The sequence below is a fragment of the Sinocyclocheilus grahami genome, unplaced genomic scaffold (assembly GCF_001515645.1).
Source record: "Sinocyclocheilus grahami isolate Dianchi unplaced genomic scaffold, SAMN03320097.WGS_v1.1 scaffold432.1, whole genome shotgun sequence".
NCBI lineage: Eukaryota > Metazoa > Chordata > Actinopteri > Cypriniformes > Cyprinidae > Sinocyclocheilus > Sinocyclocheilus grahami.
In genome coordinates this window covers 5525-77613 of record NW_015505611.1, presented here as the reverse complement: position 1 = coordinate 77613, position 72089 = coordinate 5525, and the positions used below count along the sequence as shown (strand labels likewise).

General features: G+C 37.1%; 1 protein-coding gene across 1 annotated transcript; it reads left to right on the top strand.

Annotated features, from left to right (window-relative positions):
- Positions 1-13411: 13411 nt before the first annotated feature.
- On the top strand, positions 13412-69254 carry LOC107551751 (collagen, type XXII, alpha 1). The gene is made up of 56 exons (XM_016233475.1): positions 13412-13519; positions 13787-14353; positions 28259-28339; positions 39411-39522; positions 39661-39784; positions 39964-40239; positions 41231-41311; positions 41604-41720; positions 43454-43498; positions 43619-43681; positions 43790-43822; positions 47062-47115; positions 47199-47252; positions 47327-47380; positions 47704-47757; positions 48204-48248; positions 49468-49503; positions 49592-49621; positions 49698-49751; positions 50199-50252; positions 52042-52095; positions 52571-52624; positions 52739-52792; positions 52913-52966; positions 53107-53160; positions 53246-53290; positions 53386-53448; positions 53746-53799; positions 54709-54750; positions 55023-55055; positions 55348-55401; positions 57360-57413; positions 57634-57687; positions 57767-57820; positions 58011-58064; positions 58265-58369; positions 59378-59422; positions 60255-60332; positions 60757-60792; positions 60878-60931; positions 61542-61586; positions 61731-61766; positions 64636-64749; positions 64872-64925; positions 65162-65215; positions 65342-65395; positions 65471-65524; positions 65630-65683; positions 66296-66349; positions 66454-66507; positions 66880-66924; positions 67071-67124; positions 67223-67276; positions 67369-67426; positions 68131-68208; positions 68659-69254. Exons 1-56 carry the CDS (start codon positions 13429-13431, stop codon positions 68850-68852), a joined length of 4176 nt encoding a protein of 1391 aa, XP_016088961.1. The 5' UTR covers positions 13412-13428; the 3' UTR covers positions 68853-69254.
- Positions 69255-72089: the final 2835 nt, after the last annotated feature.

The following is a 72089-nucleotide window of genomic DNA, read 5'->3' as shown; positions in this document are numbered from 1 at the left end:
TGCATGCATTATTTTGCATTGCTGTGACCATTCTCTGTAGATCCCACCTTCTCACACGCCATGATTTGTCGATTATGTACAATGCCTGCACACTATTGGTCAAACTACTTTTCAGTCATTACCTTCAGCAAGTATGAAAACAATAGGAAAACAAAGCCAAAACCTGTATGTTTTAGCCAATTTATAAATCTGGCCATTTATAGATCTGGAAAAAGAGGATGTATATGGTCACCCTAATTGAGCCATATTCTCACCTTCAAGTGCACATCAACTAAAATGCCCCAAGGTTTTTTTTTCTCATTTGTAGAATAATTGCTAAATAGCAATAGGTATATTATTTATATACATTTATTGATTTTTTATTTTTTGAAATTGCTGGTGTTGCCATTTTTGAAAGCAAAAAGCATCTTGAAGCCATTTTTACACTTTGTTAACAGGGTTACTATAGTAAACTAAAACAAATGTTACCAGTTAACATTTCTTATTTTAATTTAGTTTAAAGGAGTCCTATTATGCTCTTTTACAAAGTCTTGATTTTGTTTTGGGGGTGTACTAGAACATGCTCTCATGCTTGGTGGTTCGAAAAACGCATTATTTTTCACATAATTTACATTATTACAATACCTTTCTCCCCAGCCTGGCACAAACGGCTCGATTAGTTCCGGCTTTGATGAAGGCCCGCCTTCCGAAAAACAAAATGTGTTGTGACTGGTTAGCTGTCCCAGTGCGTTGTGATTGGCGAACAGCTTAGACAGTGTTTCAGTACTGCCACGCCCCCTTGCTCCATCTTTCAACAAAAGCTTTTGGGAATCCGGCACTGTACTCCCTCGTGTTGTGGAAGCTGTCCTCAGTAAAATGTGCAGCACACAATAGCAAATTGGGGTTATAATGCTCAGGACAGAGTTAAAAGTAAATTGCAACCACTGTTTCCTGACATCATCCGCTTTCGGAAGCCCAAACAAAGACGTTTGGGCACGGAGGTGAATTAAAAAAACTAAATATCTCCCTTTGGAGTGGACTTTGAGATTTGTAACTTTCTAGATCTTTTTTATGCCCAAACATACACACTACACACTGACTAAAATTTAAAAAGTGAAAAGGCATAATAGGACCCCTTTAACATGATGTACCTGCTAACATAACATAAAAATGTAGACACGTTGTTAAAACTAAACTAATAAAAAAACAACAACATTTTAATTTTTTTACTCAAAATGAAAATTAAACATAAAATATAAAAACAAATTCAAAATATTAATAAAAACTGTAATAGTAGGCCTATCTCAATACTAAGATACCACTCTCCGTTAGTCACTGTAATGCCACACGTGGCTTACTGCTTTACTCTACTATGCACAAGTTTTATATTCTGCAGCAGTTTTTTTTTTTACTTTAAAGTAACATGCATGAGGAATCATTCACAATAAGACCTTAAACACTTAAGTGAACTTACAGTATGAAAATATATAGTCAATTTAGATTTTACATTTTCCTACTTATCTTCATGGTCCAGATCGTAATAGAATCTATGTTACAGTATGTTTTTCTACAGAGCTGATTTCTTATACTAATGACAGCGCTGTCGTTGGTAACAGTACATTAGCTAATGCGCTAGCAAATAGATATTCTTTTCACTCTTTTCCCCGGTTCCCCTGTAAGGTTGCAGTTCCGCATCCTCTATGACATCAGCGTCCCCAGTGTTTCGTGGGTCTACAGCTGGATGCCGGCCTTTATCGAGTAGGTGGAAGCGAATGTTCCTCGACCCTATTCATCTCCCACGGCTCCTCGCTAATTAAGCTGTCAGGCTGCTGTTTGAGGCCGGGGGAGAGCGACAGCATAAGAGCAGTGGTGGAGGGAGGCTGGATCCAGCATGTAATTTAAACGCAGCTCATAAGAACTTCAGCACCCAGCCAAGCCACCCGAAAAACGAAGCTAACCTCTCTCTTTATATATCACTGATATGAACGGCCTGTATAATATGCAGGTGCTGAGAGAGAGAGATATTAGGCAAGCTTATGTACACATGCATGTGTTGCATAATGCATATGCACATAAAGTGAGAGCTGAAAGTCAAAGCTGTGATTTAAAAAGAAAAAAAAAAGTGGAAAGCTTTTAGTTTTAAAAATTTTATGTATATATATATATATATATTAATTTAAAAAATATAAATAATATCAAATACATCAATATCAAATAAATCAAATATAAATTATGATATATAATGAAAATAAACAAATCTTTCACAATGCAACATGTTATGCAGCTATTTACATTTTAATAAAGAGTAAAATGAAAAATGTAGCTACTATACTTGGGCATTCTGGGACAAAATGAATCGACCTTCATCAAAAATTACTTGCGTCTTAATTCTAGCCAAGAGTACAGGTTGTTCTTTTATTTTACAGAATATCCTTTTGCACCAGATTGCCATTATGTCAAATAAATTATATTTGCATATGAAAGGATTCAAATGTGCTGCAGTAAAACCCAGACGATTGAATCTCTAAAAAACAAACCACATCGATGTTTGGTCAGTCATTCATATCTGAGTTTATGACTTTCTCTCCTAACAAAATCAATGTGCTAAACTATTTATGTGGGGTGGATTAAAGTAATAATTTATGTTATTATTTGTTCACCCTCATGTTTGTGGTGCTTTAGGATTGAAACAGGTGAAAGCACTGTGGAACAGTGGGCGTCTAAATTCCCTCAAATAAATGGTGGTCAGTGACCCCTCCATGGGAGACCGTGAGTAAATGTGAGCACTTTTGTCCTTCGTGGGTCTGTCTGGAGAACCGCAGAGCCAACCGTCACAAACCCGGTGAGATTCTCGTCTTTGCTGTAATAACTCTTTTTCTCTTTGCACTACGGGTGTTTGACATTTCAGGAGAAACAACTTCAGACCGAGACACGTACAATAAACTCCACCAGGCATCTGACAAGAAAATCGTATTTTTCTCTATTAGGATGGCTGGAAACATCTTGAGAAAGCTGCAAGAACAACTCGGAGACACACAATTGTACGTGTTGCACCTGGTGATAAAAGAAAATTGGACAAATTGTCACATTTTTAGGTATGGAATTACAGCTTAGAATTATACTAAACATTCACATTTTTTGTGTTGTCTTATCTCATATCAAGCTCATTTTTCACCTGGTGGATGACAAAACAGGTGAAATTCTCCATATACTTGGGCCAGTAAAGAACAATTTAGCAACACCCTAGCAGCCACAACTGATTGCCTTAGCAACACCCTAACAATCACCCAGATCACCTTAGTGGCCACTTCCAGACATTCTGAACATGCTAGCAACCACTTAGCAACACCCTAGCAACTACTAAACAGCACCCATGTAGCGACACCATTGCACCCACCCAGAATACTTGAGCAACAATCTGGCAACCACCAAGAACACCCTGGTAACCACCTAGGACACCTTAGCAACACCCTGGCAACCACCTAGAACACCCTAGCAACTATTAAACAACACCTATGTAGCGACACCATTGCTACCAACCAGAACACTTAAGCAATACTCTGGCAAGCATCAAGAACACCTTAGCAACATCCTGGCAACCACCCAGAACACTTGAGAAACACTCTGGCAACCACCAAGAACACCTTAGCCACTACTAAAAAGCACCCATGAAGCAACACTATTGCAACCACCCAGAACACTTAAGCAATACTCTGGCAACCATCAAGAACACCTGAGCAACATCCTGGAAACTACCCAGAACATCTGAGCAACACCCTGGCAACCACCTGGAACACCTTAGCCACTACTAAACAGCACCCATGTAGCAACACTATTGCAACCACCCAGAACACTTAAGCAATACTCTGGCAACCATCAAGAACACCTGAGCAACATCCTGGAAACTACCCAGAACATCTGAGCAACACCCTGGCAACCACTTAGGAACACCGTAGCAGCTACTGAACAGCACTCTGACAAACACTTAGCAACACCCTTGCAGCCAACCAGAACTCCTAGGCAACACCCTGCCAAATACTTAGAACACTTTAGCAACACCCTGGCAACCACATACTGTAGAAACAACCTAACAACCACTGAGCCACACTCATTTGAAAGACTTTTAAATCAGCAAAATGTAAGTATTAAAATTTGATGTGGTGTTCACCTGTGCTGGCTTTGAAGCGAATGTGTTCTCGCTAGATTCTCAGAGCCCAAAAATAGAGCAAAAATGAAAAAAAGTGGCCTCAAAAGCAGCATTATCAGCTGCTTCCATCTGAACAATCACATCTGTGAGCGAGCGGATCAGGACAGATGGATATGGCTGCCTAGAAGGCCTGGGGTTGCAGGCAGATTGTTACAATTCTTCAGCAGATTTGAGAGCCTGTTAAACTGATGCTTGTTAAGCCCTTTGCCCTTTTGAAACCAATTTTGGCGTCTCTGCACCCATGCCTGTGTGAGTATGTGGTCAGCTTGCTTTTTCCGGCGCTTGGCTCGGGTCTGGATTACGACAGCACTTTCCCTACTCTGGGTCACCGGGATCAGCTTCACTCAACAGCACAGCCATACATATAATCCCATCAGCCCCAGCATGGAAGAAGGATTTCAGGGTGACTATGAGGACTTGGACAGAAGATTAGGCCACTGAATATCTCATTCCACCTCACAAATGGAGAGTAAGATCATCAAATCGGGGATCATTTGCTTGCTTTACATTTCCACATGTGTAGATTTAGAGTTTATCTGCTGTTTTTAGCCAGAGAATTTAGAAATGTCAGAAAAATGCTGAATAATTTTCCAAAATGTGCTGTATACACTGTCAGAAAAAGATATTAATAACAGTACCAAATTGTACCTTTAGTGCTACAACAGCATGTCACTGAGGCAGTACTAGTACCCTATTTATCCCTAAAGGGTTAATAATAGTACCAAATTGTACCTTTAAGAGTGAAACAGTTTGTAACTGGAGCAGTACCCTCAAAGGGACACCTTTGTATCTTGTTGACCCCTAAAGGGTTAATGATAGTACCGAATTGTACCTTTAAGAGTGCAACAGTTTGTAACTGGGGCAGTACCCTCAAAGGGACACCTTTGTACCTTGTTGACCCCTAAAGGGTTAATGATAGTACCGAATTGTACCTTTAAGAGTGCAAGAGTTTGTAACTGGGGCAGTACCCTCAAAGGGACACCGTTGTACCTTGTAGACCCCTAAAGGGTTAATGATAGTACCGAATTGTAACTTTAGGGGTACAGCACCTTGTTATAAAGCTGCATAAAGTGTACAGTGTGCAGGATTCAGGTAGTAGTAAACTGCAGTCTGTAGCACCATCTAGTGGCTGCTAACAAAATAATCACATTTCTATGTTAAATTTTTTTTTTTGACAATAAGAGGGAAGAAGGCCATGTGTTCATGAGAGCACATGTGGGTTTGTGTGTGTGTGTGTGTGTGTGAGAGCTGGCTTTGACATCATCAGAGATCACAACACACCTGCACACTGACCCCAATCCTTATCATAAGGATCTTACTGTCCATCACTGAGACAACTGTTTAATACTCTCTCTCTCTCTGCAGAGTCACGGTCTCGTGCAGGACAGAGGAGCAAACACACGCGGTCTGATGATTCGACAAAAACACAGGCAGGAATTTATGGCATCAGTTGTGAGTATATAAGCATTCTATTCTATTCTATTCTATTAGACAAAATTATTGTTCTTATTACAAAATTATTGTTCTTATTACAAAATTACATAAAAAGTGTCACAAAATATCTGTGGACAAGTCACAAGTCACAAATCCAAAACAAAACAAATATCTTTTAAAGTAAGTCTTTAAAAAATTCAGTTTTGTTTTAGTATGAATAACAAGCATGGCAATATGTATATATTTTGTTAATGCTATTTGTAACAATGCACTGTCCTATTTTGCATATATGCATACATACTCCACTTTTGGAATTAAACTGATGTGGTTTTAAATCAGTAATAAAACAGTCTGTGGCACCGAAGTGTAACAAAGCTACTGCAATGTAGAGAAATATAAAGTTTTTGTAAGATATCAAAAATGGCCATAATAAAAATTAAATGTATTCGTGTTTGACATGAGGGTGAATGTTTACTTTGATCAAATATTACAATGATTTCTGTAAGAAGTAGTTGTAAATTTAAATTTAAATATATCCCCAAGTATAAACATAATTGTTAACAATAATTATTATTATTTTTAATATTTAGTTATGTAAATATGGGAATTACAGTTGAAGTCAAAAATGTACGTACACCTTGCAGAATTGTTGAACAGAATGAACAGAATGAAAATTGTTCTTATTTTGCCTACATACCAAAGCAAATCCAGCTTATCAACAGGTGGATTATCTGCTGATGAGAGCAAATTGACCCCAGCCTGCCCTACCAAGGGTCAGGGCACTGCCCAGAAGGCCCTCCGAGACACCAGCCGTGTGCTGGAAAAGACATCGTGGAGAAACCCACGGGACTGAGGCAGTGGGTAAGGTCGGGAGAAGGATGGCTGTTAATGACATTCAGGAAGCCGTACTCTGACACTTTGACCTGAAGAGGAAGTGCAGCACGGCGTGTTGGGTTTAGAGACTTGAACATGGCAATAGAGTCATGTTTACAGAGGATTTTCCCTCTTGGGTTTAGATGGGAAAACAGCTCAGTTGAAGCCCGCCGGAATGTCGAAAACAGCACAACATTCCTGATCCGAATATTGGTATATAGGCCTAAGATATTATGCTCTGATTATAATAAAATAAACCCAGACAGGGGAATCAGGACATTTACATAAAAAAATATTACACTAGTAACTAACTAACTAAATAAATAAAACCTTATCTTCTTATAAACTAGTGTTAAGAAAACGTCCAAAATACACAATTAAGTGTTTATTTTATTTATTCATTTTATTTATTTGTGACTGTAGATTTATATTACAGTACATCTCTTTAAGGAAAAAAAAATTCTAATGCACTGAGCCAGAATGTTCAGATTTTGGTTATGGAAATGTAGTGAATTTTTAATTAAATAATGCACCATTTACAGTCTATCTATCTGGCTACCAAACAAGAATACCATTTTTGACCCCTGATAAAGAGACACACATTTTTTTGTTGTATGTTAAAGTAACAGGCAACAAATGCAAAAGCCTTCTTCCACAATTCTTTTGTAAGCTGTAATTTAATATTTCCATAATAAAATCTTCATATCTGAATGACCTTTATATTCTTACACGTCTCCCCTTTTGAGCTCCAAGCACTTCACCTCCTTGGTCACTCTTGTAGATCAGCATCTGTGCTGACCGATCAGTTGTCCTCTGCTGGACTTTGCCCTGTGCTAAAGTTAGTGTGACCTCCAATGAGATCCCTTACAAAGGTAGAGGATGGAAATAAATCTTGTTTCCTTTCAACGAGACGAAGCAGTTACTTCCTGCATGATTTTATTGTCTGATGTTTCTTGCTGTGTGACTCGGTTGTTGATATGTTTTACTGAGCATAAAGATGGGATTTAGGGAGTTTGGAAAGTGCGTGTTTGTGAGATTTCATGTGTGTCCGGTGTCTGTGAAAGTACTCTGCGGTGAGACATCCAGTTGAGACTCGAAAAGTAAGACAGGATGAAGAAGGAAAGAGAGAAAGCAAGGGTCTTCAGAGACACACCATGCACACAGGATATCTGGCATGTTCAGCCTCAAAGAACAAGACGGTCAGACAAGAAAAACTAAAACTTAAAAAAAAACAACAACTTATTTTTAATTGAGTTTACTCTGAGAGATTAACTCCACTAATACTTTGACATTTAGTTAATGCTTGTTCAAGGACACACATTCTGGAGTAAGTTTCCTTTTATTTAGTTTCCTAATATTTAATTGGTCTGTCTGTTTGTCCATCTGTCCATTGTTCTGTATATCAATCTGTCTGTCTATTGTTCTGTCTACTGTATCCATCCATCCATCCACCTGTCGTTCTATTGTTCTTTCTATCTATCTGTCTGTCTGTTATTCTATCTACTGTATCCATCTATCCGTCCATCCATTCACCTGTTGTTCTATCATTCTTTCTATCTATCTGTCTGTCTGTCTTTCTATCTGCTGTATCCATTCATCCATCCATCCATCCATCCATCTATCGTTCTTTCTATCTATCGGTCTGTCTGTCCTTCTATTTACTGTATCCATCCATCCATCCATCCACCTGACGTTCTATCATTCTATGTATCTGTCTGTCTGTTATTCTATCTACTGTATACATCCATGCATCTGTCATTCTTTCTATCTGTCTGTCTGTAGCCATCCATCCATCCATGGTTTTGGGTTTCTTGCACCAGGTACAGCAAATGTTTTCTAATTTGCATGTTAATTTAGTTATTGGACTGGATATCTTAAACCCAGTACAGGTTTTGGAATGTTTAATAATAATAATAATTCCTTACATTTATATAACGCTTTTCTGGGCACTCAAAGCACTTTACATAGACGGGGGGAATCTGCTCAACCACTACCAGTGTGCAGCATCCACCTGGATGATGCGAAGGCAGCCATATTGCGCTAGAACGCCCACCACACACCAGCTTACTGGTGGAGAGACAGAGCGACGAAGCCAATCAGTAGATATGGGAATGGTTAGGAGGCCATGATGGTCAGAGACCAATGGGATGCCAGGGTTACACCACTACAATTTTTCTAAGTGAAAAAGTGTAGGGAAGTACACAAATAGTCAGGACCTCAGTTTAACATCTCATCTGAAAGACAGTGCTTTTTGACAGTATAGCGTCCCCATCACTACACTGGGGCGTTAGGACCCGCACAGACCACAGGGTGAGCACCCCCTGCTGGCCTCACTAACACCTCTTTCAGCAGCAACCTAGTTTTCCCAGGAGGTCTCCCATCCAGGTACTGACCAGGCTCAGCCCTGCTTAACTTCAGTGTGCCACCAGTCTTGGGCTGCAGGGTGATATGGCTGCAATGTTTGAATTCAATTATGACTTCTGCTTAGACTATTCTGTCTTAAAAATGTTTTTCCCCCTCTTAAACCAGAACGGATGTTTGTAATTGTGTGTTTGTTCTTTTGTAAATGTGGGGTTTAAATCAAGTGAAAAAAAACAACAACTGAAAAACTTAAATAGTTAAAGGGGATAGTTCACCCCTTTAATGACAATTGTCATCATTTACTTGGCCTCGTGTTGTTCCAAACCAGTATGAAATTCTTCTGAAACAATTAAGGCCAATTCTTTCATTCTGAATGCTTCACAACCCTGGAGCAAGTACACTCTGCACACATTATCGTAATTTTTAAACTTTGCAAAACATAAAATTGTTTATTCAGTCATTTGACACGCCACTTCATATATGGTGTGGCTAGAAGTTACCTATCAGCTCCATTGGCAACCTGTGGTCAGCTCAGCCTGGCCTGGAAAGACTAAAGCCATGGAGACAAGAGGGAGAGAGTGAAGGAACGGGAGTGAGAGAAAAAGAAAGACGAAGAGAAAGAAAGTGACGAAAATATCCCGGAAAGTTGCTCTATAATTGGCGCAGTCTGTCAGAGCCCTATTTTATGTGCATGAGCAGGGCAGGGCAGCCATCTCGTCCCCACTGAAACCCAACACTTACAGGAACAGTTCTTCATCCCTCCCACCTCCCAGCAGAGGAGAGCAGACTCCACAACACTCTACTCCTCACTGCAGGATTACTGTATGTGTGTGTGTGTGTGTGTGTGTCATCACACCTGTGTGTGACCTTACCTGGAGCTTTATTTCAAGGAGGATGCTGCTTTGAAACTTCAGGTGTCTGTGAGGTGTGTTTCAGGAGGAGGTTGAAGAAGATCTTCTTGTTCCCACGAATTGACATCACAGGTAAGAGTGAGGTTTATCATGCATATCCCATCAGTACACATGTCTCTGTTATAGTGTTTACTTGTTGATATTTTATGCTAGAATATTTAGCCATCATGTCTTGATAGCTCAGTCTGGTCTTCAACTAGTGCTTTCTTTGTTCTTCCACTTTTTTGGAGAACTTTAGAAGAACAAAAGGCTGGTTTTTACATTTTACAACGGATAGAGTGAAGCTTTCTGGTTTATTCATCTGCAGGTTGCTCCCATGCTGGTCGTTCAGCAGAGATTTGGAGTTTGGCCGGAGTGTTAGTGGAGATAGATGCACTGAAAGGTTTCAGAGACTCAAAACTAGAAATGTACCTGCAAATGACAAAAAAAATATAAAAACTGACTTTTGATGGTTGTGAAAATTGCAAATTGATCAATAAGGAAATGACAGAGGTAAGTAGGTCAGTCAGTTGGGTTGGTGACCAAAATATTGTAGGCTATAGAGCTGATAAATATATATTATAAAGTATATTATACTGTAATAACTAAAAGGTGGGTGAAGAAAAGCAGGTTATAGAGCTGGTAACCAAACGACTATAAGTTATTGAGATGGTAAAACAAAAACAGTACTGTATGTTATACTGTATGTCTAGTTACTAAAAGTTATAAGTTCGCTGATGAAGAGAATGCAGGTCAGCTGACCAAAATATTGTAGGTTATAGAGCTGGTAAACCAGAACAATAGTATGTTATACTTTACATCTAGTAACTAAAAGCTTGTAAATTGGCCGATGAAAAGAATGCAGGTCATAAAGCTGGAAACCGGTAATAGAGCAGATAAACCAAATACAGTATGTTATTCTGTATTCCTAGTAACTAAAATGTTATAAGGTGGTTAATGAATAGAAATCAGGTAATAAGCCTGGTAACCAAATGATTGTAGGCTGCAGGGAAGATAAACAATATGTTTTGGAGCTGGTAATCGAAAGGTTATAGGCCGTGGGACTGGTAATCCAAAAATGTATAGGACTGGTAAAGTAAACAATTGTAGGTTGTCAGGCAGGTAAATAAAAGATGGTCGTTCAAAGGGCTGGTAACCAAATGATTACAGATTAGTTAAAGACTGAAGATTGAAGAACATTTTAATAACCCAAAGAGAAAGAACCTTTTTCCACAATAAAGATATTTTTGGGGATATGGAAAGATTTCATGGATGTTAAAGTTTCATCATAGAGCCATAGATGCCTATTAAGAGCCTTTATTTTTAGACTTTAGGGCTGGTAAACAGATGGCTGTATGTGACCATGACCTTTGTGCCTAAAGGTCTTACCTTAAGCCCATGGTATACTTTGGCCATCCGTGTGACATAATTTTCATCATTAGGAGGGTCTGCGGATGTCCGTGCCCACTTTACGCATACAGCCTAATTTTTATGACTTCATGGACTAGGTTAGAATATAATTGCTTCTGGAAGAGTATAAAAAAGCAACTGTACTGTGCATGTGTCGAACTCGTCTATCTGTGCTCATTCGCAGTTGAGTATACTTTGAAAGCTGTGCAGACACAAATGAGCACGAGACAAGAAAAACAAGTTTACCCAGGCCTTTAACCCCAGGTTCTTTCTGGCCATTGACCATATAATGTGTACTTTAAAATGTGTTTTAACCAACATTTGTAGCAGTGAACAGAAGGGCTAAAAACAGAAATGGGTGTTCACTCCTACAAACATTTCATTTGAGTTATTTTCATCTATTTTTAACCAAGTGCGGGTCTATTAGTTTTAGAAAGCAGCAGGCAATTTAGGCTAATAACTTGACCAGAGGGCTGGTAAAACAATGTGCCCTTTAATACTTTGGACTTCTGAACTGACTGTAAGAAAACAGAAGCCTTTGCAACTCTGAAATTTGATGTCCATAGAGATACCAGCTGGTATACCACATCTGAACTGAAAGGAGGCTACGGGTGGCTGTTTCTTTCCACAAAACATAAAAAGATGATGTTTACTGCAAATCTATAAATGCTCTGGTTATACTTTGGGACAGTAGTTAAATGAATGCGGGATACTTTCACAGCATCAAAGAAACATAAGAAGACCTGCTCTGGTCAGAGGGTTCAAAGAGCTCATCGTGCTGAGAGATACTATGAGCTTCTAAGACCAAAAGCAATGAGCAAGCAAGGCTTTCTGGGTCATATGATGATAATGCAAACCTTCATGAAAAAAGGAGGGAGAGGAATGAGTTATTGAAAGCAACAAAGAAAAGACACTGAATTGTGTAAGAGGAGGCGTCAGGCCGGCAGTTCACGAGGAACATGACTGTTTTCCTATTGGCCTGACAGATCCAAAAATGGGCAGTTTTTCATTTCTAAATGCATCAACTAGTACTGGAAAAATATAAGTAGGACTTTTAACTCACTAACTGAATCGATTGCATTTTTACAAGGCATCAGAGTCACAGTTCGCTCTATTGTCCTTGATGAAGGTTTTGCAAAAAGAATGGTAATTTTATGCACCTGAAAGTTAGACAGCTTAGATGAAACTGCCTGTGAGGATGAGATGCCACATCATCAAGGCTCTGCAAACCATAATTCAATGCTTCCCAAAGTTGCTCCCTCTGATGATAGTGTGCTCCATGGGGCGTACTATACACCACTAAATCTGAAGAACACCCTATTTACACCGAAACATCAGTTCAGCTTAGCCAGAGGAGTGTGGTTAGTCACCAGTGGTGGAATGTATAGTTAAGTGAATGGGGGAATGAATTACGCTTGGACGTAAAACTTTCTTGGATTTTCTTTCTGTTACCCCTCCTTGGTTATTCTGGTTTGCTGATGGAGACCTGCATTTCATGATGTGTTATTTATAATATTATGCATTTTTCCTAAATACATATTAAATATGTATCACGTGCATGCTAGAACTTTTGCTAATGTATATGTCTATTAGAAAACAAGCATTATTTCTTCACCATGCACTACATTTCCAGAGGTGTCCATCACACATATGGATGAAGGATGAATCTCATGGAAACATATATAGGTCACACTTCACACCAAAAATAAGATTATAATTAAATGATATAATTATATAAAATTATACATATAATTATATACGATTATAGTCATTAAAATTAGTAGAAATTTATAATTAATGTATTATTTTTTGTTTGTTTTTATGTAAAAAAAAAATCTTTATTTAAACTTTATTTATTTAAGGTTGTAGTATATTTAAAAAAAAGATTTTATATTATTTAAAGTAATGTGGAGAGTGGTGTGTTTAAAGGTCATGAAAAACAATGATTTAGTCTAAAGCTTAAAATGGTAAATAGCCCTGCATTCACTTACACACTGTTTTTATGAGCATGGCTCATCTTGTTGTCAGCTCAAACTGAAACGGCAACTTGGAAAGTACAAATCAGGATTAATGGGCTGCACTGGCAGTACATCAGTTAGTGCAGAGCTAACATGAATCATACACTTCACTTCTGTTTGCAATCGTTCAATGTAACTCAGTTCAGAGTCCAAATGACTGATCACCTCACATTTGTTCTCATGTCTCCACAGGAGCAACAAGTTGCTGATCATCGCACCTTAGCGGGAATATCAGCAAACAACAGCGGAGAAGGAGATGAAGTTTCGATTTGGGCTCAGGATCTCTTTGGTCCTGACCATACTGGCTCTGACTCTGTACGGAGGCGGCGTTGAAGGACAAAGGGCAGGTGAGGTCACATACTAGACTAAATATACAGTTTTCATGACCCCTAACCACATCTCTGTTTAGCTTTGGTTCTAATTTTGACTTTCAGTGAGTCTGTTGTAATGTGTGCAGATTGAGGTTTTGAACCTGACATACTAGTAGCTTTGAGTTCTTTGCAAAATTCAGCCCATGTATTATCCAACCGGACCATGGGGGAAACACAAACCTCATAAATCTGTGGCTAAACTGTATACACACAGTCTGTAAAATTGAATGTCCTTTGTCCCAGGTTGCAAGAATGTCCACTATGATCTGGTATTCATTTTGGACACCTCTTCCAGTGTGGGCAAGGAAAACTTTGAGAAGATCCGGCAGTGGGTGGCGAACCTGGTGGAATCTTTTGACGTAGGTGCGGAGAAGACGCGTGTAGCCGTGGTTCGTTACAGCGACCGTCCTACCACGGAATTCAACCTGGGCAGGTACAAAACCCTTGGAGAGGTCAAGCGTGCTGCTGGGAACATCCGCTACCTGGGTGGGAACACCAAAACTGGAGATGCCATCAGCTTTACCACCAACAACATCTTCACAGAAATGGCCGGGGCGAGGCCTGCCAGTAAGGGCATTCAAAAAGTGGCAATCTTACTAACGGATGGCAGGAGTCAGGATTTTGTTTTGGAGCCATCAATTGCTGCAGCGGCTGCTGGTATCAGGTTGTTCGCCGTAGGGATTGGGGAAGCACTGAGAGAGGAGCTGGAGGAGATTGCGGCAGAACCCAAAAGTGCTCATATGTTCCATGTGACGGACTTTGACGCCATTGACAAGATCAGGGGCAGGTTGAGGAGGAGACTCTGCGAGAGTGAGTATTATGAGTTTGATTTTGCACCATGTACATTCTTAAAAATAAAATAAAGGTTCCAAAAAGGGGTTTTCACAGCAATGCCATTGAACAGGTGTCCAAACCTGTTCCTGGAGAGCCACTGACCTGCAGAGTTTAGCTCCAGCCTTAATAGAACACACCTGAACCAGCTAAGGTCTTCAGACTCACTAGAAACTTCCGGGCAAGCGTGCTGGAGCTGGTTGAAGCTAAACCCTGCAAGACGTTGGCCTTCAAGTACCAGGATTGGAGACCCCTGTCATAGAACAAGCCTGGAAAATTCTGGTCCTCGAGATCCATTTTAGCTCCAACCCTGATCAAACTCACCTGCCTATAGCTTTCTTGTAAACCTGAAGACTTTGATTACCTGGTTCAGGTGTGTTTTATTACAGATATAGTTAAGCTCTTCAGGAAAGTGGGCCAAAGTTGCCCATCCTGCCTTGGAAGAACTATTTTGGGTTCTCCAAATAACCTTTCAGTGAACAGTTCTTAAAATAACCATTTATCAGTGTGAAGAACATTTTGATAATCTAAAGAAACTTTTTCCACTACAATTTAACTTTTGTGCAGTAGAAAGGTTCTTGATCAGGGGTGTCCAAACCTGTTCCTGGCCACTGACCTGCAGAGTATAACTCCAACCCTAATTAAACACAACTGAACCAGCTAATCAAGGTCTTTAGACTTGCTAGAAACTTCCAGGCAAGTGTGTTGGAGTTAAACTTGGCCCTCCAGGAGCAGGACTGGTCACCCTGCCTGTTCTTGACTGAACTGTAGATGCCAATAAAGAAACTTTAGAGAGGACTTCCGTTACACAGTCAGATATAGGTGGGAGTTGACATAACATGTAGTTGACTTGACAGTTAACTAAAAACATCAGTCATTTAATATGCTTTTGTTGGCACACATTTCCATTCACAAGAAGGTCTGTTCTGTGCCATACAAGACTTGTTGGAAAGGAACTGGAAGCTCTTTGGTCCGGACATTTTTGTGGTTTCTTGTCTCTGTGAGCTCTGAGTAAAGAGGTGTAGTAAGTACAAGAGAGCTCAAGTGCTTTTCCAGATCACATCTGCTCCGCAGGCAAAGATAGCCTAAAAGTACATGTGGGATAGTCTTTGGAGGCCATTACAAACAACAAGCTTGCATTAAAACTATGAATATAGATTCAAAAATACATAAACCCAAACCGTTGAGATATGTGGCCTGTATTGACCGTCCAAATGGAAATTATGTGTACACATAGTATGTTTTTAGTGCTGATGGATGCTTAGCACACCAGACTTGATATTCCTCACTAAAATTAGTGAGAGTGGGAGGACGACGACACCTGGAGCTCTTTAGTTTGAAGTGGAAATCTGAGTCCGTAGTAGCACTAAAGCTATCCAAAAACTCTTGTGTAGTAAAATTAGTATTAAAACATGACACATTTTGTTGAAAGCACACTCTTTAAACAATCATTGATATTTGAAGAGGTTTTAACACAAACCTTTTTAAGTCAGACAACCTTGTGAGAAGATAGGGAACCCCTTTGACTTGGCAGGGTGATGGAGAGATAAAAGAGAAAGAGATAAACTGATTAATTGTAAACCCAAACCTTGACCCTGCCCTGATTCCAACCAAAAGCCCTCTTCTGAATGGCTCTAACCACATACATGACTCAGTGTGCAGATCAACTTGACGATCTCACTGCCAGTTATGGACTTTGTTGTCCCATCAGGGATTATCCTTCAAGCATTTAGAAAGGCTGAAACTGCATATCAGGTCCAGTTCTGTTATAACCAAGATCATTTGACTCTAGCGTTGGCGTCTAAGAACACTGGTGGCTAGAAAACATGGCATCTCTAAGGTCCAAGTTATTTTATGCCATGAAAATTACAGTCCTAAGGTTTCACGTGGAACAGGGCTCCACAGTACGGTTTTTACTTTTTAATCTTTGGCTTTAATTTGTTTTATGTTAAAAGATAAAAAGCATTACCTCTTTAAGGAGCACAATTATAATTGCGCTCCCTATAATGCATTGTTTCTAACTTGGAATGGGATAAATTTTTCTCTTATTACTATTATTATTATTGGCTATATACAGTGTGTATATATATTGCATTGTGGCATACATGATTCAAATGCATTTTATTTTTATCCATTTAAATTGTATGTTTTTGTACAAAATTTTATTTTTTTTAATAAATAAATAGTTTTTGACCAGGATGTTACAGTAATGACAAAATATCATAAATATAATGCTATAATGCAAAAAAATTTGCATTAAAGTCCTTATAGTTCTTTCACTGGGCCATTTTTTTTATTTTTCATATTTGAAATGAATGAAAAGTGTGTGTTTGACTGGGTAGTTTCATCACTTAGTGTATCTGGGCTTTGGTTCATGTCGGTGGTCCACCTATGGCTACAGCATGCCAGATATGTAATCAGTGGTGGGACACTGCTAAACAGAACAGCAGTGCACTGTAATAGTGTTGGGTGCGCTAATTTCCGCATGTTTGCTTTAGCATCTGTTGTTCCGGTTTCCTAAATCTGGTTTTGATTAACTTAATGGGCATTTCAAACAGGAGAGAAAACATTTGATTAAGACCTTCCCCTTCTTGAATCTCTGAGGATAGCTCGCATACTTGCCTGGAGGATTCAGATATGCTATTTACAAAGATGAATATTTTGTGTTGGACACAATAATGAAATGGGATTGTTTCTGTATGCCTAGTGCATCCAAGAAAATTTGGATGTGAGGTGTTTCAGTTGCCGATACTGGCATTCTGAATGGTTTTAAATGTGTTGCTATGTGGTTGCTAGGGTGTTTTGGTTTCTTACTGGTTATTTGAGTACTTTAAGTTAGCACAAATATACAGTTGGTTATAGTTTTACAAAGTCTTCTATATGACACAGCACTTTCTAAAATGTTGCATCATTCTCCAGCCTGAAATGTCAAGGTGATTAATTGTTGATTTCCTTGCTCAGCCATTGCCAGTTGGGCCCTTTTAAGCATGAATAATGTCTGATCTTTAAAAATAATATTTTATAAACTGACTAAAATCTTAACATGAAACAGTGCAAATTGTCCTGTGCTTTTGCATTCATTACATCGTTAACTAACAACATCTGGAAACACTTTGCAGGTGCATCATGATTTATATTCAGTTAAAATAATTTTACCAACTGAATATCCTTAGCATCGCTATGATTTTTATGTGATCCAATCACGATTTGATGTGCTTTAAGAAATAAGCAAGGGACAAACAAGAAAATAAATGCAAAAGTCTTTGGAAAAACAATGTGGAAAGGCAGCAATCTGAAGGCTAAGTTCTGCTCAGTCCATCATTTTAGTTTCATGGCCATTCTCTAAATTACAGCCTTTATGCCACAGCTGAAGGAAGTTGCCCTCGATAGAGCTCAGTTAGAAATCACTCATTTAAACAATGACGCACTCCTTGCTTTAGATTGCTTTGTCATTTCACCAGGCTCAAAAACAACCCATTATGTATGACCCCAATTTGATAGTTACTTGTCACTTAGCAGCATGCTAATTGTGGGGTCAGTCCCCCAAAATAAACTATGAGGTTAAATGCACAGTTCAATTGTGAATCATTTGAGACAGATCACTTCAATGAATCCACTGATACAGCCATTCTAAATGATTCATTCATAAATCACGAGTTCCTCTCACAGTCTGAATGTAGGCTACACCATTAACTTTGCTTCTACAGCTAACTCTAATAGCCTACCAACTAGTTTAGTTTTCTGGCATGACTAAGAACTAGTAGTAGTTAGTTAGCAACCTACTTTTTGTGTTTTAGAAAAGTTGAGGGAACAACATTAGCTGTTTGAAGCAATACAGAAAGACAAACCTTAAATTTCTCAGCATATTAGAATGATTTCTGAAGGATCATGTGAATTCGTACCCGCTCAAACTTACTAGCCTGGAAATGAAACCGAAGCCATTCGCTTTATTAGATTTTCTGTAACATATTTCAAGGTAAAAGATAAATAAATACCAAGCAGCAGCAACCTTCCGGTCTCTCGTGAAACCAACACGGAAGTGACTAAAACTGCAATTCATCGACTGGCCGCTAGAAGCTGGCTCCTAAAGGGAGTCAGTCCCATAAACTCCCCATGTTAAAATGGCCAACTTTACAGCAGAAAAAAAAATGTTTACAGCCTGGTACTAAAAGTGGTTTTGGTCTATATAGCAAATTTTGCCCTTCATGACAACTGTGAGGGGGGGTTGAATTTTTTTAAAACTCAGCCGTTTAAATTATATTAAGCCTTAAAGTTCTGCATAATTAAGGGCGTGGCCACTTGAGTGACAGGTGAATTATCGCTGCTGACACTGCCGTCAAGCTAGGTGGGCGTGGTTTCAGCAACCAGCTCCTGCCTCTTTGCCCATTTTCGATTATCCGGGAGTGACGCGTGGTGACGCGCTGCCAAGATGGCAACGGCCGGCTCCACCCACTTTGAGCTTCAAAAACGCTCTTCAGAAACCTACGGGTGATGTCACGGACACTACATCCATGTTTCTATATGTCTATGATAAATACAGTTGCTTTCCAATATAAAAAAAAACTGTTATTTTAAATTGAAATATTATTTCACAATATCACAGTTTTGTTGTATGTTTGATTCAATAAACACAACCTTGAGTATAAGAGACTGCTTTCCAAACTTTTGGTATTGTAAATCTGCCAACGATATGTGGATATCCGCTGCACTGGTAACATAACTTGGCTCACATAACGGATACAACACAAATATAGACAGCCAGGTGCTCTTTTCTCCAACCTTTATTTATCCTTGGGTGGGCGGCTGAGCTCTTTATTTTTTTGGCGGTCATGGTGATGTTTGCATCGGGCTGGGACTCGTTCGGGGGTGTGGGGGTTTGGGAGGGTCACGCTGAGGACACTGTATCAGACAGAGATGTAATTGTGTCAAGTGACCCAGCCTCTGTAAAGTGGAATTCGTAGCGAAGTTGAGGCCTCTTAAACGCTACAAAGTGCTTTTTATAGGAGCGATTAAAGAAAATTACAGGGTCTGATCGTACATGATTGTCAGGGGCACGATCAGCCGCTGTGGTTTGAGCGTCTGACTGCTTCGTGCCAAGAGTGTGTGCATGTGTGGGAGAGTAAGAGAAGGATAAAAAAAACAAAAAAAACAACAACATTAAAATCATTTAATCAATGGAATATTTTGGTTTTATAGTACGATTTTTGTGCATTGTTCTACTAGTGAAAAGCCATTTAGCCTTTTCAGGATGAAATGGGAAACTTGGAGTAGGCCTAATTGGGGTAACGTCATTTACACATCATTTAGCCTACTTTAAATTTGAATGTTCCAAAATATTCATAACCGGTTTCTAATCTGAGACTAATTTCCACTCACTTGCTCTATTTTTAGGTTGGGCTGAGTTAATATAGGTGAAGCCAATGTTAGTTAAGCGATTTTACACCTGAAAACCAAAAACCAAAGTTTGACCACTTGGTGTCATTGTGCCTGTCCAGAATAGTTCAGTCAAAAATAAAAATAATTTTATTATTACTTGCCTTCATGCCCTTTCAAACATTTATGTATGTATTGTTTATTTATGAGAAAAGGCAAAAGTAGATTTGTTTCCATGTTTTCAAAGTATGCAGCAACAGTTCATATTATCCACATCTGTCAAATTCCAAAAAGTACCATAAATGTGACCCTGGAGCACAAAACCAGTCTTACGTCGCTAGGGTATATTTGTAGCATTAGCCAAAAAAAAACATTGTATGGGTCAAAATTATCGATTTTTCTTTTATGCCAAAAATCATTAGGATATTAAGAAAAGATCATGTTCCATGAAGATATTTTGTAAATTTCCTACCGTAAATATATCAAAACGTAATTTTTGATTAGTAATACGCATTGCTAAGAACTTCATTTGGACAACTTAAAAGCGATTTTCTCAGTATTTTGAATTTTTTGCAACCTCAGATTCCAGATTTTCAAATAGTTGTATCTCGGCCAAATATTGTCCTATCATAACAAAACATACAACAATGGAAAGCTTATTTATTCAGATGTATAAATCTCAATTTCAAGACTTGACCCTTATGACTGGTTTTGCGGTCCAGAGTCACAAATAAACTTTTACTAATATACTAATTTAAAAGTAAACTATGTTCCTCTAAAAATAACATGGTTCTCGTGGGTGATTCAGATCTGGCACACAACGTTTGCCAATCAGATCACCTGTACACCAAATAACCTTTCAGTGAACAGTTCTTAAAATAACCATTTATCAGTGTGAAGAACATTTTGATAATCTAAAGAAACTTTTTCCACTACAATTTAACTTTTGTGCAGTAGAAAGGTTCTTGATCAGGGGTGTCCAAACCTGTTCCTGGCCACTGACCTGCAGAGTATAACTCCAACCCTAATTAAACACAACTGAACCAGCTAATCAAGGTCTTTAGACTTGCTAGAAACTTCCAGGCAAGTGTGTTGGAGTTAAACTTGGCCCTCCAGGAGCAGGACTGGTCACCCTGCCTGTTCTTGACTGAACTGTAGATGCCAATAAAGAAACTTTAGAGAGGACTTCCGTTACACAGTCAGATATAGGTGGGAGTTGACATAACATGTAGTTGACTTGACAGTTAACTAAAAACATCAGTCATTTAATATGCTTTTGTTGGCACACATTTCCATTCACAAGAAGGTCTGTTCTGTGCCATACAAGACTTGTTGGAAGGAACTGGAAGCTCTTTGGTCCGGACATTTTTGTGGTTTCTTGTCTCTGTGAGCTCTGAGTAAAGAGGTGTAGTAAGTACAAGAGAGCTCAAGTGCTTTTCCAGATCACATCTGCTCCGCAGGCAAAGATAGCCTAAAAGTACATGTGGGATAGTCTTTGGAGGCCATTACAAACAACAAGCTTGCATTAAAACTATGAATATAGATTCAAAAATACATAAACCCAAACCGTTGAGATATGTGGCCTGTATTGACCGTCCAAATGGAAATTATGTGTACACATAGTATGTTTTTAGTGCTGATGGATGCTTAGCACACCAGACTTGATATTCCTCACTAAAATTAGTGAGAGTGGGAGGACGACGACACCTGGAGCTCTTTAGTTTGAAGTGGAAATCTGAGTCCGTAGTAGCACTAAAGCTATCCAAAAACTCTTGTGTAGTAAAATTAGTATTAAAACATGACACATTTTGTTGAAAGCACACTCTTTAAACAATCATTGATATTTGAAGAGGTTTTAACACAAACCTTTTTAAGTCAGACAACCTTGTGAGAAGATAGGGAACCCCTTTGACTTGGCAGGGTGATGGAGAGATAAAAGAGAAAGAGATAAACTGATTAATTGTAAACCCAAACCTTGACCCTGCCCTGATTCCAACCAAAAGCCCTCTTCTGAATGGCTCTAACCACATACATGACTCAGTGTGCAGATCAACTTGACGATCTCACTGCCAGTTATGGACTTTGTTGTCCCATCAGGGATTATCCTTCAAGCATTTAGAAAGGCTGAAACTGCATATCAGGTCCAGTTCTGTTATAACCAAGATCATTTGACTCTAGCGTTGGCGTCTAAGAACACTGGTGGCTAGAAAACATGGCATCTCTAAGGTCCAAGTTATTTTATGCCATGAAAATTACAGTCCTAAGGTTTCACGTGGAACAGGGCTCCACAGTACGGTTTTTACTTTTTAATCTTTGGCTTTAATTTGTTTTATGTTAAAAGATAAAAAGCATTACCTCTTTAAGGAGCACAATTATAATTGCGCTCCCTATAATGCATTGTTTCTAACTTGGAATGGGATAAATTTTTCTCTTATTACTATTATTATTATTGGCTATATACAGTGTGTATATATATTGCATTGTGGCATACATGATTCAAATGCATTTTATTTTTATCCATTTAAATTGTATGTTTTTGTACAAAATTTTATTTTTTTTAATAAATAAATAGTTTTTGACCAGGATGTTACAGTAATGACAAAATATCATAAATATAATGCTATAATGCAAAAAAATTTGCATTAAAGTCCTTATAGTTCTTTCACTGGGCCATTTTTTTTATTTTTCATATTTGAAATGAATGAAAAGTGTGTGTTTGACTGGGTAGTTTCATCACTTAGTGTATCTGGGCTTTGGTTCATGTCGGTGGTCCACCTATGGCTACAGCATGCCAGATATGTAATCAGTGGTGGGACACTGCTAAACAGAACAGCAGTGCACTGTAATAGTGTTGGGTGCGCTAATTTCCGCATGTTTGCTTTAGCATCTGTTGTTCCGGTTTCCTAAATCTGGTTTTGATTAACTTAATGGGCATTTCAAACAGGAGAGAAAACATTTGATTAAGACCTTCCCCTTCTTGAATCTCTGAGGATAGCTCGCATACTTGCCTGGAGGATTCAGATATGCTATTTACAAAGATGAATATTTTGTGTTGGACACAATAATGAAATGGGATTGTTTCTGTATGCCTAGTGCATCCAAGAAAATTTGGATGTGAGGTGTTTCAGTTGCCGATACTGGCATTCTGAATGGTTTTAAATGTGTTGCTATGTGGTTGCTAGGGTGTTTTGGTTTCTTACTGGTTATTTGAGTACTTTAAGTTAGCACAAATATACAGTTGGTTATAGTTTTACAAAGTCTTCTATATGACACAGCACTTTCTAAAATGTTGCATCATTCTCCAGCCTGAAATGTCAAGGTGATTAATTGTTGATTTCCTTGCTCAGCCATTGCCAGTTGGGCCCTTTTAAGCATGAATAATGTCTGATCTTTAAAAATAATATTTTATAAACTGACTAAAATCTTAACATGAAACAGTGCAAATTGTCCTGTGCTTTTGCATTCATTACATCGTTAACTAACAACATCTGGAAACACTTTGCAGGTGCATCATGATTTATATTCAGTTAAAATAATTTTACCAACTGAATATCCTTAGCATCGCTATGATTTTTATGTGATCCAATCACGATTTGATGTGCTTTAAGAAATAAGCAAGGGACAAACAAGAAAATAAATGCAAAAGTCTTTGGAAAAACAATGTGGAAAGGCAGCAATCTGAAGGCTAAGTTCTGCTCAGTCCATCATTTTAGTTTCATGGCCATTCTCTAAATTACAGCCTTTATGCCACAGCTGAAGGAAGTTGCCCTCGATAGAGCTCAGTTAGAAATCACTCATTTAAACAATGACGCACTCCTTGCTTTAGATTGCTTTGTCATTTCACCAGGCTCAAAAACAACCCATTATGTATGACCCCAATTTGATAGTTACTTGTCACTTAGCAGCATGCTAATTGTGGGGTCAGTCCCCCAAAATAAACTATGAGGTTAAATGCACAGTTCAATTGTGAATCATTTGAGACAGATCACTTCAATGAATCCACTGATACAGCCATTCTAAATGATTCATTCATAAATCACGAGTTCCTCTCACAGTCTGAATGTAGGCTACACCATTAACTTTGCTTCTACAGCTAACTCTAATAGCCTACCAACTAGTTTAGTTTTCTGGCATGACTAAGAACTAGTAGTAGTTAGTTAGCAACCTACTTTTTGTGTTTTAGAAAAGTTGAGGGAACAACATTAGCTGTTTGAAGCAATACAGAAAGACAAACCTTAAATTTCTCAGCATATTAGAATGATTTCTGAAGGATCATGTGAATTCGTACCCGCTCAAACTTACTAGCCTGGAAATGAAACCGAAGCCATTCGCTTTATTAGATTTTCTGTAACATATTTCAAGGTAAAAGATAAATAAATACCAAGCAGCAGCAACCTTCCGGTCTCTCGTGAAACCAACACGGAAGTGACTAAAACTGCAATTCATCGACTGGCCGCTAGAAGCTGGCTCCTAAAGGGAGTCAGTCCCATAAACTCCCCATGTTAAAATGGCCAACTTTACAGCAGAAAAAAAAATGTTTACAGCCTGGTACTAAAAGTGGTTTTGGTCTATATAGCAAATTTTGCCCTTCATGACAACTGTGAGGGGGGGTTGAATTTTTTTAAAACTCAGCCGTTTAAATTATATTAAGCCTTAAAGTTCTGCATAATTAAGGGCGTGGCCACTTGAGTGACAGGTGAATTATCGCTGCTGACACTGCCGTCAAGCTAGGTGGGCGTGGTTTCAGCAACCAGCTCCTGCCTCTTTGCCCATTTTCGATTATCCGGGAGTGACGCGTGGTGACGCGCTGCCAAGATGGCAACGGCCGGCTCCACCCACTTTGAGCTTCAAAAACGCTCTTCAGAAACCTACGGGTGATGTCACGGACACTACATCCATGTTTCTATATGTCTATGATAAATACAGTTGCTTTCCAATATAAAAAAAAACTGTTATTTTAAATTGAAATATTATTTCACAATATCACAGTTTTGTTGTATGTTTGATTCAATAAACACAACCTTGAGTATAAGAGACTGCTTTCCAAACTTTTGGTATTGTAAATCTGCCAACGATATGTGGATATCCGCTGCACTGGTAACATAACTTGGCTCACATAACGGATACAACACAAATATAGACAGCCAGGTGCTCTTTTCTCCAACCTTTATTTATCCTTGGGTGGGCGGCTGAGCTCTTTATTTTTTTGGCGGTCATGGTGATGTTTGCATCGGGCTGGGACTCGTTCGGGGGTGTGGGGGTTTGGGAGGGTCACGCTGAGGACACTGTATCAGACAGAGATGTAATTGTGTCAAGTGACCCAGCCTCTGTAAAGTGGAATTCGTAGCGAAGTTGAGGCCTCTTAAACGCTACAAAGTGCTTTTTATAGGAGCGATTAAAGAAAATTACAGGGTCTGATCGTACATGATTGTCAGGGGCACGATCAGCCGCTGTGGTTTGAGCGTCTGACTGCTTCGTGCCAAGAGTGTGTGCATGTGTGGGAGAGTAAGAGAAGGATAAAAACCCCCCCAAAAAACAACAACATTAAAATCATTTAATCAATGGAATATTTTGGTTTTATAGTACGATTTTTGTGCATTGTTCTACTAGTGAAAAGCCATTTAGCCTTTTCAGGATGAAATGGGAAACTTGGAGTAGGCCTAATTGGGGTAACGTCATTTACACATCATTTAGCCTACTTTAAATTTGAATGTTCCAAAATATTCATAACCGGTTTCTAATCTGAGACTAATTTCCACTCACTTGCTCTATTTTTAGGTTGGGCTGAGTTAATATAGGTGAAGCCAATGTTAGTTAAGCGATTTTACACCTGAAAACCAAAAACCAAAGTTTGACCACTTGGTGTCATTGTGCCTGTCCAGAATAGTTCAGTCAAAAATAAAAATCATTTTATTATTACTTGCCTTCATGCCCTTTCAAACATTTATGTATGTATTGTTTATTTATGAGAAAAGGCAAAAGTAGATTTGTTTCCATGTTTTCAAAGTATGCAGCAACAGTTCATATTATCCACATCTGTCAAATTCCAAAAAGTACCATAAATGTGACCCTGGTGCACAAAACCAGTCTTACGTCGCTAGGGTATATTTGTAGCATTAGCCAAAAAAAAACATTGTATGGGTCAAAATTATCGATTTTTCTTTTATGCCAAAAATCATTAGGATATTAAGAAAAGATCATGTTCCATGAAGATATTTTGTAAATTTCCTACCGTAAATATATCAAAACGTAATTTTTGATTAGTAATACGCATTGCTAAGAACTTCATTTGGACAACTTAAAAGCGATTTTCTCAGTATTTTGAATTTTTTGCAACCTCAGATTCCAGATTTTCAAATAGTTGTATCTCGGCCAAATATTGTCCTATCATAACAAAACATACAACAATGGAAAGCTTATTTATTCAGATGTATAAATCTCAATTTCAAGACTTGACCCTTATGACTGGTTTTGCGGTCCAGAGTCACAAATAAACTTTTACTAATATACTAATTTAAAAGTAAACTATGTTCCTCTAAAAATAACATGGTTCTAGTGGGTGATTCAGATCTGGCACACAACGTTTGCCAATCAGATCACCTGTACATCATTTTCTGTACTCTTTTTTTTTCCCCAATAAAAGTGACAAAAACTAAACAAAAGCAATAAGCACTCATCTAGTATCTAGGCTAATATAGCATCCTTCCTTAGCACTAGCAAGTTCTTCTCTACAAATAGCACATTCTCTTCACAGATGCCGTGGTAAAGCAAGTCTGCTGGTGTTGCGTTTCCTCCTGTCATCACTGCTGTCACTAGCTATGCATCGCTATTTGAAATCTGCTTGTTTGTACGTCTTAAATTATCACCGCTGTGACGTTAGCATAGCAGCACTCCACCAAACGATAAGCTCACTGGACCAATTCGTAACTTTGCCCATGTCTGTGTGCCAGCATCCTAGAGTCATAAGTTATGCCATCACGTCTACACTGGAGTGCTTGGAATTGACCCTCTAACATTCTGTCTTCAAGCACAGAGAGGAAGATGGATAATATTACAGTGACAGTCACGCTCAACTGTTCATTTCCTTCAGCTGCCAGCAAAATCATACCTCTTCAAAGTCAGGAATGTTTACTGCTCAGAAATGTAAATTATGATGATATAATAAATACTGACTCAAACGAGACCGTTTTTTTCATATTGAAAACATGACATGTAGATATAATTTCATAACTTAAGTGTGTGTATATGTTATTAATATGTATACTATACAGATACGTTTATACGTATATATACAGTGTATGTATATGTATGTATATGTCCACTGTTTGGTTACAAAAAATCTTCGAAATGAAAGAAAAAGAACCAACTGAAAGAAAAAAAATCTCATACAGGTTTGGCAGAGTGGATATAAATAGAAAGTCAAATCAATTGGTTTTGTAAAAATATGATGTTCCTATTGACATTTATGATTTTTGATGACAGACTTTGGTATCTTGGCAAATTTGAGCATATTTCCCAAGATACCAAAGTCTGTCATCAAAAGCCATAAATGTCAATAGGAACATCATATTTTTACAAAACCAATTGATTTGACTTTCTATTTATATCCACTAGCTTATGAAACTCAATAATAAGTTTGTCTTTTAAACTCTGCTGTCTAATAACAAGATATTGAAATATTAAAGCACATTTATGTAGTTTTGTGCATTTCTGTTATTTTAGAGCCCCCTACAGTTAAGTGACTGGATTTTCCTGCCGTAAATACCGCACTGTCATAATTATAGCGCCTATCTGTAAACGTTCATTTGCTGCTGCCGGAAACCAATCCGCCCTTTTTCGCAGAATTTCGTACTCACCAAACATACATACTGTACTACCAGAACAGAGGTCTTCTAATAAGCCATTCACTTTAGTAGAATTCAGTTGATTTCAGTTAAGCTGATATTTGAAGTTAAGAAACGTATACAGTTGTTTTAAAGAAACTCATTTGCTATTCTTTTTCCAATGTGAAAAAGAAGTACCTTCATTGGAGAAAAAAAATCATGCCAAGTATAGTTTTTTCATATCACTTTCTGAATACATTTTCATTCTAATTATGCCTATAGTCTTAATATAAAATGTTTAAATGTTACATATTTATGAGTGAAAAGGTTTGTCACTGCCAAAATACCACGGCGGATTGCCTGAGCACCTGGAGCCAGTACAATAAAATGTCAACAAAAAAATTACATTTCACAATATGAATTAATGATGAGGTGTGTTTCCACAAAAGCAGATGTTTAGAAATGACAGGAGACCCCATACTGTTAATAAAGCACAGATTGCAATAACTCCAAATGTATCATACTAACTTAAATAGAATTAAAAATATTACTTTTCTAACTGTAGAAATACATTGCTATCCATAATCCAAACACCTGTGGAGGAGTGCTGTGCAGTTGATAAGGTCATAAAAACTGAGGTGTGTGTCCAATGTTATATCCAACCATAATGTTGTGTGTCTCTCCACAGATGTCCTTTGTCCAAACATGAAAGTCCAGGCGGGCCGTTTCCGGCCGAACAGCACCAGTGCTGGACTGACGGAGGTCCCAGGTAATGTTTTCTCTTCTCTATTCTTCCCATAATGCTTTAGTGTCAAAAAAGTGTCATGAAAGCCCCTTCAGCGTCATATCAATGCACTCTTTGCATCCTAAAATGGTTACATGGTGTCATGAATAGTTACGAGACAGCAATTTCTCATAGCAAAGACAATGTAGTTTCAATTATAATTTGAGCTTACTTTGGTCACTAATCCATTTGTTATAAATTGGATTTTTACATGAAACATAATGGATGATACAGTAATATAGTCTACAACTCAAGCTGTAGTGATTCAGATCCTTAAATATACTGCAGCGTTTCTGTTTCATCTTCAGATGTGAGAAAACCAAAACATTTCAAATTATCCCTAGTGCATTTTATTTCAATTAGAGGTCAAAAATAAAGAAAAGTGCACTGTATAATGATTCTGACATATGGACTTCCAATCCTGCACTTCAGGGTTTTTTGAAGTCTTTTTTTGTGTGGACGTAAGTATTAATACCACAAACTACAAGCCTAGTTTCTATGTGTAAAGTACTTTTGGATCAAAAATAAAGCTTTCTTTTCCCCGAAGGTTGCGCTTTAAAACATAAAACATTGCAGCGAGACACTGAGGTTTCGAAATAAGAGATCTTTTGCCCTCCTCTGTTCTAAGAAATGTGGAGTTCTTTAGTGATTACACAGATCTGGAGGATGTTGTGTTTGGGTCTTCAGGGGGTTCTGAGTTCCTCTGCGAGACACCAACTCAAATTCATCAACCTAAGTAAAAAAACAGATCGAAACAGAGAGAGAGAGAGTGAGAGCTCTTACCTGTGTAAGTAAATGACTATACAATCTGGAGCTATAGGGGTGTGCACTATAGAAGCTCTTATTTTGGAACTACTATGTACAAAATGGTCAAGAGAACCATTACTCGTAAATCTGATGAGGTTTGGTCATGTTTTAATTGCTCAGTACACAGAAAAAAAGGGTGGCCAAAATTGTACCTTTTGGGGTACAACAGCAGCTTTTCACTGAAGCAGTACCCTTAAAATGACATATTTGTACTTTTTTTTTTTTACCCCTATTAGTTACATATTAGTATCTTAGAGAAGTAATACGTACGCTTATGGTACTAATAAGTACCTACTATGGGTAAAAAAGGTACAAATATGTCTTTTTAAGGGTACTGCTCCAGTGACAAGCTGTTGTACCCCAAAAGGTACAAATCTGATCTCTTTTGTCTGTGTGAATCTATCTTGAAAAATCCTCAGAGAAGTTGCAACCCTGGGAAATGGAGGTGACTCATGATTTATTCTTTGAAAAAGACAAATAACTCTTTCTTATTTTTATATTTTTATATATGCATTGCTTCAAAACAATGTAAAACTTCTGGAGGTTTCTGAAATGTGGTCCGTTTGACTCTAATTATACTACTTATAATGAGGAAAAGTGCTGTCTTTGGTATTCAGGTGAAGTTTAAAGTGTGATCTCTCCATGTCTTAACATTATTTGTGGATCACTGCACTTTCTTCTTCGCTTCTGTCATCTTCAGCTTCGTAGGCTTGACGTTTAAGTGCTTAGATCTGTTTGGTTGCGGTTCTTTTGGATTGCACTGACTAGACTACATCTCTTGGTGGCTGTAAGTGTTAATTATGGCATCTTGCTCCTGTAATCTGTGATATTCAAGAGAACAACACAAGCTAAATCTTCAGGGAAATTCCAGGTTCACATAAGATGTCACAATTGCTGAAGCTGCCAACATCTGTATGCTGTTTCTGAAGTTTGGAACATCACTCTTAACCAAGGCAAGGCCAAAATGGACACAAAAGGTTGCTGACTCAAGATTGCTTCTGTAAAGTAACCTAATAGCGACAAAAAACATTTGTAATGAAATTTGACATCATTGTGTCCTTATAAGAAATTAAGTGTAAGTGTATTAATGGGATAGTTCACAAAAAAAAATGTAAATTATGTCATTAATTACTCACCTGTATGTTGTTCCAAACCTGTGAGACCTTCGTTCATCTTCGGAATACAAATTAAGATATTTTTGATGAAATCCGAGAGCTTCCTGACCCTCCACAGACAGCAAGGCTCCTACCACGTTCAAGACCCAGAGAGGTACCAAGAACATCAACAAAACAGTCCAAAATAATCGTGGTACTCTCGATAATGGCAGAAGATGGTAAAAAAAAAAGTTGAATAAAGTCTTTATTTTATTTTATTTTTTTGTGCACAAAAAATATTCTTGTAGCTTCATAAAAATATAGTTGAACCATTGATGTTACATGGACTATTTTGTCGATGTTTTTGGTACTTTCTGGGTCTTGAACGTGGTAGGACCCTTGCTGTCTATGACGGGTCAGAAAGCTCTTGGATTTCATCAACAATATTTTAATTTGTGTTTCACAGATGAACGAAGGTTTTACGGGTTTGGGGCACAAGGGTGAGTAATTAATGACAAAATGTTTATTTTTGGGCGAATATGCCTTTAACTCAATTACATGGTTCATATAAGTTTTCCATGTGTGGTCCTTACTACCTTTTCAACATTACATTGAAATTTTAAAGATTCTTCATCAAAAGTGTCTTATTGCATTTTAGGTATATGCCTACTGAGAGTCAAACCAAAGTCCCTTTCAAGAAGAGTCTATTCACTCTGAGGCCATATTTGCAATGTGTTCAGGCAGCTAATTTGGGTATTCAAGACCAAGTCTTATCTACTGTACATGAATAGGGAAATCTTGAAATCTAAAATTCAATTCAAGTTTATTTGTATAGCATTTATTAATTTTATTTTATTTTTTTGTGCACAAAAAATATTCTTGTAGCTTCATAAAAATATAGTTGAACCATTGATGTTACATGGACTATTTTGTCGATGTTTTTGGTACTTTCTGGGTCTTGAACGTGGTAGGACCCTTGCTGTCTATGACGGGTCAGAAAGCTCTTGGATTTCATCAACAATATTTTAATTTGTGTTTCACAGATGAACGAAGGTTTTACGGGTTTGGGGCACAAGGGTGAGTAATTAATGACAAAATGTTTATTTTTGGGCGAATATGCCTTTAACTCAATTACATGGTTCATATAATTTAACACAGAGTTTTACTAAAGTTTTCCATGTGTGGTCCTTACTACCTTTTCAACATTACATTGAAATTTGAAAGATTCTTCATCAAAAGTGTCTTATTGCATTTTAGGTATATGCCTACTGAGAGTCGAACCAAAGTCCCTTTCAAGAAGAGTCTATTCACTCTGAGGCCATATTTGCAATGTGTTCAGGCAGCTAATTTGGGTATTCAAGACCAAGTCTTATCTACTGTACATGAATAGGGAAAGCTTGAAATCTAAAATTCAATTCAAGTTTATTTGTATAGCATTTATTAAGATACAAATCGTTGTAAAGCAACTTCACAGAAAATTAAGTTTCTACAATATTTAGTAGTAGCTTATCATTGGTGACTATGTCAGTTAATGTACATATGGCAGAAATGCACGGAAGAATCAATTAAAGACGTTGTTTTAGATTAAACCATTAAGGGTTTAATCTAAAACAAATGCTTGCCACGCTCACATTTAAAAAACAAAGTGCATGTTAGATTTTGTTGCTAATTTGAAATATCTCATAAATGCTGTTTCTTAAGCTCAAATGGCATTAAACAAGCATATAGTTCAGGACCAGCCAATGCGCACGTGCAGTCGCAAGCGTGGGGCACTGAACGTTTCGGGACACTGAAAAATACCTCCCTACAATGTAGTATGAGAAAAACAGTACGCCTAAAGAGTAGTATGACTGAATTCATAGTATTTGAAAAACAGTAGGTGAAGAGACAACCTACCAGACAACCTACTACCTACTACTTGTGCCGAGATTTTGAAGTGTGCATTCGATAAACACTTTACTATTTTTACACTTTACTCTTTATTAAGCGACCCAACTGATACTGGTAGGTCACGTGACAGTAACAACAAGGCAGATGTAGCATGTGCCCATGTTCATACTATATAAAACATACTTTTTAATGGTTACAAAGCAAGTACAAATTTCAAATTGTAGTATCCTACCTACTTAGTATGCGACTCTGGACGCACCACTTTTCTTTGGAGATATTCCGCAATATTGTGTGTTGCACATTCTTCCATTCATAGTAATATGAGTGCACTCGTCTTGATATATACCATTTTTTTGGTCGAATTCATGACTGGCATTGACAGTGCTGTTTGAGGTACAGGTTTTGCGCATGCGCATGGCGAGGCAGCACTTTTTGAGCGGGAGATTTTCAAAAGATCGGCGCATTTCAAAACCTGATATAGGGTACAAAGAAATAGAACGTAAAATTAAGACGCGTTGTTTTTCAGCACCTTAAAAAATCTTATGCTGGTAGATGCTGCAGGGAAAACACCAAGAGATCCTTTAGCACATGAGTCTGGATCAAAGACAGACTTGAACCACAGAGACGTTTGTCATGCTGACGCACTGTGACCGTGTGTAAAGCGCAGCCGTAGAGTTTTCATGCGGCGACATTGGTCTGGTTTCCAGATTGTTACGTTGTGTGCAGAAGTGCCCATGTGTTCGGATCAAGACACGAGTTGGAACGCACTCATCTGTGCCGGCCCACAGAACCCACCCAGCCTTCCTCGCTCTCTCACTGTTTAAAATAAGACTCGGTCGTGATTATACGCTTTCACTCGCCAGGCCCAAATTACAGGTTCCTCCAGGCTTAGAAACGCTACCGGCAGAGAGTCGTGCATGGCCCATGGAGATGCTGAGACAAACAGAGAGTAGTGGAAATGAGCTGATGAGAAGCGAACAGCTGGAGGAAGAGTAGAACATGGTGTGAAATCAAACAGCTCAAATGAATACATCAAACTGATCAAACCATATACTAGTGCACAGAGAACACCTGGATAAATTAGTCTTATTTTTAAGATGATAAACTTTCAGAGGTTCAGAAGCTACAAATTAAAGTTTAATGAGGTCACTTGAGTTAATCGCATGTTAAAGTAAAAAAATAAAAAAAAATTGTTCCAAACCTGCGTGACTTTTTCGAATACAACAAGAAAAAAATAGCAGTTTATTTACTTCTAGTCTGGCATAAAATATATATATATATATATATATATATATATATATATATGTATTTTTTTTTTAAAGAACAGTATTTATTCTAAATAAAATAAAAATATACACAATAATAATTAGTAACAAAAGTGTGAGCATATTATTTATTTTTTATTTTTTAAAGAAATTAACATACAGTATAGATGTTAATTTGCTAAAAAGTAATATTAAAGACTTAAATTGTTACAAAAGATTTTTATTTTGAGTGAATGCTGTTCTTGAAAAAAGTATCACAGGTTCCACAAAAAAATAAAAAATATGAAAATTCAGCTTTGCCACCACAGGAATAAAGGATATTTTAAAATATATTCAAATAGAAAACTGTTATTTTAAATTGTAATACTACTATATTACCATTTTTACGGTATTATTGATCAGCAGCGTCATGTGAATGATAAAGCAATTTTAGAACAACACTTTTGCAAATAATTTCTTAATTTCTTTATAAATCATATGAGCTACTTTTGAAATGCTATACATCATCTTTTGTGTTTTGAAGTCATACAGGTTTGGAAAGACATGAGGGTGAGTAAACAGTTTCAATATCGACTCATCTAATTGGCCCATTGTTTTAAAATCCTCAACTACTTTTAACTTGAAACAGGGTTAATGGCACAAAAGGCCGCAAAAACATTGAGATGTACCGTAACGGCCAAAGATGTCAATTAAAAACTAGCACAGATGGAACGTGAGAATGTGTGATGCTGGTCTGCCAGAAACCATCAGGGATTCGTTGTGCTTTGGGAACGCAAAGATGAAAAAACAAAGTGCTTTTGTTGTTTTATGCTGTTTTTTCGACTTCGCTCTTAATACAGTATCTGCTTTCTACGTTTGTAACCACCTGTTACTCTACTACAGACACAGACGCACACACCGTCTGGCCTAGACTGGCACGTTCTCACATTACCACCGAGTTAAACAACTCCAAACATCCTTCAGTTCAAATAATAATCATTCTCTCTAGACTGTTTAAAACAACCTCAGCTTCCTGACATGAACACACCTGCCCTAGGAAAACAACATGAGAGTTCATCAAGTGAAAGTGAGATCTCTCTACATGACCCTCACAGGCGTCATATACACAAACCATCAGCGTCATGTAGCCAGAGCTCTTTTGAGACCAGCATTAGTGTGTTTCCAAATCGACCCTTGAATTGCCTCCTCAGGCAACGCCCAGGGCCCCACTGGCATCGTCATGGCGACAGACTATATATTGGTTATAGGAGCGCCCTGGTTTGGCTGCTATAATAGGGTGGAAGACTGCTAACCTCAGTAGATACACACACACACACACACACACACGCTGGAGATCTAGTGACATAATTGCACATGAAAGGTTGTTTTTTAAAACATCTGGTGCAGCAAGTGCAGTTTAATGATGGTGACTATGTCAGTTAATGTACATATGGCAGAAATGCACGGAAGAATCAATTAAAGACGTTGTTTTAGATTAAACCATTAAGGGTTTAATCTAAAACAAATGCTTGCCACGCTCACATTTAAAAAACAAAGTGCATGTTAGATTTTGTTGCTAATTTGAAATATCTCATAAATGCTGTTTCTTAAGCTCAAATGGCATTAAACAAGCATATAGTTCAGGACCAGCCAATGCGCACGTGCAGTCGCAAGCGTGGGGCACTGAACGTTTTGGGACACTGAAAAAGACCTCCCTACAATGTAGTATGAGAAAAACAGTACGCCTAAAGAGTAGTATGACTGAATTCATAGTATTTGAAAAACAGTAGGTGAAGAGACAACCTATCAGACAACCTACTACCTACTACTTGTGCCGAGATTTTGAAGTGTGCATTCGATAAACACTTTACTATTTTTACACTTTACTCTTTATTAAGCGACCCAACTGATACTGGCAGGGCACGTGACAGTAACAACAAGGCAGATGTAGCATGTGCCCATGGTCATACTATATAAAACATACTTTTTAATGGTTACAAAGCAAGTACAAATTTCAAATTGTAGTATCCTACCTACTTAGTATGCGACTCTGGACGCACCACTTTTCTTTGGAGATATTCCGCAATATTGTTGGTGACTATGTCAGTTAATGTACATATGGCAGAAATGCACGGAAGAATCAATTAAAGACGTTGTTTTAGATTAAACCATTAAGGGTTTAATCTAAAACAAATGCTTGCCACGCTCACATTTAAAAAACAAAGTGCATGTTAGATTTTGTTGCTAATTTGAAATATCTCATAAATGCTGTTTCTTAAGCTCAAATGGCATTAAACAAGCATATAGTTCAGGACCAGCCAATGCGCACGTGCAGTCGCAAGCGTGGGGCACTGAACGTTTCGGGACACTGAAAAATACCTCCCTACAATGTAGTATGAGAAAAACAGTACGCCTAAAGAGTAGTATGACTGAATTCATAGTATTTGAAAAACAGTAGGTGAAGAGACAACCTACCAGACAACCTACTACCTACTACTTGTGCCGAGATTTTGAAGTGTGCATTCGATAAACACTTTACTATTTTTACACTTTACTCTTTATTAAGCGACCCAACTGATACTGGTAGGTCACGTGACAGTAACAACAAGGCAGATGTAGCATGTGCCCATGTTCATACTATATAAAACATACTTTTTAATGGTTACAAAGCAAGTACAAATTTCAAATTGTAGTATCCTACCTACTTAGTATGCGACTCTGGACGCACCACTTTTCTTTGGAGATATTCCGCAATATTGTGTGTTGCACATTCTTCCATTCATAGTAATATGAGTGCACTCGTCTTGATATATACCATTTTTTTGGTCGAATTCATGACTGGCATTGACAGTGCTGTTTGAGGTACAGGTTTTGCGCATGCGCATGGCGAGGCAGCACTTTTTGAGCGGGAGATTTTCAAAAGATCGGCGCATTTCAAAACCTGATATAGGGTACAAAGAAATAGAACGTAAAATTAAGACGCGTTGTTTTTCAGCACCTTAAAAAATCTTATGCTGGTAGATGCTGCAGGGAAAACACCAAGAGATCCTTTAGCACATGAGTCTGGATCAAAGACAGACTTGAACCACAGAGACGTTTGTCATGCTGACGCACTGTGACCGTGTGTAAAGCGCAGCCGTAGAGTTTTCATGCGGCGACATTGGTCTGGTTTCCAGATTGTTACGTTGTGTGCAGAAGTGCCCATGTGTTCGGATCAAGACACGAGTTGGAACGCACTCATCTGTGCCGGCCCACAGAACCCACCCAGCCTTCCTCGCTCTCTCACTGTTTAAAATAAGACTCGGTCGTGATTATACGCTTTCACTCGCCAGGCCCAAATTACAGGTTCCTCCAGGCTTAGAAACGCTACCGGCAGAGAGTCGTGCATGGCCCATGGAGATGCTGAGACAAACAGAGAGTAGTGGAAATGAGCTGATGAGAAGCGAACAGCTGGAGGAAGAGTAGAACATGGTGTGAAATCAAACAGCTCAAATGAATACATCAAACTGATCAAACCATATACTAGTGCACAGAGAACACCTGGATAAATTAGTCTTATTTTTAAGATGATAAACTTTCAGAGGTTCAGAAGCTACAAATTAAAGTTTAATGAGGTCACTTGAGTTAATCGCATGTTAAAGTAAAAAAATAAAAAAAAATTGTTCCAAACCTGCGTGACTTTTTCGAATACAACAAGAAAAAAATAGCAGTTTATTTACTTCTAGTCTGGCATAAAATATATATATATATATATATATATATATATATATATATGTATTTTTTTTTTAAAGAACAGTATTTATTCTAAATAAAATAAAAATATACACAATAATAATTAGTAACAAAAGTGTGAGCATATTATTTATTTTTTATTTTTTAAAGAAATTAACATACAGTATAGATGTTAATTTGCTAAAAAGTAATATTAAAGACTTAAATTGTTACAAAAGATTTTTATTTTGAGTGAATGCTGTTCTTGAAAAAAGTATCACAGGTTCCACAAAAAAATAAAAAATATGAAAATTCAGCTTTGCCACCACAGGAATAAAGGATATTTTAAAATATATTCAAATAGAAAACTGTTATTTTAAATTGTAATACTACTATATTACCATTTTTACGGTATTATTGATCAGCAGCGTCATGTGAATGATAAAGCAATTTTAGAACAACACTTTTGCAAATAATTTCTTAATTTCTTTATAAATCATATGAGCTACTTTTGAAATGCTATACATCATCTTTTGTGTTTTGAAGTCATACAGGTTTGGAAAGACATGAGGGTGAGTAAACAGTTTCAATATCGACTCATCTAATTGGCCCATTGTTTTAAAATCCTCAACTACTTTTAACTTGAAACAGGGTTAATGGCACAAAAGGCCGCAAAAACATTGAGATGTACCGTAACGGCCAAAGATGTCAATTAAAAACTAGCACAGATGGAACGTGAGAATGTGTGATGCTGGTCTGCCAGAAACCATCAGGGATTCGTTGTGCTTTGGGAACGCAAAGATGAAAAAACAAAGTGCTTTTGTTGTTTTATGCTGTTTTTTCGACTTCGCTCTTAATACAGTATCTGCTTTCTACGTTTGTAACCACCTGTTACTCTACTACAGACACAGACGCACACACCGTCTGGCCTAGACTGGCACGTTCTCACATTACCACCGAGTTAAACAACTCCAAACATCCTTCAGTTCAAATAATAATCATTCTCTCTAGACTGTTTAAAACAACCTCAGCTTCCTGACATGAACACACCTGCCCTAGGAAAACAACATGAGAGTTCATCAAGTGAAAGTGAGATCTCTCTACATGACCCTCACAGGCGTCATATACACAAACCATCAGCGTCATGTAGCCAGAGCTCTTTTGAGACCAGCATTAGTGTGTTTCCAAATCGACCCTTGAATTGCCTCCTCAGGCAACGCCCAGGGCCCCACTGGCATCGTCATGGCGACAGACTATATATTGGTTATAGGAGCGCCCTGGTTTGGCTGCTATAATAGGGTGGAAGACTGCTAACCTCAGTAGATACACACACACACACACACACACACATGCTGGAGATCTAGTGACATAATTGCACATGAAAGGTTGTTTTTTAAAACATCTGGTGCAGCAAGTGCAGTTTAATGAGTGTTGGCTGCGGATCTGAAGAATTAATTAGTGGGCTGATATCCACACACACAGCATAGCTCTACTATTTTTAAACAAACAATGATGTCATGTTTGATCCCAGAGGCGTGGACTTTTTTGTGTGGATGTGGAAAAAGGTGTGACATTTTGCTCGCAGAAACTTAACGCTAAAATCACAGGTGACCAATTATGCAGTAATTTTGTTCTTTACTTTTTCTTTAATTTATTGCCCTTTCTGTATTACATGAATTTCTGGAATACTTGATTTTGATTGGTGAGTCGTGGCATTTTGTGGTAAAATATTTGAATATAATCAAATAACAATTGTCTATTAAATGTATTTTAATAATTGTATAATTATCTCTCTCTCTCTCTCTCTATATATATATATATTATAATCTAGATACAGGTCCCCTAAATTATAATAATATAAATATAATAATAGTATTATATAAGTAATTTATGATTGCTTTATTCATTTCACACATTATTTTGTGTTAATTTGTATTTTAACTTGTGATATAATATTAACTTGATGTCTGTATCTGTGTTTTTGGATTTTTCAATTACTTCCATGTATGAAATGTGCTAAATCAAGTTGAACCTATGTCATTGCACATATGCCTTTTGTGGTTTATTGCTGTCTGATATTTTATTCTTAATGATCAATTTTTATAAAAGTAAATCCTTTGGTTGAGGAACGATTTAAGAAAGTTCATTTACAGCATGTTGTCTTGTTGACCTGTCTCATGGACTCCACCTAGTGATCGTTGATGGAAAGACATTTTAGTAATAATCTACAGGGACATATTTTATTCAGGGTACAGTACAGTTTACTTAATAATAGCTTCATTTATTACAAATGTACTACCTTTTCACCAGGATTTGATTTGATGGAGTACTTCAATGTAAGAGATTTTCTTGGAGAAAAATTTGAGCCAGGTCAGACCCCCTATGTCAGGCTCGGTACAATGCCCATCGTCCAACGAACAGAGTAAGAGAATCATTTATTTCAATGATATATGCAAAAATCACACTATGTACTTTTACTTCATTTACATTGTTTGTTTTCCGACAATATACTGTTCAAGGTGATACACATTTATTTTTTTCTTTGATTCTTGTGTTGTAGAGATGTGTTACCTCAGGGTCTGCCTGATGAGTATGCCTTTGTGACCACATTTAAGTTCAGGAAGACCTCTCGTAAAGAAGACTGGTACCTGTGGCAGGTCTATGACAAATACGGCATCCCGCAGGTGTGTATCAATGTGTCCTGAATGGGGCTGAAACAGCAGGGCTGTACAGAGAAACTGAAACTGAAGAACCTCTTCAAAAGTTCTATTTTTAAAATCAATTTGATTTTGAATTCGTTTATAACATAAAACATCATAAAGCTATAGTAAGTTGATCAAGCTGTAATGAGAATGTCCTCCAGGTCTCCATCCGTCTGGACGGGGAGAACAAGGCGGTGGAGTACAACGCCGTGGGCCTGACAAAGGATGCGGTCCGGGCCGTGTTTAAGAACCCAGAGGTGGAGAGTCTGTTTGACCGTGACTGGCATAAGATCGGCATGAGGGTGGACTCCAAGTCTGTGTCCCTGTTCCTGGACTGCAAGCACATTGAGACGCTGCCCATAGAGGAAAGAGAAGACATCGACATCCAGGGAAAGACTGTCATCGGCAAGAGACTCTATGACAGCGTTCCCATTGATGTAAGCAAATAGTTATGGTTTATTAACATGCATTTTTATGCAAGATTAAGTCTCCCTTGCTTAAAAGTGCTGTAATTGTTGTACCATGATTGTATCAAATTATAATACCATGCTACACTAAGGTACTGATTGATTATCATTTTCATATATATGTTAATATTTGCATGGTTCTTCAGAGAATACCATCATGGTAATCTCTAAAAAAATAAAAATATGATTAAATAAGTGATTTATGATTTGATGTTACACTAGCTTCAGTAGGATTGAAATATTTTTATTTTATTTTATTCACCAAGGATGCATTAAATTGATCAAAAATGACAGTAAAGACTTTTTTTTAAATTTATAATATTTGAAATTAACATTTCAAATAAGTGCTGTTCTTTTGAACTTTCTAATAAAAAGAAATGGTAACACTTTACAATAAGGTTCATTAGTTAACATTAGTTAACTACTTTAGATAACGACCTAAGAATGAACAATAGTTCTTCAGCATTTATTACTCTTAGTTCATGTTTAATTTCAACATTTACTAATGCATTATTAAAATCAATAGTTGTGCTTGTTAACAGTTAATGCACTCTGAATTAACATGGACTAACAGTGAACAACTGTATTCTCATTAACTAACATTAAGAAAGATTAATAAATACTGTAATAAATGTATTGTTCATTGTTCGTTCATGTTAGTTAAGACATTAACTAACATTAACTAATGGAACCTTATTGTAAAGTGTTACCAAAGAAATCCTGAAAAAAATGTATTCCATAAAATATTAACTGGATTCAGTATTAATAGTAGGAACCTGTAGGATAGGCAAGATTTATGTAAGAGCATATTTTAATCAAATTGGAATAACTTGGTAAAAACATCAAAGATACTGACTAACCCCAAATATGAATAAATGGTGATGCGTTTATGAATTTTTAAGTTAGCTGAAATCAGCTAATACAACCAGTTCCTGTGTTTCTGCCCGTGTTTCCTCTATAGTTTGACCTCCAGAGGATGGTGATCTACTGTGATGGCAAACAGTCTGAGCAAGAGACGTGTTGTGATATTCCCGGTGGCCCAGTAAGTGCATCTGACTCGCATACAAACCTTCATTCTCACCTCATTATGTCATCACATGGATAGAAATGTGAAAACATACGGTTTCGAACAGGACAAGTTCTCCAAAGGGCTCAAAGATCTTTGTTTTGAGTCCTTGATGAAGATGGGGATTATTCGTTGTCCAGAGTTCAGAATATAGTAATACTCATAATACTGAACATCTGAAGCTGCTTCCTCTTCCTTTCCTCTCTCTTTCTTTCATAACACATTCTGTCTTTTTCGGTTTCTGCGTTCACTTTCTCTTCTCACTCAGTGTGAACAGTCTCTGGTGACTGAGCCCCCCCCACTCCCACTGCCCACCCCAAAACCAACAAGCGCTGAGCAGAAGAAACCAGCCGCGGTCAACTGCTCCTGTCCTGCAGGGGAAAGGGTAAGACATTCCAGGTCAAAGGTCACACTCTTAAAGCTGGTGAACCCCTATGTTTAACATGCAAAAAATTGAATATCAGCCTTATGATATAGGAACCAAAGTTATTTACAGTGTATGAGCTAAATAGCTTTTTTTTCTGAAGTCATGTGCTGGAGACATTTAGGTCATGTTAATATTAAATACTTTTTTGGGTTCTGTTAGCACCATCTGTGATCATGTTATTGATTACCACAGAAAATAATTAAAGCTCATCCCTCACTTTGTAATACAAGCAACAATGTACAGTAATGCACCTTAGGGCTGTCAAAATGGCTGAAAAACTAAATTCGAATTTTGTACTTAAATGTTATCAAAACTCGAATTATATTCGAATTTAAAATGCATAATTTCAGTCAGGGTGAGGAAAAGCTTTTGTATTCTCTTCTGAGGCCACAAGAGGGTGCATCGAGGAAAATCTTACTAATGCACGTTTCTTCAAAGCTTAAGATAACAGGACTGTCTATGAAAAAATATATGTTTAAAATAATGTTTATAAACCAATTATAATTAACTAAGTTACTTAAAAAACTATAAACAAAACATTATCATGTATTAATACAAAGGGCGGAAAGCCAGTCACACAGAGTACATTTTTCATTCAAAAATACGAGTTGCAATGGGATGGGGAAAAAAACCCTGCCATAAAGTCACAAGATGTGTTTTTTCAAAGTTGAACTTGCATTCATTTTACATGGCTTTCTAAACATGCGACTCTTTTGTGCGATATGCGAGTGCAACGGTGATAGATGTCCCTCTAGAAAATGTGCGAAATATGCCTTCTGTGTGAACGGCTTGGTTTCAGTTTTGACGTAAACTACATCTTCTTCGCATTGAAGATCTCTTTTCCCCACAATATTTGTAATTAACAACGCAGCAGCGCCGCATCTAGTGGCTTCAACTGGATAGGCTAACAAAAACATTAAAATGCAATGACACTGTGCCACTGATAAGGCTTCCTCCTTAACGCACACCTAAAATTCCAATGCAACTTTTTTGCGTTCGAATGTGGATTTTTATTTTAATTTCGACGAATATTCGAAATTCAAAATTTTTTTGGACAGCCCTAATGCACCTATGGAATGATGGAATGGAAGTCAATGCACTGGAATAAATAAAATGCACTTTTATAGCCACAAAACGTCAACAAATAAACATGTTAGCATTAGACTAGTGTGATACAATTTTATAAAGATAATTAATAAAAAAGTATAATTATTATGTAAAATTTTCCAAAATAAAATGATAATAATACAAAAAATAAGGAATTACTAAATAATAAAATTAGAACCTATTATTTCAGCAGCTTAAATAACATAGTTATTCAGAATTTATGTAAGCCATCATTAAATATAAATTATAAGAGTATATAATTCATGGGCTGCACATTATGTTTGCACATTGTAGACATTCAGTATATTGGTTTGCTTTTACTCAGTCAAAAATATTTTCTGTGTTAATGAACAGTATGTCTCAGATGCTTTTGATGGATATTTTTATTATTATTATTATTATTTAACCTGGAACATTTTTATTTATAAGGCTGGATATCAATTTTTTAATCTTTTGTAATGCATTCAGTTTCGTTTTGCAATGCATTTATTCTTTACACACTCTTATTTCTGACCTCTGTCTTTCAAAATGAATCCCCTCATCTCTCTCTTCTGCAATCTCTCTCAATCTGTCCCATCCTGCAGGGAGAGACAGGTCTACCGGGTGTCGCGGGGCCCAAGGGTGAAAAGGTCAAATAACGTTTCAGTATCACAGCATCGCACAATGACTTTATTACACTTTTGCACATCTCTGGATGCATTTTCAGTGGGTTCCTCATTGGCTCTTTGCATAAAACTCTGCATCTGCAGGGGGATCCTAGTCTTAAAGGGGCAGAAGGACCGCCAGGACCCAAAGGGCAGAAAGGAGAGCGTGTACGATATCCATATTATCACACACATTGCTGTATATTAGAAATGTGTCTGCTGTTTCTGTCTTTCTGGGCCTAGAGTAATTGATTGGTGTTGATTGATTATTTGCAGGCTATCTCTATCAAAGGTGATAGAGGAGAGAAGGTAAGGTCATGAATTTAACAGCCAAACTCCTCAAGATAGACAAAACAGTGAATGTATGTGTGTTTGTTTGTGCACGTGTGTGTGTTTCTGTCGTTTCATGCGAGCAAGAAGCCAATTCATCAAAAACGTCTTTCTTCCCTTGAATCCAAAGTCTAGAATTACAAAAGAACAAAGAGAGACAAACTATGGAAACTGCCACTCTTTTGAGGATAAAAACAATAAAAGTACCTTATTTTGAAATGCAGAATTATGGGTCTTCCAACCTCAAAGGATATGCAAAACAAGAGGCTGTGCACCAAGCACCCACTCACAGCGCTTAAAACAGACATCCTCCGCTGACTCCAGGGCATAAATACCTCAGAATAATATCATAATTAACCTCTATCAGTCAGAGATTCATACAGGAGAATTAGATGACTGTGGTGTTGGGAATAGAATGACAACTGTCATTATTTAAACATTTACTTGTGCTTATTGTAATATTTCACTCGTATGATGAATATGGTGATTCACAGTCTGTTAAGACTTCTGGAAAGGAGTTGTATTTTGAGATTTCCACTGCACTCGGTCACTATTCGGCCAAATTTAGATGCCAGATAACACCCACAGCTAGAAAAATGTTGCATGCTGGATTGGTCAGAGGAATTTGCTGACCTAAAAACAGCAAATGCTGTGCTTGAGCAGGTTAAAGGAACACTCTTCTATTTTTGAAAATAGGCTAATTTTCCAACTCCCCTAGAGTTAAACAGTTGAGTTTTACCGTTTTCAAATCCATTCAGCCGATCTCCGGGTCTGGCGGTAGCTAAGGCAGCAAAGTTCCTTGATTATTACGCCAGAATGAGAGTATATATGTAAGAGAAATTCATGGCGAAGAGCACGTAATATATCAGTTTTTGTCAAAATATACAGAAATAACCACACACAGACAGATCGTCAGCTTGTGTCCACACAATTAAAATAATAGTTCACCCAAAAATTTGCTTATCAATAAGATATGTTTACTTGAGAACCTCTAAGCGAGATCCCAATTCGTCGGTCCTCCGACGTGACGTCGAGAGTGACCGACTGAGAGGGAACTTAAGGTATTATGTCTTATTTTCTAAAAAAAAAAATTTAACTGACATGAGTTTATGCTTAAAACAAGCAAAACATCTCTGTTAGTGGGTTAAGAAAAAATAAAACAGAAAATTATAATTTTTTTTGCGACCACACTTAAAGAACTTTTTTGTTTGTTCTAAACCTAAAAATCCACTGTTGTCATATTTTGTCTTAATTTTGTTGTATTTTTTTTTCAGATGCAGTACTTGATATCTTAAGTTGTTTTGGTTCTCAAGTAACTGTATCTTGATTTAAGATAAAAATACTAAGATGTTTTTTTTTACATGCCAGACAATAAATTAGGCAAAAAATCCTCTAGACTTAATAAAGGATGAACCTTACCTGGGAAAGTAAGCAACCCCTCAGAGAACTTTAATTTTTTCTTATGGATGATTTTCAATTACTTGTGTGTGTATTTCTCAGTGTACATGTCATATGATTTGCATGAGTGTCCATGCGTATATGTATATGTGTGTTCATTCTGTATATGTGAATGCATGTCTATGTTCTCACAAATTATCCATGTGTTACAGTATAAAGTTAGCTAGCAGCATATGGAGGAGTTGGCTAGTTAAAATGCATGATGTCACAAACGCATGTTTGTGTTTGAGGTGTTGCTCTGTCCGTCTCTCTTAAACCCTGTTTTGTGGTCATTTTGTCAATCTTTTCACACTAAAATGTTTGTATTGAAGCTGAGGTGCTTTTGAAATGTTGAGCCATGTTGTCCATGCAGAAAGATGTTACCACATCTTGCAAAGTATTGTTACAATATACAGTGTTTACTGAAAATACAGAGTTCTGGCATGAAACTCTAGATGGCGCAGTCCGATAGGTCTAACTCAATCTGACCTAATGACATCATTATCACATGGCACAGCTGATTGGTACTTTTCTGTAACGGTAGCCAATGCTCGCTGCTCAACATTCAAATATATGACTAGTGCATTGCCATAGCAGGTGCAGCTTGCTTCAGAAACCCTCCACCTTCCCCAGCTCCACCTGTATAGATCTGCTATGAGGTGATTCATGTATGCTATATGGGGGTTATTTCATGTATGTTATATTTGCAGCAGCAATATTTCTTACATGCTCACAGCGGTATGTCGTGGATGTATTGGCAGTAGCAAGTCTCGGTACTTGCTCTGCCGCAGCAGCGTAGCAGATCTATTCCGCCAAGACCAAATACATTAACATTGTCATGTACATTACCATGCTAATCCCTCCGAGAGTTGTCATGACAGAACTATTTTAATGCTTCTTTAAGTAATCAACATCTCAACACGGTCCGCAATCTTTGCACAATGTTTGCTGCAGTGCATAAAGCAATAGCTTATCTATGATGTCTATGAATTGTTCATTTAAGTCAGTTGCATATACTGTACTGATTATTGTACTGACATTGTACTCTTTTTTTCACTGAGGTGGAAACTGGCATCAGTAGATAACTTCATTAGAAATAAATTGAAATCAAACAAATCATGCATCGACAATATGCTGTCTGGGTTAGCAGCTCTCAAGATTGTGGTTATTTTGTTGTATTACTTTCTCTTGATGGCATTTGTCAGTTATCCGTTGACTTTATCAAAGTGTGAAGAAGTTTGAGAGTAATTACAGGCTATCAAGCTGCCCGCTGCTGCGTGTGAAGTCATTACTATAATCAGGTCACAAAAGCTTTTCTCTTTTACTGTTCAACTCTCAGAATTCCAGGAGATTCCCTGGAGTGCACGGGATATCTGAAAGGCAAGATATAATGGCAAAGATTTCTTTAGGGTTCCTTAGTGGTGTTTAGCATTAGTGTGTGATTAATTGTATTGAACAGAAGAAAACTATAGCCTACTAACTGTAGTGTTGGCCTCTTTTTGTCTTTTTATGATCTCACAAGCCTTTCTACATAATTGATATGCCTTTATGGTATGGGATTCTTTGCGTGGTGATGTCTGATGATCATTTCAAGCAAAAACAGTGAGTTTTTGGTTGGCTGGTTTGATGGTCTTGTTTTAAAAATATGGTTTCTAAGGTCAGATTTTTCACAGGAACACATTTGGCCACTTTTGGCCACATTTCAGGGGCCACTTGTGGCCATGTCCAAAGTTATGACATCTTGTTTTAAAGCCATGCTGAAATCCCGTCTCTCTCCGCAGGGGGACATCGGGGAGCGCGGTGAACATGGAGCCAGAGGAGAAAGAGGAGATAGAGTAAGATACACTTGTGTATATGCAAACAACACGAAATGGCATTTGTAGTTAAAGTGACATTAATATTTATGATATTTTTTTAGGGATCAGACGGTTTACCTGGTCTGGCTGGGAAAAAAGGCGATACAGGAGAGAGAGTGAGTGACAGAAAGTATATTTGCATGTGGTTGAAGGTATATTTTGATATTGACATTGGCATGTTGATGAACAGGGTGATCAAGGAGTTGCAGGTGATGCTGGGTTACCTGGACCTCTCGGACCAAAGGTGAGACCTCCTTTAGACAGAGTAGTAAAGATATGCTTGATTAGACTAGTGTCAGAAATTTGCATGTTCTAACTGTCAATATTTGCCCCCTCATAATTAATTTCAGGGGAATTGTTTTGTCATTTTGAGTCATAACATCAAATTTAGAAGCAGCTGTAAATAATGCAATAAACACTCCACTGTACATTTACTGTTGACAGCATTTTCTTTCCATTATTTTCTCTTTTTTATCACTTTTTGGTGACATACTAATTTCTGAACTGTGCTAGATGTGCTTAGTAGTTTTTAACATGATCTGGCTTTTTTGACCTGTTTTTATTTAGGGTATCCAAGGTGATGCTGGTCTATCTGGAGCACCGGGTCCTCAAGGGGTGTCTGTAAGTATGATCTGTGCATTTAAACCATGTACCGATGATTATGAAAGCCTGTTTCCACCTCAAGAGTATTGCAATAGAAATCTACTTATGACTTTATTAATAACTGGTACTTTATATTTCACAATTGCAACATGATTTATCTTAAATGCATCTTTATATCTCCCCATTGTGACTTTAGTTCTTATTTTTTATTTTTTTTCCTCACAGTAACCTTTTTATTTTATTGAATTTTAATTGATGTATTTTATTGTTTGTTTGGTTTTTACTTATTTCTTTTTTGAGGTTGAAACTGGCTTCAATAGATGATTACAACATCAGAAACAAATTGAAATCAAGACTTTGCATCCACAATTTTGTGTTACAACTGTTCAGGGCAGATCGTAGTGCATCCAGTGTTCTTCGTTGTGACATTTGTAAGATATTGAGTGTGTCGTGTTTTTCATCAGGGTGTTACTGGAGGTAAAGGAGACAAAGGAGCTTCCGGAGAAAGGGTAAGGGATGACTGACACCTGTCAATCATAACAACTGTTACCACAAATATCATTACTTAGGCTTAGTATTAGTATTAATAAGTACTAAAGGTTGGCAGGTCCCGCACCATTTGTGCTACAGACGTGAATGATTCCTAAAATCATGTCACAGAGGTTTTGCATGCACAGCACTCACTTTGTCTTCAGAAAATGTAAAAATCTAGTTTAGTCTGTCATTGCAGACCCCCTTCCACCCACTAAAAGGCCTGGGACAATGTTCCTGCTCTTCTTCCCCTTTTCAGCACCCCGTATTAGTTTTAATGCTTTGGAATAACTTGAACGGAGGCCAAACTAGTCATTGTCACGAAGTACTGTACATACCTGCAGATCCAAATGCTACAGAGGGAATATTTCTACAGAGTGAATGCAGGCAGACTAATAACTCAAACAGATGTCACAGTGCTGATGCAGACTCCATATATCCTGTTCTGTGGGGGCGTTGTGCAGTCAGACAGGTCTAAGAACAGTTTCACACGGTAGAGCGTTGCCGTCATTCTTCAGTCTGTCTGACGGTCCGCCCCCGCACGCACACTGAGAGCTTTTAAGCCAAATTTGGCTTTCCTGAAACTAACTTAGAAGTTAAAGATGGAGCAAATTTGTGCCACGAGTGTCAAAAAAATGGAACTGAAAAAAAAACAAAAATATTGTTTTGGTACAGGTTTTCATACATCACTCCCCATCTGTCATTGGCTGGCAAACACATAGTCTTGCCCCCAACTCATGCCATTGGTTGTGTTGATATCGCTGTATTTGGCTGGTTGGGATGCTCAAACAAACAATATTTCAGAACTATTTACAGCTGTTTTATTATGTTAAATATTTTAACATGGAAAATAAGATTAGTTTAGGCAAAGATGCATTACTTTTGAATGCTGTATGCTGTTTATGGGACATAAAATTAGAAATTATGGAATAGAAATGGAGATTGAGACATACTGTTGCAATGAAAATAATTAATTGTGCTCATAAAGGCATATGTGTTGAACTAATAGTCATTTATTTCATGAAATCATTGCAAAATTGGAAGCAGAATACAGCACATAATTAAATACTGCATATTTAGTACTTTTTATAAGTTTGGTCTCAATAAGATTTGTACAGCTTGTAACACTCCAAAGAGAAAGGAAAACTTGAAATCGCATCATATGACCCCTTTAATAAACACTGTGTTTGCTGATAGGGTGAAAGAGGTCCTGGTGGATTACCTGGCGATGCGGTAAGACGTTTGATTTATTAATTGAATAAATCGTGTTGTAAAATAGCAGCATTGAGTTGCTCACGGCTTCATCTGTGTTTTTCCTCAGGTTCAGCTGGCAGGACTCAAGGGGGAGACTGTAAGTGTGCAATCTGTTGAGAAGATGAGTCTTAAACTTCGCTTTTGTTGAGCATTCTCTGTGTTTGTGTTTTCAGGGCGTCCCTGGTGAACGAGGGCCCTCGGGAACGGACGGCCCACCTGGACCTCCTGTAAGACATATTTTGTCATGTAACGCTTGTTTTAAAAATGCACATTGAAGAAGAAAAGTGAAGTTAGTTTTGAAAAAAGCTGGTTGCCTGATCCATTCCTCCCATCACATTTTAAAGTAAATCAATTTAAGAAAATGGTTGGCATTATTGCGCTATTTTAATAGGTTGAAAATGATGTAGTTAGTGTAATTCTGTTCAATTCTGTGTTTGTGGCAATGTGTAAGCACTTATGTGGATGTATTTATAGATTTACACGACACATTTAGAACAGAATGGACAATAAAGTTAAACTCAAACTCCAGATACTTTTTGGGGTCACTGTACATCATAAAATATCACATTCACGGTCTGTTTATGAAAATAAGAAGCATCATATTTTCTGTGTCTGCTACTGTTGTGGACTTCATTGTTTTTAATGAGCCTATTGCTTATGCTGTTTTTCCTCAGGGCCCACCTGGACCTCCAGGTTTGGCCGGTGAGCCGGGTGAGAATGGACAAAGGGTAGGACATTTGTATTTTATTGAAACAATCCATCTCGGCTGCTTTTAATGGAGATTTAAGATGTTCTAGAACCTGATCTGTGGTAACCATAGAGACTGGCTGGAAAGCGCGGCTCTCAGTGCATGTTCTGGTGTTTTTGAGTGCTCTGTGGGGTCAGATTAAAGTGAGGAGCTCGTTAGGAAGAGAGACAGGAGATGTTCAAATGGCCTGACACTCTCAGATGCCCTCCAGTTGATGAGATGACAGCATCATTAAAATGTTCTCGGAATACTTGGAAAACATTGTTTCTTGCCAAAAAAATATAATGGCATTTGAATAACAGCTCTAAAAAGGAAGAATCAAGCAAACAGAAAGAGTATAGTTCTTAAATGAAAATTCTGTCATTATTTATTCATCATTCATGTTGTACCAAATCAATATGACTTACTTCTTTCTGTGATCCACAAAATATGTTTAGCATAGTGTTGTTTCCGTTAACTAAAGCTGTTTAAAACAGTTTTGTTAATTGAAATAAAATAAAATATAAATACTAAATGGAAAAACTCTGTAAATAAAAATTAGAAATTAAAGAATTTCTCTCTCTTGCTTTCTCTCTCTCTCTCTCTCTCTCTCTCTCTCTCTGTCTCTCTCCCTCTATTTTAAGCTCTTATCTCTGTAATGCCTTCAAAATACCTTTCCTATCTTATGTGTCAGAAGCAGGGAACGTTAAAATGTTAGCATGTTGTACCACATCAGTGACTTTATTTTCTGAACAAACATAAATGTGAGGGAGAGAATTTTATCCCCCATTGCTCTTCACATCTTAAAACTCTTAAACAAAATTGTATTTTTATGGCATTTAGTCTAGGTCTAAAAGCTTTGAGCCTATGTATATGCAAGTGTACTCTGGATTGAACATATCCCTAAAACCAACTTAGCTGTGCTATAGGAAGTTGCAAATCATAGTCTGTGACTGTGATTATAAATATAGGCTGTTGGCATTTTTATAATGTAAAATATGAGCCCCCTTTATATGTTTGGACCCAGCATCCTGTTTCTGTTGGAAATATATAAACATGGGAAAGAAATCTTATCACTCATAAGATCTTAAATGTTATTGCTTACAGTACATATTTTTAATTTCTATTGACTATAGCTATGTGCCTCTGATGGATGGAAGGTTTCATTCTGTAGTCACAATAGATGTCAGACAGAAATATCATGAACTCTACCTGACCTCTCACATGGAATAAATTTTTTCCTAGTATTAATATAGTAGTTTTGACTGTTTAACTTTATGGAGAAAAAAATAAAAATAAAAAATAAAAGAAAATATATAGTTACATAGTTACATATGTACAGTATATATTTTGAAAATATTTACATGTATTTACATGTGTATATTTATATTAATATATGATTTTTTTTTAAGTGCACTAAGTGAAATCAGTTGCTTGAAGTAAAATCAGGATTAAAAACAAAAACAATAGTAAAAAAAATGGATAAATAAAAAGTATAGTTTTAATCAGAAAAAAAGTATTATCAATCAGACCAAGCGATTAAAAAAGAAATATGTTTTATTTAATTTGACTTCATAAAATATCTTGTTACTCCATATTTCTTATTATCTCTGTTTATTTGAATTATAATTTATTGCACCAATTTCAGAATTCTATAAAAAATGTTTTTATTTATTTATTAATATTTATTAATATTTTTGTATAAAATATCTCCTTATTCCTTATCTACTTGATTTGATGACTTTTACCTAACATGGACTGATGAGACATCCTGTTCTCTGTTTCTCCAGGGTAAAAAGGGTGATGCAGGATTGCCAGGTGTTGATGGTCTTCCAGGACCACCTGTAAGAACCACCAGAACATTCAGTCTTAGTCTGAGTCAAGCTCTTTGCCCTTTATTTTTCCTGTCAAGTGTGTTTTTTTAATGTTTGGAATGGAATGATAACATACTGTTTACCGTATACTGTATTTTAAGGCAGAATGCAACAACAAATATTTTAACAAATAGTAGGTCTTTTACTTATTTCATGCATATGGAAACTTAGTATGCTATGCAAAAATAGTATTATGGCTATATGACATTCTTAACATTATTATCTTAATGAAAAAAGTCTAGAGTAACAGTGAACTCTAACTAACAAAATGAACAAGTTTCTGGTAGAATCACATGCAGTGATCATATAATACAGTAATAACATAATATTGTTAAAATTTAGAAAAAAAGAAAACATGTGAATGCATTGATTACAGAAAGATATTAAAAGCAATTGAATGTCAAATTTCAACATTTCAGTTTTTTATTTTTGTGTTTTTATTTAGGGTCCTCAGGGGCCTTCTGGCCCTCCAGGCAGCCCTGGACAAATAGGACCTCCAGTAAGTTTACATTCGCCAACATAATTCATTTTTTCAATTGTTTTTATTTGCAAACTGAGCTAGAGCCACATAATAGTAGCAGATGATATTAAATTCATCTGTTTGTTCTCACAGGGATTATCTGGTGAAATGGGCTTCTCGGGAAAACTAGGAGAACCAGGAAAACCAGTGAGATTTTACCCTGAGACCTCAAACATACTGTCCACACACTCAAATAGTCTGTTGCCCTATTAACTCAACACTCATTTTAGTGTAAAAAAACTTGAAACGATGGTAATTATTTTTCAGGGCCTGCCAGGAAAAGATGGATTGGATGGTTTCCCTGGAAACAACGGCGAGAAGGTTAGAGCCGTTTTAATGAGGCAAACTGTGAACTTCATCATTTATAAACCCATCTAAAGGCCAGATCTGGTGTTTGACCTTTTCATATGTGTTTTTTGTTGTACTGCAGTCTGTTTTAATGATTTTGTATTTCTGTTTAGGGCCAAAGAGGAGAACCTGGACAGGACGGCTTCCCTGGTAAACCCGGACCGAAGGTAAAGGGTAGTGTGGGCTAGTGATTTCAGATCTGGGTTGGAAATCCATTTTGTTTTTTCATCAATGCCAGTTTCTCTCTCTCAGGGAAACGAAGGCCCTCCAGGACCACGAGGACCTCCTGGTGAACGGGTGCGGAATGTAAAACTTAAATCAGTCTAGACAGAGCCTTGACAGAAGGACACATGCCGCAACTGTCTTTCTCTTTGTGTCTTGTTCTGTCTCAGGGAGAGCCTGGTTTGCCTGGAGAGGTCGGCACAATAGGACCCATAGGAGAGAGAGGAGGCCAAGTAAGACTATATGGACAGCACTATATGCTGTTTTGAAGTCAAAATCAGATGTTTCATTGATTAAAAGAATCAAAAAGCTCTACTATAAAAAACCACTCTCTTACTGTGAGGACCATCATCTGTTCACTTGGGTGCTTCTCATAAAAACATGTTTAGCCAATATTTCACCGCAAATATTGTCAAAAAATATAAAAAAATCATATTCTGCATTATTAGTGTGAGTTTATGCATACTTTTTTAGGTGGTTTTGTTTGAGTCATTTTTTTGACAGATTTCATCCCTCCATCGCTCTTATAGGGAGAGAGAGGAAAAGACGGACCTACTGGCTCGAAAGGAGAGAAAGGAGACAAGGTGAGAAGCAAGAGAAAGTTTAAAAATGCAGATAGTGATTATTTTGTCATGAAATATTGGTCAAAAGATTGTACACAGTTAGAGTTAATGAAATTGTTGTATATATAAAAAAATAAAATAAAATGTAATATATAGGCTTATGCTTAAATTATTGAAATGTACATATATATATTATATATTATTTATATATAAAATATATGAATACAAATGTTTAACATATGTTGAAACATTAGGGCATACAGTATATATGTTGAAACGTATATATGATCAAATTAATAGTTTTATAGATGCACATCAGTAAAGATAATATTTATAATGTTAAAAATGATTTATTTTTCAAATAAATACTGTTCTTTTGATCCAAAATTATTAAGCAGCACAACCATTTTCAACATTGATAATAATAAGAAATGTTTCTTCAGCAGCAAATCAGCATATTAGAATGATTTCTGAGGGATGTTCTTTTAAAATGTTGCAATATTTTACAATGTTACTGTTTTGCAATGTTAATGTACTGGGTTTTTGATACATTTAGATGTAATGCTTTTAAGAACCTGAAAACTCCTATTGAATGTTTGTGTGCCTAGTGATTTCATAGTTATGATTATTTAATATGACTAAAATCGACACCTACTCATTCTTAATTTGTTTATAAGACTAATTTTGTTTAAATGCACAATTGCCTACAAGTCACATCTGTGTAATGACTTTTGCTGTATCAACATTACAGCATTCTACAGTAAAGAAGGCTTAGAGAAGCCGTTTTTGACCATGAGTTGCTGTAGGTTTCACACATTCAGGATTAAACTGTCAGAGATGGTTTCCTGAGGGCATGAGGTCATTAATGAGATAATTAACATGCTGACAGGATGAGGATATAACCTCTGTTACTGTTTTTGATTCATACAGGGTGAGATTGGCCCCAGGGGTCCAGCCGGGGTCCCAGGCAATGTGAGTACAGCTGATCATTGACATATACGATATACAAACATGTAACTATATAAATATACAATTATAGATGATTTAAGTAATGATAATAATAATAGCTGATATCTGATGTGAGTAATAAATCAGATAAATGAGTGTAGAAGTGGCATATTCATATATATGTATATTTTTAATCATGTATTGATTCAGCTGATGATCTATTTATTGATGAATATGGCTTTCAATTCATAGTATTACAGTATTATTTCACAGTGATGTGTTTTCTTTTTCTTTAGGTGGCCAATGTGATTCCTGAACCTGGTGAACCGGTAAGTCATCAGTTTTGTCTTGATTTTGAGCTTATTTTGAGTAATCAAGTATATTTTGTATTATATATCATATTTTGAGTACATCTATTAACATAAGCATCTTACACATTTTGCTTAAAGTGTGCTTGTGCTGTCTTTCTTGAAACTAAATGCCACTTGGTTTGATATTTTGTCATTTAATGCATTTATTTCTAAGCTCTGAAATACTTTTGGGGGCCGTTGTATCATAATGAACCAGATATTTTACCTGATTTGCATTAATGTATATTCACTGTTTTTACCTTATCTTTAGGGTAAGCCAGGAGAGAAGGGAGAGAAAGGAGATCAAGGAAAACCAGGCGAGATGGTGAGCTTTTATTGTTTCTAACTTCCAAATTAATTGTATGTGTAATAAAGGAACCCTTGCAGGTTGTACAACCCATCACAAGAGGGCAGTAGAGAGTCAGGTTTGGTTGAATTACTAGTCTCTTGTGCCTGTGAAAATTATTTCATTTATAACATCACGTTACTGTCACTAGTGCATTCATAATGCAAACAAATGAAGTCTGCTGTCAGTTTGAAGAATCAAATCCACCTGAAAAGGAACAGTGGAATATGTGCATTTCATTTCTGAGAACAGCCACTTCAAGTGTTTTACGCATTAGCTGACAATAGATATTAAGGGATTCAGAGCTGCACAAGGGAATATTAATAAACCTGAAGGTCAGGGCATCGCATCCCGTCAGATGATATTATGTACCTCTGTTGTGTCACGAATCCTGTCCATGGACTTCCGTTCAATCACCACCAGAGGTCACCCTTTCATTACATTGACTCTCGCACAACACAAACTGTTGCATATCACCCCTGACTACATATCCCATCATTCATTGCACTGATTGCACACAGCTGTTTCACTGATTCCACAGCTGTTTCATATCACTCACTCACTATATAACACTCACTCAAACTACCATTCTCTGCTGAGTATTGTTTAGCCTGTACCCTGTTCCGAGTCTCTGTGTTTCCTTGTTTTGCATCTATCAACCAAGGGCCTTGCCTGTTTTCTCGGTTTCTGATCCTTGCCTGTTTCCCTGGATTTATCCCTCTCGTCTCGCCCCTGTGATTCTGTCTGCCGATCGTTGACCTACGCTAGCCCTAGGACTATTCTTGTGTTCTAATTCATGGGCTAATTTTCATTTTTGGGTGAACTAACCCTTTAAAAAAGCAGATCCCATGCATCTATCCACAGATTAGTGCTATTGCAGGAAGATGGCCAAGCAATGTGTTATTTACAGATTTACTGTAGCTGTTAAAACTTAATAATGATTTATTGATTCTAAATCGTTGACATTTTGGTTTTGACACATCCAAAATGAGATTTTTTGCTCTCTGCTTTTGATCCCTTGACTAATAATATTAAAAGATAAAATAAAGCAAATAAGTCTAAAATTCCAGACAACTCAACTACATCTGCACAGGACATCAGTTTATAAATATCATAAGTTTGGAATATTTGAATATTAATTAGGTAACATGACTGAAAACGTGTGGGCTAATTAATAATTCATCAGGTCACTTCCTCTATATTGACATCATGACCTGCCCATCTTCAGCCTCCTACATTAATACTTTTTTTCTGGGCAGCTACTCAAGGTATATTACATTACATTTTATTATATTATTAGGTATTATATTGTTTTATATTATATTAAAAATTGAATGTATGAAAGCTCTCTCCATCATGCTCTCATCTACTAAAGTAGTCCAGACACCAAGCGATGCATCATTTATATAAACACAGACAAGCTTGTTACGGTGATGTATCTGCTCTCACCTGAATTTATTAGTGTGAAATGAGAAATCTCTCCTGAATTACTGCAGTTCTCCCTAGTTCAGCCAAATGCAATCATATCTGCTAGAGAAACTGCCTTGACGACATCTAAAACTAGAGCCAGGTTTCATTTCTGGAAACTTTGTGAAAGGAGATTACAAAGTCACCAAGAAAGTGTTTAAATGGCAAAAAAAAAAGAAAAAAAAAAAGACAGACGTTAAAGTGTTAGTTCAAATTCTGTCATATACATGTTGTTTCAAACCTATATGACTGTGAAACACAAAAGAAGATATTTTGAAAAAATGTTGGTAACCAACATGTTTAATTTCCTATTGACTTGCATAGTATGGACATTTGTTTTGTATTTGTTTTGGAATGGCATGAAAGTGGACTATCCTTTTGAATTATACATATACACACTTTGAAGGTATTATAGCATACCTTTTATTAAAAAATGATCTGATAACCTTCATATTCTCTGATATTTCCAGGGTCAAAGAGGACTTCCTGGAGAGCAGGGATTCAGAGGACATCCGGGACCTGCGGTAAACCAGAAGCATCATCTTAACCAGCTGTTTTACAATACATCTGACTTGCTTTCATTCACATGAGACAGTCTACTGAATAGGATGATCACTGTTAATCCTGTACCTTCATATTCCAGTCATATCTGTGAGAAAGTCAGTGATTTTTAGAGCAATTGAGATGTTTCTTTTGTATTCCACACACGACTGTCTGATGTCTTTCTCTTGTTTGTGTGGACAGGGCCCTAAGGGTGATGCTGGTGAAAAAGGAGAGGCAGGGAGACATGGAGACCCAGTGAGTTTGTCTTCTTATCACACATGATGTTTTTATTGTTTTCAGAACTTTTCACTGTCATGCTCTTCACTCTCTTTAGGGTCCTCCCGGATTGCCTGGCCCTCCGGGGCTCCGAGGGCTACCAGGCAATGTGGTACGTTCTTGAAAAATTCCTGACATCCAAAATACAAGATATATTACAATTTTGTTTTTTTGTTTTCATTTAAACAGGTGCATGCCATTTTTTTATTTTACTCATCTCATTTTGTAATTAGAACTTATAAAAGCAAATATTTATGGAAATTTTAAGTTTTATAATTTAGACATATTGTTTTTTTTTTCAGGGTATTCCAGGTAGCATCGGTCCACCTGGTATTGCTGGACAGAGAGGAGAGAAGGTATGAAAGTGAACTAATGAAATAAACTATATGTAAAACTAAAAGAAACTGGCAAGTCTAGTTTTTGGTGTGGACGTTTTGTTGGATATGTTGTGTCATTTTACACCAAGCATCTATGAATTACTCTAACTCAAGTTTATGTAATTATGAACCATAATCATAATTCACCCTGTCTAAAATGGTTCTTTATATCCCGCCAGGGAGATGCTGGTAAATATGGTCCCCCTGGACCCCCTGGTCCAACTGGTGAGCCTGGTTTAAGAGGAGAAATTGGTTTGCCAGGAAAAGGCAAAGAGGGACCAAAGGTAATGTATTCATCAGTCTGATAACATCAAACATATTATTGAATAGTTTAACTTTGCTAAAATTTGTTACAAATGTTCCATGTGGATTCTCAAAGCTACTAGCCAATTAGGTTTAAAAGAAAAGAGCATGCAGTTTGTTTCATTCTTGTTTTACAGTTTCCTGCCATGAGCGTGTAAAATTGCATTTAATAAGCATTGTGTTTACGTCTAGTCCTCTGGAGAATCTGAAAGTTGTTTACTCTAAATTTTCCATTTATATTTGCTGTGGTCAAAAACACTGAATTGTGGAGAATAAAACAACCACACATTAAACTAATTGAACCGTGGCTGCTGGTGTGACTGGGGAACTGGTGTTGTTTTATAGCTACGCATGCCTTATTTTTCTAGCTGTACACACACACACACACACACATGTCTGGTCAGCTATCCTTGTGGGGACTCTCCATAGGCGTAATGGTTTTTATACTGTACAGACCGTATATTCTATTGCCCTACACCAACCCTACCCCTAAACCTACCCCTCACAGGAGACTTTGTGCATTTTTAGATTTTCAGAAAACTTAATTCTGTATGAATTTTAAGCTTTTGTACCCGTGGGGACCACAATTTAGGTCCCCACCGTGACACGAGTCCCCATGAGTCTGTGTGTAGTCAGGTTTAAGTCCCCACCAGAATATATAAACCAGTACACACACACACACACACATCTACAATCTCCCCAACATACATACAGGCACATTAACACATATATAATAATCAAATGAATAAAAATGTTATTATTTACTGAAAGTTTTGTCTGTTGTATCATTAATACCAAATCAAACATTATTGTTGATTTAAGACATGACTTAAATTTTATTCTGTTCATCTCACAAAGCTGTGATATGACTTCAGAAGTCTTGGAATAACATAAACATAAACTGCATATGACTTTGTGAGAGGGAAAGGAAATATAGTGAAAATAGAGAAAGTAGCATCACAGCAGTAATCTGCTTTCTTTATTTACAGGGTGATTCTGGACCTCCGGGTCCATCAGGACCTCCCGGACTGAAGGTAATGAAACTTCTTTCACAAGTTTTATCTTGTTAAAAGAAAGAATCAGACTTCATCAGCATGAAAGGCCTTTTAGGTATTTTTATCATAAGCAGGTGTGTGTTTCCCCAGGGGCAAAAGCTGAATTACTGCATTTCATTTATGTGATGATTTTACTGAAATTTCAGAGAGCCAGACAAGTTTTCCTCGAGAAAAGTATCAGATATGTATTTTGCTACTGTACTTTAGCAACCAGTGCTATATACTGTACGTAAGGCTTAATAAATCCTGGATACACACTCCTTTTCAAAAGTTTAGGGTCTGTTAAAAACATTTCAAACAAATTAGTTTTATTCAACAAGGATGCGTTAAATTGATCAAAAGTGACAGTGCAAATATCTATAATGTTATAAAAGATTTCTATTTTAAATAAAAGTTGATCTTTTAAACATTCTTACCATCAAAAAATCCTGAATCCAAAAAAAAAGTGTCACAGTTTCTACAAACATATTAAGCAGCACAATTTTTTTCAATGTTGACAATAATAAGAAATATTTCTTGAGAACCAAATCAATATACTTTATTTTTGATCCATAAATTACAGCCTTCCTAAAAGAGACATAAGAGACTTCTTTCATGAACATTTAACAAATCTTACTGACCCCAGGCTATCTATCTATCTATCTATCTATCTATCTATCTATCTATCTATCTATCTGTATATGCATTACAATATATATCGAAATTAGAGTCACAATATCTTATACAGCAATACACAGAGCCATCATCTTTCTATTGGAAGGGGGATGCTGTTTATTCTTCCATGTTGATTCCTTTTTATTTTGTGTTCCAGGGTTTACCTGGTGCACAGGGAATGCAGGGGATGCCAGGAAATAGAGGACCACCGGGAGAGGGAACCACTGGACCCGATGTATGGAAACACACACACACACACACACACACACACACACATATATATAACTCAGTCATATGGCTGTTTATCTGCTCATCCTGCCATTGAAATATCCAATCAAAATGCAGTCATTTTCACATGTTAGTGTTAGTAACTCAAATGACTCCAGAATGTCCATATGGCCGAAAACCGACCTTTTTAATTTGCATATGGAAAAGGTATTGATACCAGTTCAACTGGTCAAACTAAAGCAAACAGATGGCATATGTACAGAAAAACATGCATATTTACAAGCACATGCATATAAAAGCATGCATACTGTAATGTGAAAGCTTATGTGAATTTTCCATTTACAGTATTTCAGACCATATTTAGTGTCGATTTGAAGACAAATGCACATTTCTTTATCTCACATCTGATTGATATTCTGTGTCTTTCTCAGGGGCCTCCTGGACCTGCAGGGCCACAAGGACTAGCGGTAAACAGTCTGTTCATATTTATATCACTTTCAAAATAGACGCTCACAGAACACCCTTAAGTGACATGTCATGTTTGATATTTAGGGTTTGAGAGGACCTCCAGGAGTGAGCGGACCACAGGGACCCGCTGGACACAATGTAAGATTTATATGCTACACCAGTAGTGAAGGGATAAGAGAATCATATACATGGGTACATCAAGTTGTTTTGTTTTGCATCAGTACTTTCAAATGTGTTTGCAGAACTGCACAGCACACAACCAAATACAAACTGTAATTAGCTACATACTAATGCTAGTCAGGTTGTGGTTATAATTCAGGGAGATTTGATATTCTCATTCTAGAGAACATTTTATTGGATAAAATGAACAATATTTGTCACCATTATTGGTCGATTTGACAGATTTTAATGATTTGCTAAAGTAAATGATGCTCACTATTGCAAGCAATGCTATTAATATTGCTTATTAATAGTTAGGGATTTGTTCTTGTACTACAGAACACTCTAGCAACATGCAAAAAACACCTTAGCACTAATTTTATTTTGCCTGTACAATGACAATGAGCTTTACTTTTCAATCTCCAGTCATGATGCAGAACTAAACCAGTTTCACTGCACTGCTGTGGATCACAGTTAAGTCGTCTCAGGGATTCAGTGTCAGTTTGTGACTAACAAGGTTTGAATGTGTTTTACTGTGGTGAGGATCAGCAGCAGCAGTCATGGCTTATGAATGTGTGTCTACCTGCAGGGTTTACCAGGAAGACCTGGAGAGAAGGGCTCCCCTGGAGATCCAGTGAGTGTTCGCTCTGTTCGCCATTTAAATATCAAATCAGCTGACACTATTAATATTCACCTGCTGCTGATGGATCATAAATGCGTGGGTTGTGATTTATGAATAGGTTTTTTCAGTGGATTTTTGTTTTCCAACTTGTTTTAGGGAAAAGCTGCAGACATTTCAGATCTGAACCTGAAGGTAACAGCCATGCATCCATCCAGTCATACAGTCATCCTTTCCATCCATCCATTCGTTCAACAATTCAAACCTCCATCCAACCATACATCCATACATCCAACCAACCAACCCTGCATCCATCAAACCATCCATTCATTTATCCATCCATCTAACAATCCAAACCTCCAACCATCCTTCCATCCATCCATCCATCCATCCAACAATCTATCCATACATCCAACCAACCAACCCACTATCCATCCAACCATCAATTTGTCCCTCCAACCATCCTTCTAGCTTTCTAATCACACAGTCATGCATTCATCCATCCAACTCTCCATCCATCCAGCAATCCAAACCTCCATCCAACCATTCTTCCATTCATCCAGTCATACAATCATCCGTCCGTCCATCCATCCATCCGTCCACCCATCAATTCATACCTCCATCCAGCCCTCTATCCATCCATACATCCATACATGCAACCAACCAATCCACCATCCATCAAAACATCCATTCATCCATCTAACTCTCCATCCATCCGTCCATCTGTCCATCCATCTATTCATACCTCCATCCAGCCCTCTATCCATCCATACATCCATACATCCAATATCCTCAACGCTACTCAAAATGTTATACCAATAATAAGAGAGATTGATAAAAAAAATATTTTATTTTATCCAAATTGAAACTAGTCAGAGTAATCTGAGATCGCTGATTGGATGAAGCTAGAGGTTAGTCCCGCCCCTAGAGATCGTTAGAGAGAAGATGTGAGAGAAATCAAACGAGTGCGTTTGCTTTACAGAGCTCAGATAATAAGAGATAAACATATAAATTGAGTGTGAAACTTTTGAAATTGGATTGTATTGAACACAAGATTTTAGTCTTGATACTTTTAAGTAGATTAAAAGGAAGATTTGCGCAAAGAGAAGCGGAAGCAACGTGTTTAATAGAATTGCTTATTTTTTTCCCTTTTCTTTATATGGATTATTTTCTCCTTGGCCGGGTTTTTTCTTTCTTCTTTCTTCCCTTTTTTTCTGCCGTCCATCTGTCCATCCATCTATTCATACCTCCATCCAGCCCTCTATCCATCCATACATCCATACATGCAACCAACCAATCCACCATCCATCAAAACATCCATTCATCCATCTAACTCTCCATCCATCCGTCCATCTGTCCATCCATCTATTCATACCTCCATCCAGCCCTCTATCCATCCATACATCCATACATGCAACCAACCAATCCACCATCCATCAAAACATCCATTCATCCATCTAACTCTCCATCCATCCGTCCATCTGTCCATCCATCTATTCATACCTCCATCCAGCCCTCTATCCATCCATACATCCATACATGCAACCAACCAATCCACCATCCATCAAAACATCCATTCATCCATCTAACTCTCCATCCATCCGTCCATCTGTCCATCCATCTATTCATACCTCCATCCAGCCCTCTATCCATCCATACATCCATACATGCAACCAACCAATCCACCATCCATCAAAACATCCATTCATCCATCTAACTCTCCATCCATCCGTCCATCTGTCCATCCATCTATTCATACCTCCATCCAGCCCTCTATCCATCCATACATCCATACATGCAACCAACCAATCCACCATCCATCAAAACATCCATTCATCCATCTAACTCTCCATCCATCCGTCCATCTGTCCATCCATCTATTCATACCTCCATCCAGCCCTCTATCCATCCATACATCCATACATGCAACCAACCAATCCACCATCCATCAAAACATCCATTCATCCATCTAACTCTCCATCCATCCGTCCATCTGTCCATCCATCTATTCATACCTCCATCCAGCCCTCTATCCATCCATACATCCATACATCCAATATCCTCAACGCTACTCAAAATGTTATACCAATAATAAGAGAGATTGATAAAAAAAATATTTTATTTTATCCAAATTGAAACTAGTCAGAGTAATCTGAGATCGCTGATTGGATGAAGCTAGAGGTTAGTCCCGCCCCTAGAGATCGTTAGAGAGAAGATGTGAGAGAAATCAAACGAGTGCGTTTGCTTTACAGAGCTCAGATAATAAGAGATAAACATATAAATTGAGTGTGAAACTTTTGAAATTGGATTGTATTGAACACAAGATTTTAGTCTTGATACTTTTAAGTAGATTAAAAGGAAGATTTGCGCAAAGAGAAGCGGAAGCAACGTGTTTAATAGAATTGCTTATTTTTTTCCCTTTTCTTTATATGGATTATTTTCTCCTTGGCCGGGTTTTTTCTTTCTTCTTTCTTCCCTTTTTTTCTGTGCATATGTGTGTGAGTGTTTCTTCTGCTGTCGATCCCGAGTGATAAGTGTGTGTTGCAGAATTAGCATCGGTGACATTGGTTACACAACCAACCAATCCACCATCCATCAAACCATCCAAACGTCTATCTATCCAATCACACCATCATCCATCCATCTGTCTATCCATCAATTCATACCTCCATCCAGCCCTCTATCCATCCATACATCCATACATGCAACTAACCAATCCACCATCCATCAAACCATCCAAACATATATCTATCCAATCACATAATCATTCTTCCATTCATCCAATCATCCATTCATTTATACAATCATCCTTTCCATTCATCCATCAATGCTCCCTCTGTCCATCCATCCATCCATTGATCCAACAGTTCAAACCTCCATCTAACCATCCATCCTTACATCCAAACTACCAACCCTCCATCCATCCAATCACACAATCATTCTTCCATTCATCCAATTATCCATTCATTCATCATCAACCCAACCCTCAATCCATCCAACAATAAAAAACTTCCATCCATCCATCCATCCTAATATTGCAACTTTGCCTTTCTCTCTTTCCCAGGACATTTGTTCAGATTGTCCCCCTGGACCAGCTGGACAACCAGGTATGCCAGGACCTCCAGGTGAAAAAGGTCATACTGGACCACCTGGGAAAAACGGACAGGAGGGATATGCGGTGAGAGAGCATGATTCAGAAATCAAACTCTCACTTTCATCTTTAAACTTAATGGAATTGGAAATTAACTGAAGTTTAATTAATGGAATAATGAACATTTAATAAACTGGTCGCTTTGGCAGGGTCCTCCTGGGCCAACAGGGCCTGCAGGACCACCTGGTGCTGATGGAGCCAAGGTTAGAATGTTGACGACACAATCACATATTACAGTACAAATGCACGTTCTTCAAGTCTACCTACAAACCAGTTCACATTCAAAGAACCTTGTCTCATTGATCACAATAATAGGTTCACTAGCCATTTATGTGTCAAATGCATGTCATCTGACAACATTGCATCATTACATGACCTTTATACTCTCCGCTTGAGAATTTTTTTGTATAATAACCATTTATATTTGGCTCCATTGCAGGGGGTCAAAGGAGACAGAGGTCCTTCAGGAGCATCTGGAGATAAAGGTGAAAAGGTATTGTCAGCCTACCATTTTCATCATAAATAGGCTGAATATACATATAATACATATTACATTTGACATACCGTGATTATTTATCATTATACCACAGCTTTCTCTCATTGATTTGTATTTTCCCAGGGCCCCCCAGGACCTCCTGGTTATCCAGGGGCCGCAGGAGCTATGGGTCAGCCTGTGAGTATTTTAAAATGCCACTTATTGAGACTGTATAGCTATACTGAAAAATCTTACATCTTGCTGTATCAATAGGGTAATGATGGAAACCCTGGACCTATCGGACCACCTGGAGCTCCTGGAGAAAAGGCAAGGCTAAAGTTTTTTTGTTCTGTCATTTGAATGTGTATTAGTTGGATGGATTGCAAGACTGGAATCCGGCCACGTTATTGATAACTGATTGTGTTTTACCAGAGTAAAGAAGGACTTCAGGGTATTCAGGGACCACCTGGTCTTCCAGGTCTAATGGTGTGTAATTTCATAATTTTTAAAAAATGTCTGTACATTTTTTTTAGTACAAATACACTACGGTTCAAAAGTTTGGGGTTGGTAAGATTTTAAAATGTTTATGCTCACCAATGTTGCATTTATTTGATCAAAAACACAGTAAAACATACATTTTGAAATATTATTACAATTCAAAATAAGTGTTTTCTATTTGAATATAATTTAAAATGTAATTTATTCTTGTGATGCAAAGCTGAATTTTCAGCAGCCATGACTCTAGTCTTTAGTTTCACATGATCCTTCAGAAATCATTCTAATATGCTGATTTAGAAACATTTCATATTCATATTATTATCAATGCTTAATAAATTTGTGGAATCCATGATTTTAATTCATCATGTTTTGATGGATAAAACAACAGCATTTGTTTGAAATAAAAAAGGTAAAAATGTAAAAGTATTTTCTGTCACTTTTGATCAGTTTAGTGCATCCTAGCTAAATTAATGTATTTAATTTCTTTCCAAAAAAAATTATAAAAATCTTACTGACACTAAACTTTTGGGTTAGTGTAATTGAAGAATAAGTTTAATAACTCCATCAAGCTATACTGATACTTCATATTCTGTGCTGAAGGGCCTGATGGGTAAACCTGGAAAGGATGGAAGACCAGGAGAAACAGGAGAGCCGGTATGAGTCTGATGTACTGCATGCATGCCAACATCCTAACAATACTTAGTTCTGTATATACAGAAACAATGTAAAAACATAATCATTTAAATTTTCTTTTTCAGGGCAAACAGGGAGAGTCAGGACCACCAGGAAGAAACGGGCTCAGAGGAATGCCTGTGAGTGATGTGATTACAGATGATTTTCTGGATAAAACTAGACTGCCAGGGCTGTTATACCTTGACACTTTAGATTAGGGAACATTAATCGCTATTAACTAATTGCTTATTAGCATGTATATTACTAGCATATTCACAGTTTATTATTACTTATAAAGCATTTATTAATGCCTTATTCTGCATGACCATATTATAGAAGATCCAGATATTGCAACAACTACCTTACTTATTATCAAAAATCAGCAAATTAGGAGTTTATTGAGGGGAAAATCTCTTAGTTAATAAGGAATATGTGTTGCCTAATCTAAGGTGTGCCTTATTATCTGCACCTATAAGCTGAAATGTTCACATCTTTTTTTTTTTTTTTTCCAGGGTTTCAAAGGTCACAGAGGGGAACCAGGACCACCAGGGTCAAAGGTTAGTCAATGCCAATTCAAATTCATACCCAGCGATACAGTACATCCAGTATTCAGAGATAGGGAACTACAGGACTAATACATGCTCCTTAAATCATGCAGAAACTTCATGGGTTCTGTTTAATAAATGCTGTCATGTCATATTAGGGAGAAGATGGCAAACAGGGTGTTCCTGGACGCGAGGGTCCACCTGGGAAAGATGTGAGTAAATGCAATCTGTGTTGTGCAGAGGTCACTGTAAACCTGACCGCTGCGAGCAGATGGTGTTGGGTTTTAATTGGTGTACTTGATTCTCCCAGGGTAAAACCGGACCACTGGGGCCAGAGGGCATGAGAGGACCACGAGGGGAGCCCGTGAGGAGGCTTTTGATGAACCAATTGAATTGCAAAACAAAACCGCACCCGTGTGATTATTCTTTTGGGTCACTCTGTTTTTGTATTTTTAGGGTCAGCCTGGAGAACCTGGACAAGCAGGCAAGCCTGGATCTCAAGGAAATCCTGTAAGTTTCATAGTATCGCGTCAATATGCATGGCCACGCGGTTTAATGGACTGAGATCTGCATTTGCATTCATTTTTGCACCTTGACAAAAGCAAAAGCTTGTTTGTCTATTAAAGCATGGGTCGAGAGATCTCTAGGGGCCACAAATGGAACATTTTGGATGTCAATTAAAGAAATAAAAATAAAGAAAATAATTTACAAAATGCAGAATTTAATTCTACTTTCTAAAAAAATGTTTGTAATGTAATGCTTAAAAAAATAGTGACTTATCTAAAGATTTTTCTTTCGAGATAATATTTTGCACATATGTATGCTATTTTTAATTAATCAAAAGTGCCAGTAAAGACTTACACTTTAACACATTTTAAATAAATGCTGTTCTTTCTAACTTTATATTCATCAAAGAATCCTGAAAAAAAATATATCACGATTTCCACAGATATATTAATCAGCTCAACTATTTTAACATAGATAATAATAAGAAATATTTCTTGAGCACCAAAGCAGCATATTTTAATGATTTGATGAAAATCCAGCTTTGCCATCATAGGGATTAATTACATGTTAAAATATATTACAATTAATTAATACATTTTAATAATATTTCACAGTATAACTGTGTGACTGTAGTGTATTTTAGTTCTAATACTTGATGATTAACCTTTTAACCCCCACCCATAATTTTCCTTTTTGTTGTTTTTTTTTCAGGTGAACGAGGTGCTAGAGGTGAGAAGGGAGAGGATGGTGTTGGACAGAGAGGAGAGCTTGGTCCAACTGGTCCCATGGGTAAGACCATTTGGTCATCAGTGCTCAAGTTTGCATTGACTCAGATGATGTATCTGGATGAATCTCATGAAAACTGTCAAGAAAACGCCCAAGTCCAACCTAAAATGGAAAAAGGGATCTTAAAGATTGCATTGACATCAATATCCACCTTTAATGCTAATATTTTTAAATAGTTTTATTTTCTTTACAGAGGGCAGTAATAAAAATGTGTTTTTTGCATTACAGTAATGAGGATTTTGGAGAGAAATGTGCTTAATTTGATTGCTTCTATTGTCCTCATTTGTAAGTCTCTTTGGATAAAAGCGTCTGCTAAATGACTAAGTGTAAATGTAAAATTGTATATATAAAATGAAGACCTATTTATAAGACCATTCTACTCGTTACTATTTTTGGGATAAATTGTGATTGTTGGAATGATGAACAGCAGCTGAGACTGTATTTGCACCACAGGTCCTGCAGGTATGCCGGGATATGGAAAAGACGGTCTTCCTGGAGCCGCAGGTGCTCAGGGAGAGCCTGGTAATCCTGGTCCTCACGGTCAGCCCGGACCCTCTGGACCGCCAGGGCAGTGTGACCCCTCACAATGTGCCTACTACGCCAGTCTGGCATCAAGACCTCACACCAAAAATGTTAAGGGGACTTAATACACTCACTGTCCTGGGCAAACACCTATTATGAACTTGAACATTCAGTAAGCCAAGAACATGTTCTTTAACATCAGGAGGACTACAGAGTCTGAGAGGTGAGTGAATGTGTGTGTGTGTGTGTGTGTGTGCGTGTGTTTATACGTGTGCTTGTCATAGGCTTTTCACTACAGCTAATGTGTTATTGAACCCTGAGTTAAGGCCACTTTTAATCCTGGGTTAAGCAACGTTTCACACTTTAGGTTTTGAAAAGGTGTTGGCATGTAGCATTAGCACTTTCAGCTCCGGGTTATGAAGTTTATCTCGAGCAGGATTGACTCTGAATAGTGGTGCTAAAGGTCAAAACAATGCTTGTTTAGCAAGATATTAATCATAAAATATATACAACAAACACAAAAAATGATGATTCTCTTTTTTTGCCCATGGAAAATGTATGTAATAGAGACCTACCTAATATATATATCGCCAGACTTTAAGAAACCATGGAAATATTAGGGACATTTCTACAGCGAATATACATTTTCATTATGAACTTTAAATAAATTTTGTTTTTTGAATTCTTTTTTAAATATTTTCTCAATGAATCCGTTCAGCTGGTTCACCAACTGTTCAAAGTTATTTAAAATGAAGTTGACATTTCAGTGAAAATCCTTATCCACTAATCATAAATAGCTTGAAAAATAACTAAAACGTGACTGAAATTAATTGCTCCAAAAATCTGGGTTTCAACATTTTTAGTTACAGTGTCTGAAAGATAGCTAAACATGCTAAATAGAGACAAAAAATGTTTGTTAATAAAATAAATTTGAGTACTGTACTTGCCCAATCAATGAATTTAACCTCATATATACTGTATGCTAAGAATGTTAACCCAAGGTTTTAATAATGTAGAATGTGAAACCCAGGATTGATTTTTAACCCGCTATAGTGTGAATCTTACTAACCCAGGGTTTAAAATGGCCCTTGGTTAACAGTTTTAAGTGTGAAAAGCCCTCTAGTGTCCTTCCGGTCAGAGTTGGTTATTTCTTTTTATTAAAGGTGGGGTTGGTTTAAGCTCAACGTCAAGGTCATTTACTTCAAGTCAAGACTTTCGAGGCTTTCCGTGTAACAGGATGAGAATTCCTGTTACCTTACGTGATCTCATAATGACACAATTGTGCCGCCCACTCTCGAGTTCTGCTGACGGCGTTTTAATAGAGTCGATCTATTGTTAGTGATGTCTGTAGCAGGTCAGGAAGTCTGGGGAATTCTCTACTTGAGTTTTATTGATGTTCTGGGAGAACACAGTGGGACACTTTTCCACTCATCAATAGGAAATCTCGATAAGGATCATTAGAGATCCTGGAGGTGATGGAGAACTGCATTTATGCTCTTTTTAGTCTACGTTTTGTAAGATATATCTCATTTGTAGCCGTGCATTTGGTAAATAACTTGCTTTTTTTTTTTTTTTCGGATAATTAAACTCGTGTTTGTGATGACTGAAAGGCAGCTGCTTGATAGTTTAACATGGCTGGTTTGTCATAAAGGCTGTCACTGTGTAAATACACATGACTGACGCCACTTATAATGCATCTGAAATAATTTTGTGCAGCACTTCTTTTCAAAACACCATTGCGTTGGTTGTTATGGAAGTTCTGGAACACAAAAGTCCTAGTTAAAGCAGTACTATCATTTGTGTCACTAAAGCACTCAGATGGATCGATCCTGCAGATTGCTCCCCTGCAAGCCAATTAAAGCCACTGAAAGAGGAGAGACTGCTTCAAAACGAACTCTCTTCAGCCCACAAACAGGGATGCAATTCATCTTCAACAGACGGGCATTGTAGCATCAGTGAGGTCAAGAATAGCTTTATGTCAGAATATTGTAGTTGTTTTTAAGATCACTTGACAGAAATTGTAATATCCAAAAGAAACAAGATTGACTTTCAGTCTTATTGCCTAAATGTTAGTTTTTTTCCCCCGTTCTTTGTTTTCCTTTTCAGTATTATTGCACAAGTATTACATCATATTTTTTGAATGAAATTGTCGTAGAGCTTTAACCTTTGTTGCAAAAGCTAATACTCTTTTACTATTTCATTTTTAAAATTTAATTTAATTTAATTTATTTATTTTTTTTAGTTATTTTTTTTATTAATTTTTTAATTTTTAATTTTATTTAATTTTATTCTTTTTTATTTAATTTTTTATATTTTTTATTCCAACACTAACCTGACAGATAGGTGTCTCTGAAAGAGGGAGTGGGTTTTTTTTGTTGTTGTTGTTTTTTCAGACAATCAGAAAGTTACTTTCCCCATCATTTTGCATGTTCTGTCGTTGCAGGGTGAGGTTTTTAAAGATAGATTATGTATGGAATGTTAGCAAAATGGCTGAAATCATTTACAGCATCATTAGTGGATAAGAATGATTTGAATATGTTGATTAATTATATTTGAATGCAAAACCAGATGTGATACTGTATAGACTTGTTGTTTACCTTCTAATTCAATGACCACGATAAAGCTCTTAGCAATGAGTATTATATACACACTTTATGATTTTTTTATTTTTATTTTGTCCTTCCATGCCCTGCCTTCAAGAATCACTAGAGATTATGTTTTGATGATGTATTTGGAAAAGCTGAGCTTATTACAGATGCAAATTTATGTAAATTAATCTTGCTTTTTTGATGCAGGCCAGAGAAATACTTGCTATCGGCTTTGCTATCATGTTCTCCTCCACTTTATTCAAATATAGTTTCTTTTTGACTTCGTATCCTCCTGTTAGTTTGGCTTCTTCAAGCCGATAATGACTGTATTTGTTTTTCCATATCAAGTTGCATTAAATTATTCTAATGAACTACAGGTGCAGGTGATGTAAAATAGTATAATTTATGCATGGTATAATCCACTTGTTTATATTGATTCTGTGGTGCTACAGTTAATCTTAGTTAGGTTGATGTATGTGTATGTGTGGGGAGAGCGTGTGTGTGTCAATAAAGACTGGATCAGGTCCATTTACTAGAATTGGGTTCTTATTGTGAGAGAAAAATCAAGTTTATACCATATACAGTTCTCTTCAGTAATGAATTTACAAGTTTGCATGTTTTATTCCTGAAAAACAGTCTAAATGAACAAAACATGAATGATCAAATCTAAAAGGACTTTTTTGTTAAGAATTTTGAAAATGTATGTTTCATTGGGGGAAAAAAATCTATGCGATTTTCATATCTGTCTTAATCAGTTTAATACTATATGGCTAA

Bases quoted from the DNA above. Each gene is read 5' to 3' on its own strand.
- LOC107551751 (XM_016233475.1), top strand. From the start codon at position 13,429: ATGAAGTTTCGATTTGGGCTCAGGATCTCTTTGGTCCTGACCATACTG. The intron at 39,785-39,963 runs GTGTGTATCAAT...AATGTCCTCCAG, and splicing joins ACAAATACGGCATCCCGCAG to GTCTCCATCCGTCTGGACGG. The intron at 60,932-61,541 runs GTAAGATTTATA...GTCTACCTGCAG, and splicing joins AGGGACCCGCTGGACACAAT to GGTTTACCAGGAAGACCTGG.